The sequence below is a fragment of the Epinephelus moara genome, chromosome 12 (assembly GCF_006386435.1).
Source record: "Epinephelus moara isolate mb chromosome 12, YSFRI_EMoa_1.0, whole genome shotgun sequence".
Classification (NCBI taxonomy): domain Eukaryota; kingdom Metazoa; phylum Chordata; class Actinopteri; order Perciformes; family Serranidae; genus Epinephelus; species Epinephelus moara.
Genome location: NC_065517.1, coordinates 26,338,453 through 26,407,709, shown reverse-complemented (window position 1 = coordinate 26,407,709; position 69,257 = coordinate 26,338,453). Strand labels below are relative to the sequence as shown.

General features: G+C 40.2%; 8 protein-coding genes across 14 annotated transcripts in view; 4 read left to right on the top strand and 4 right to left on the bottom strand.

Moving 5' to 3' along the window:
* sesn1 (sestrin 1) overlaps window positions 1-8,414 on the bottom strand; it is a 73,142-nt gene extending 64,728 nt beyond the window's left edge. Inside the window, exons 1-2 of the mRNA XM_050057860.1 lie at window positions 8,276-8,414; window positions 5,590-5,909 (exon numbers count right to left, since the gene is read on the bottom strand). Coding sequence (XP_049913817.1) covers window positions 5,590-5,868 — 279 coding nt within the window. The 5' untranslated portion in view covers window positions 5,869-5,909; window positions 8,276-8,414. The remainder of the gene's footprint in view (window positions 1-5,589; window positions 5,910-8,275) is intronic.
* Window positions 8,415-9,948: 1,534 nt separating this feature from the next.
* Window positions 9,949-15,520, top strand: cep57l1 (centrosomal protein 57, like 1). Of its 3 annotated transcripts, none has more exons than XM_050058133.1 (11): window positions 9,949-10,139; window positions 10,501-10,672; window positions 10,781-10,969; window positions 11,067-11,188; window positions 11,386-11,490; window positions 11,575-11,652; window positions 11,948-12,037; window positions 12,751-12,825; window positions 12,924-13,186; window positions 13,272-13,416; window positions 14,930-15,519. In XM_050058133.1, the coding sequence occupies exons 1-11, from the start codon at window positions 10,119-10,121 to the stop codon at window positions 15,134-15,136; spliced, it is 1,467 nt and encodes a 488-aa protein (XP_049914090.1). In that variant the 5' UTR covers window positions 9,949-10,118; the 3' UTR covers window positions 15,137-15,519. The 3 variants fall into 3 exon arrangements, with proteins under 3 accessions (XP_049914090.1, XP_049914089.1, XP_049914091.1); XM_050058132.1 differs by having other exon boundaries at window positions 11,064-11,188; window positions 14,930-15,518; XM_050058134.1 differs by lacking the exon at window positions 12,751-12,825 and having other exon boundaries at window positions 11,064-11,188; window positions 14,930-15,520.
* A 5,539-nt stretch (window positions 15,521-21,059) lies between these two features.
* cd164 (CD164 molecule, sialomucin) lies at window positions 21,060-38,526 on the bottom strand. 3 transcript variants are annotated; one of them, XM_050057846.1, is made up of 6 exons: window positions 37,044-38,526; window positions 36,297-36,368; window positions 27,600-27,668; window positions 27,087-27,149; window positions 25,068-25,145; window positions 21,060-24,942 (listed from the first exon to the last, which is right to left on the bottom strand). In XM_050057846.1, the coding sequence occupies exons 1-6, from the start codon at window positions 37,111-37,113 to the stop codon at window positions 24,770-24,772; spliced, it is 525 nt and encodes a 174-aa protein (XP_049913803.1). In that variant the 5' UTR covers window positions 37,114-38,526; the 3' UTR covers window positions 21,060-24,769. The 3 variants fall into 3 exon arrangements, with proteins under 3 accessions (XP_049913803.1, XP_049913802.1, XP_049913804.1); XM_050057845.1 differs by having other exon boundaries at window positions 27,087-27,212; window positions 37,044-37,630; XM_050057847.1 differs by lacking the exon at window positions 27,087-27,149 and having other exon boundaries at window positions 37,044-37,868.
* Window positions 38,527-39,405: 879 nt separating this feature from the next.
* ppil6 (peptidylprolyl isomerase (cyclophilin)-like 6) lies at window positions 39,406-42,829 on the bottom strand. 2 transcript variants are annotated; one of them, XM_050058815.1, is made up of 8 exons: window positions 42,673-42,829; window positions 42,477-42,572; window positions 41,568-41,756; window positions 41,274-41,336; window positions 40,933-41,080; window positions 40,065-40,124; window positions 39,819-39,954; window positions 39,406-39,718 (listed from the first exon to the last, which is right to left on the bottom strand). In XM_050058815.1, the coding sequence occupies exons 1-8, from the start codon at window positions 42,748-42,750 to the stop codon at window positions 39,607-39,609; spliced, it is 882 nt and encodes a 293-aa protein (XP_049914772.1). In that variant the 5' UTR covers window positions 42,751-42,829; the 3' UTR covers window positions 39,406-39,606. The 2 variants fall into 2 exon arrangements, with proteins under 2 accessions (XP_049914772.1, XP_049914773.1); XM_050058816.1 differs by lacking the exon at window positions 40,065-40,124.
* A 41-nt stretch (window positions 42,830-42,870) lies between these two features.
* LOC126399063 (flap endonuclease GEN homolog 1) lies at window positions 42,871-53,155 on the top strand. 2 transcript variants are annotated; one of them, XM_050058814.1, is made up of 14 exons: window positions 42,871-42,888; window positions 43,179-43,367; window positions 43,454-43,652; window positions 43,741-43,917; window positions 44,892-45,002; window positions 45,090-45,163; window positions 45,256-45,383; window positions 45,638-45,788; window positions 47,031-47,067; window positions 47,569-47,649; window positions 47,731-47,861; window positions 47,977-48,038; window positions 49,404-49,553; window positions 51,488-53,155. In XM_050058814.1, exons 2-14 carry the CDS (start codon window positions 43,207-43,209, stop codon window positions 52,843-52,845), a joined length of 2,820 nt encoding a protein of 939 aa, XP_049914771.1. In that variant the 5' UTR covers window positions 42,871-42,888; window positions 43,179-43,206; the 3' UTR covers window positions 52,846-53,155. The 2 variants fall into 2 exon arrangements, with proteins under 2 accessions (XP_049914771.1, XP_049914770.1); XM_050058813.1 differs by lacking the exon at window positions 42,871-42,888 and adding an exon at window positions 43,000-43,049 and having other exon boundaries at window positions 45,298-45,383.
* Window positions 53,156-55,235: 2,080 nt separating this feature from the next.
* msgn1 (mesogenin 1) lies at window positions 55,236-56,303 on the top strand. Its single transcript, XM_050058316.1, has one exon. It carries the CDS (start codon window positions 55,336-55,338, stop codon window positions 55,771-55,773), a length of 438 nt encoding a protein of 145 aa, XP_049914273.1. The 5' UTR covers window positions 55,236-55,335; the 3' UTR covers window positions 55,774-56,303.
* A 215-nt stretch (window positions 56,304-56,518) lies between these two features.
* Window positions 56,519-64,271, top strand: si:ch211-51e12.7 (uncharacterized protein LOC336335 homolog). Its single transcript, XM_050058749.1, has 6 exons — window positions 56,519-56,696; window positions 60,109-60,197; window positions 60,414-60,563; window positions 60,738-60,884; window positions 61,152-61,277; window positions 62,246-64,271. The coding sequence occupies exons 2-6, from the start codon at window positions 60,109-60,111 to the stop codon at window positions 62,334-62,336; spliced, it is 603 nt and encodes a 200-aa protein (XP_049914706.1). The 5' UTR covers window positions 56,519-56,696; the 3' UTR covers window positions 62,337-64,271.
* A 3,990-nt stretch (window positions 64,272-68,261) lies between these two features.
* mrps10 (mitochondrial ribosomal protein S10) overlaps window positions 68,262-69,257 on the bottom strand; it is a 2,181-nt gene continuing 1,185 nt past the window's right edge. Inside the window, exons 4-7 of the mRNA XM_050058232.1 lie at window positions 69,220-69,257; window positions 69,002-69,110; window positions 68,784-68,873; window positions 68,262-68,676 (exon numbers count right to left, since the gene is read on the bottom strand). The exon at window positions 69,220-69,257 is cut by the window's right edge and continues 102 nt beyond it. Coding sequence (XP_049914189.1) covers window positions 68,584-68,676; window positions 68,784-68,873; window positions 69,002-69,110; window positions 69,220-69,257 — 330 coding nt within the window. The 3' untranslated portion in view covers window positions 68,262-68,583. The remainder of the gene's footprint in view (window positions 68,677-68,783; window positions 68,874-69,001; window positions 69,111-69,219) is intronic.

The window sequence follows — 69,257 nt, the reverse complement described above, 5'->3', positions numbered from 1 at the left end:
TGAAACTATGAAATCATGGGAAATAAAATAAATGAGCATAACTACATCTGATAATTAAGATTTTTAACTTTGGTTCACACAGGGTATCTTCAGGTATCAGGCTCTTAAATTTAATGTTTTTTAGGACCTTGTCAAGATATTTTCTACCAACTTTAATAATGATTTTTGGATAGATCTTTTTTTTTTTTATTCAAGTATTACACGTAAAAATAAAGGACTTTCCCCAGGAGAACATGTTCAGAATCGTGTGAACTCTGAGTCATTTTATAGTACATTGTCTCCATAGCGGTGTCTCAATTCAGGGGCTGCAGCCTTCGAAGGACGCAGCCTACACGGTCGATGTCGGCCACTTTCTTTTAAGACCACATCAGCCAAACAAAACAGTCTCCGAAATGGGACGGTCTGGTCTGCAGAGGATTTCCTGGTTGCATCATCAGTTGGTCTGGCCCCTTACCCAGCGTTCCTGTTACCCTGCAACCAGCTGCACTTGACAAAAGAAGGAGTAAGCTAGTAAGTTAGTTAGCCCTGAGTCATGGACCCATAAATTGTTGTTATATATGTATATATTTCTAATTTAATACGTGAGGAGAGGTTTCACTGCCTCCTGCTTGATATATTTCAGGCTGATGGAGGACTGTTTTCAGGTAAACTTATTAAATTAAGATTGTTTAAGCTGTGGGCTTTTAGCTAATAGTAATGTTTACAACAGCTAACCATAGCTAGTTAACAACTGTTAGTTAGCTTAACTTAATATATAATCGTCTCTGGCATGCAATGCATCTTGAGATAGGCTGGGCCACGAGGGATTCGTCCGTTGCATTCTCCAAATTCTAGGAAAGAAGGCTGCATTACTCAGTCACATTTGAAGGAGCGACCGATTATGTCACCGATGTGACATAATCGGTCTTCAAATGCAGCCTTCGAAGGCTGCAGCCCCTGAATTGAGACACAGCTAATGTTTCTTTTCCTAAACCTAACCTTTGTCACTTTACATTAACTGTGTAACTTTATGTTACGTTCGCAGCATTGTATGAGATTACCTTGTACAAGCAAGCATTATATGTGGTCCCCTGCAGAGGTACAATTTATGTAGGAATGTGGTTATTAGAATGAGGTTAATCTCCATTTTGCCAAAAGGTAAGTGCAAGCATAAAGTAAAAAGACTGTATTAGGTTCAGTGGTAGGTTTAAAGATCTGTAACATCCAAAATGTGGACTCATTTTGAAAAAAAAAAGAAAGAAAGAAAAAAATAGATGAATGAAAGTAGATAAAAATGTTTGTGGCAATTAGGACCTGACTATTTTAAAATCTTGACTTTTTATTGAGTTTTAAGGCCTAATATTTATAAAAAAAATAAGATGTTTTAAGGACCAGCAAATGGCCTGTCAAATCATACACATTAAACAAATCAGTTACCATGTTTGTTTGCATTAGGAAACATTAGAGACAACTTAAAGTCAAAGCTTGGGAAAAGGAGTAAAAATCGTCTTTACTGCACAGTGAACAGATTTTCTTTTATCCTCATGGACAAAGGAGTCTTTGAGGATTCTGGAAATACTTTCAAAAATGCAGTTAATGTTGGTAAACAATCCGCTGGATTATTGAAAGATTGCCAGGGATTTATCTTTCAGAAAAACAAACGCTTAGCTCTGTGAATGTTATGATAATATATGAGAGGCACAAACTGGGGGTATGCACCACTGTACGATACTTACCGGTGACTGTGCATTAGGATATTAGAATAAAAAAGGCTTGGGTGTAGAACAAGCTGCAATACCAACAAAATAAGATGCTCATTTTATTCTTAACTTTCTTCTTAAGTAATTTTATCTGTCTGAGAAATGGTGAAAGCTTCCGTCTAGGCTCTGTGACATTTTCACAAGAAATTACTCTTGCTGTCTGTTTGCAAAGTGTCTGTAACTGTTACATGTTGTTTGTCTGCAACTATGTTTAATGTGCTGCTGATTTTTAATCTCAAAGGGGCTTTTCCTGGTTAGAAAATGAATAAAAAAATCTGCAGTCTTGTGATGAAACTGAGATTAAGTAGTGAAAAAAAGACGTAAAATGGACTGGACAGCCTGTTCACCATATGTATTCAGAGGTGGACTGAATCAAATTTAAAGAGACACTAAGTCCATTTGGTATTTACCATACATTCTTAGTATATAATTTCATCTCTGTCGGCTGTAGATGTGGACAAAGTCTCTGGAATCTGCCCGCATCACAAGAACAGGTTGATCTTTTGAGAGTGGCTCTTAATTCAAGTTAGGGAAGAGGGCTAACACAATGGAGTAATTACATAACACAAAGAAAACCCTCTCTGTCTCTGTCCAGCCGCCCAAGACTGGGCGCCTTTCATCCAGCGAGGGAACACGGTGACCGGAGAGAGAGAGGGACGATGGACTCTGCCCACCCCTTTCATAGACTCAGAACAAACACTTACTATTGTCTCTCTTGGCATGTGTGTGCATTTGTCTTCACCCATCGTTATCCTGTGCTCCTATATGCATTAGATCAATAAAGCTCAGCGAGGTCAACCACCTTGACGAGATCCGCGATGACCCTCTGACTGTGTCCGTGCACGTTGACCACATGCAGAATTGCCCAGGTAAGTGATTTTGACCCTCTTGCATTCACTCCAGCAGATCCTCACAGAAGGACAGCTTATGGGAACCCGACCCCTCCCTGGCAAGCGCACACAGAGCCCTATTTTGAGCTGTGACCCCGTAACCCTTACCACAGAAATATTGGGGCAACATTACACAGCAAACACTGAGGCCCATTCCTTTAACTGTGAACACAGTTTGAACTGCATATTCACAGGGTGCCTGAAAAAAAAAAGCGCAATGACTCAGATAGCAAGAAAGGCAAGTGAGGTAACTGCTGGGACCAGAGAGGGAGAGACGTTTCTGAATCTCTATCATATCATAATATATATAGGAGTCCTCAACTATAACTGGTTCTAGAACAAGAATGATATGCCCTTGCTCCTGTGTACAGCGAAGGATAAAATATCCAAGTCCATGCGCACGTGTTAGAACACTTGTTTTAATAGTTCGTCACAACTGTTTGACATGTTGGGAAATACACTTATTTGCTGTCTTGCCAAGAGTTAGATGAGAAGATCAAATCCACTCATATAACTGTCCACTGATATAAGGCTAAAGCCAGCTGCCTGTTAGCTTAGCTTAGCACAAAGGCTTAAAAAGAAAGAAACAGCTAGCCTTGCTCTATCCAAACAAAACTAAAACATTTTTTTAAAAAGTAAGGTGTAAGGTGAAGTCCTGATACCTTGCTCTCACCACAAGATTTCATGGCAACCAGTAGACACTTTAGGAAGTTACTGCATCAGGCCAGGAAATAGTCTAGTACACAAAACACCCATAAAACCACTCTTGTTTTTTAAACTTTGTTTATGGATTAAACAAACTAATTTTCTTGACGGATTTCTTTATATATTGTCATCTGCTCCAGGTATACTTCTGCAAGTGTTAATATTAGGTAGCCTCCACTGCTAGATGTAGCTACATGCTAACGTCAAGGAAACGGGAAAGCTAATCTTTGTTGCTGAGGCTGTTATTTTCTCCCCAATTTTGAAACTTAAGTCCGGAGGAAAATGTCCAGTTTTTAAAATTTTGGTTTAAAAGCTTTTAATTGGGATTTATTTTAGGGTAAAAAGAGAACAATTCTCTGTAACAGTCATTCTCTAGCTGCTCACCAGCTCTAGCTCTAGCTTGATCAGCTATCAGTCTGTCTGTGAGCAGCAGATTCATCTCACTCACTACGGTGGGCAACGGTGACAGAGAGAGAGCAGATGAGACACACCTGTAAACGCTGACCAATCAGAGCAGACTGGGCATTTTCAAGGAGGGGGGGCTTAAAGAGACAGGTGCTAAAACAGAGCATTTCAGAAAGACGGTAAATACAGGTGTTCCAGCACAGACAGTATGAGAAAAATTAAGTGTTTTTTTGATCATTAAATCATGTAAACATGTTCCAGTAGAAACCCGAGATACAAGTAAAACCCTGAAAATTAGCATAATAGGTCCCCTTTAATGTACTAGCCCATATTATTAAAGGCTTTTTTATAATTAACCGCCTATGAGTGTCTGGACTTTGGTGTTTTCATGCCACAACATACCCATGGATGAGGGCACTCCTCCTTTATAAAAAAATATATATATATATTGGATTTGCTTTCACAGATGACAAAATAAACTGTGGGGATGCACACTGGAGCAATGAACTTGCAGAAATTTGTTCCAGGCTAAATTTTTGCAAGCCATGGGGGTATTAAGAGACATTATTCTCACCAAGCAGGAGGCCTTCCTCTTCTGAAGGAGGGGGGTTGCCATGAGGAAAGGACTGTCTGTGCTTTCAAAGATTTTGTCTTTAATCAGCGGATCTGCTGGAATTAGAGGTCTGTCTGAGTCCGAGACCCCCCTTCCTTACCCCCTTCCATTCCTGACAATGTGAGAAAGGTGTGTGTGTGTGTTGTTCAGTGGGGGGAGGTCTTCCATCGTGGGACCAGAGCGATATGAGCTGCCACATTGGGCTCATAAATGCACCCTTTGGCGAGCCCAAAGCAAATGCAGCTTAGCATAATTCAAAAATACCAGACGGTGTGTGTACTGTGGTGCACTGCTAAACCCGCAAAGCAGCTTTCTCCCTCTCTCATCTCTCTCTGCCCCTCTCCTCCATCTTCCAAAAAACACTTCCACACAAACAGGAATTAATGCCACTGCCAAACAGTCTATTTCCTCGGAATAACAACATGTCAGGCCATCAAAAGTTGCTGGGCTTAGTCTTGTTTGTCATTAGAGGACTCATTAAGTGGAACAGGCCGCAGCTAACACCACACTAAAGCCGGGATAAATCTAATATTCTGTTTTCTGCAACTAAATAAGGACAATTTTTGGTGGAAAAATATAATAAATCCAAAAGGCTTTAGTGCCAACATTAAGTGAGTGTTAGTCGTGATCAGACAATCAGGTTGGTTCAGAAAGATTCGACAACAACATGAATACAGAATCAGCAACATGCTGTGACCTGAATCCAAATTACACCTCACCACATCTGCAAATAACACCCAAAACTGCATGGCATACTGATAGTGCTGACATTGTGATTTTAGCTGATAGAAGGATATGACGTTTATGACAGCAGTTGGTTGAGACAGACCACTGGTCGGTGTGATGTCTTCCCTTCAGCCAGCAGCACCATTCCTTGTAATATTACACCCATACGAGTTCAATTATTTGTACAAATTCTTGCTCTTCTGTGAGGATGTGGTTGAAGGGCTGGATTTGATAAATCCTTTGCTCTTGTAGTGTTCAAGTGTTAATGAGTTCATGGTGTCTCATCGTGTCAATGAATGTAATCCACTTGACTAAACATGCACTGGGCCTCGACGACATTCTGACTCAACTACAATGTTTGCAATGCTTATGAAGAGGTGAAGAGAGGAGCAGATGGCAGCAGAACAATAAGCACCAGTATGGGAGGACATATGACAGCCTGCTGCAGCTTAATACAAACTACAACAAGGAGCTCACCAGGCTCCCATTATAAGCTGTATGAATCTCCTACCTGGACGCCCTGCAGGAGTCGAACACACCGCTCCCTGACGTCGTCAAAGGGACACCGTTTGGACAGCATGAGGAGGTGAGCCAGGGTGTTATTCAGGTCACTGTTAGGAGGGCTACCCGAGGCCGGGGGTGACGGGGCCAGCGATGGTATGGGCCTGATGACTTCCACCTTCCTCATGACGTTCTGGCAGATGTTGTCCATGGCTTCAGTTCTGGAGATGGCATCCCGGCTGCCCAGCCCGTCCCATCTTCCCAGAGTCTCCTGGTCCTGCACGTCCATCTTTTGATGTAGGACTAACGTTTGTGCTGTCTTACAACAGGCTATAACACATGAAACAGTGTATTTTTACATCACAGCATAAAAAGCAATATTTAATAGTGTTTTCAATAATAATCCCAAGAAAAATCTTGGGTGGGCACGCACCTATAATATCATTCAGTGTCAAACAGCACTGCAACTGACAAATTGGTCAGCCAGTACTATTGCCTGACATTAGCTCATCACAAATATACTGGTATGTACTATATCTATCCTTCATACATACACGGATGTGAATTCAATCTGTCTAATTCAGTCTGTCTACTTATTATATTTGGCTTTTTTACTTTTATATGCTTTGTATTTTTTACTGATGCTCCTCGTTTTGCACCATCCCCTTTGATGCTGTAACAGTGCACATTTCCCTGCTCTGGGACCAATAAAGGATTATCTTATCTTATCTCTTGTCTTATGAGCATTATCAGCTGATAAGTAACAAGAAATTGCTGTGCAAAAATGCCAAAGGTATGAAGGCAATTTCAACTACAATCTTTGTCCACTGGAGAGCAGGTTTATTTTTCAACTGTATAAAATGTTTGATCAGTAAGAGAGATGAGCAATATAGATAAATCCTCTGTCTATTGTGTATTTTTAAATAGCAATATACAATGTGATGAAGGCCATCTTCTTGAAAACACATGATAAACAGTTTACAGATAAAATAACCAGACAGGAATGTCAGTTTTTAAATAATCCAGCAAGTTAAATACCTGACTAATAAAGGTGTTTCATCACAATGATGCAAAAATCATATAAAAATTCAATATTGCTTCAGAGACTTAATGATGCGTGACACTGATCACACTGAACACCAATATCACATTCATAACGGGCTGGATGATATGGAGAAAGTCAAATATCACAACATTTTTTAACAAATATTTTGATATCAATATTGCAGCGGTACTATGGGGCTGACAACTGCTTTCACAAAATATTAAGACAATGAGATTTTTGATAAATAACAATCATTAAAGGCAAAGTTAAAAAAAAATAATTATTTTACTATAACGCAGCTTTTAAAACCAGGAAAAGACAAAACACTTACAATTAGGGCTGGGCAATATAAAGATATTTTATCGTTATCAAGATATGAGACTATATATCAGCTTAGATTTTGGATATCGTATCGTGATAAGGTATAAATGGTGTTTTCCATCATTTTAAAGGCTGAATTACAGTAAAACTATATAAATGCATCAATTTACCAGACTTTTCTGTTTGTTTAAATGCTTGCCTTAACCCACTTAGTCGTTATATATCCACATTATTGATGATTATTGATAAAAAAAAATCTCACTGTATTAATATTTTCTGGGGGGAAAAAACAATAGTCAGACTCATCCCTACAACTAAGTCGCATCAGAGAGGGTATTTGATCAAAAATATTGTTATGTTCATTTTGGTTTCCCTGTCCTAGCATTGATGAAGAGCTTTTGAGGAGATTTAAAATATTGAGATATACATTGGGTATTGAGATATCAGGACATATCACCCAGCCCTATACTTACCAACATCTAAGAGGATATTTAGTCTTACATCACAATATCCAAGGGCATAAGTTTTGTTTCAATATTGCAGGGACACACATGACATTGAGGGTACTCTGGCTTTATGTTTGTCAAAATAAAAGTCCTCTGCTACTTCATGATTTTATAGGAGGGTGGGGGACAAATGCACGTGCTAAACATTGAAGGGGACTGTCCCCTGCGCCCCACCTGAAATCTACACCCTTGACAATATCATGTGTTGCCCAGCCCTACACTGATAGGGCAGATACAACAGTATAAGTGGCATAACAAACTCCATATATACATGGTATATACATGGTGTCTTGCATCACATAGCCCGACCCAAATATCAGACTTTACATCTATCAGTTATCTGATCTCTTAAAATATTGATATCAAAGCCTGTATCTGTCAGCCCGTGGCAGGAGTGCAGAGATTTAAACCCACATCATGCTGAAAACTGTAATACTAATATTTGGTCTGTTACCAACTTCCAAGAAAAGAGCCTTGTTAAAGTACAGAGTATTTACTGATGTTACAAGCCCCCATAGTCTGGCAGTTTAAGTGTCACTGCCACATAGCGTTTCCAAACGACAATAAACCCACGCTGGTTGATGGTTAATGACTTTTAATCTACATTTTAGTCACGTCATGACTGAAAATGAACAAATACGCAACTTGTCAGTTAGTGGGTCCATTCAATCTCTCCCTTGCTTCCTTTCGTGTCAAGGCTTTTCAAGCTGCCCGTTAACAAAGACACCAGTAAAGTCTGACACAGCCGCGGCAAAAACAACATTCCCACACGCGAACCTGTCACTGTAGACCAAAAACAACGAGTGTCATTCTCAAATACTCACTTTATCCACATTCTTTGGTGCAGGTCTTCTGCTACGGGACGTCTTGCCACAGCAGTGACCAATAACGTTAGTCCCTGGGTAGAAACGAGAGGAGGCAACAACTTCAGGGTAAACATTTGATTGGCAGCGCGGGCTGGCCAATGAGAGGGGTTCGTGGGCATTCTAGGGCGGTGGCGTGTGGATTCTGGCAGATGATTAGTTGGAGAGGAGCTGCCGAGCACGCGGGGGAAGGCTTTATGGGAGTTGCATTCCCCTCGTTCGCTCTTTGTTTTGAAGGGTAGCACTACAGACCTACATCTCCCATCATACATTTCGCGAGAAGCAGCCCCCCCCTTTCTTGTTTATCAGAAATAACAGAGAGCTCTAGGAAGAGTAGGAAAAGGGGGGATACTGTACATTTCCATTTAATTCTTGTTGTATTTAACCTAATTTATATTTAATTAAACTGCCACACTACACACTGAAACGGCCAATGCCTGAATGTGAGCACACAACTATCAATACCAATATGTCAAATTGTCTCAAACAAGTTAACATTGGATTCTTGTATGCCATGTAATGCATGTCTGTGTTAGGGACATCAACGATTTTTGTGAAATGAGAAAACACTAAGCCCCAAACTACATAAAAAAGCACAAATCTGCAGGCAAAGCAAATGCCATCTTAAATTCTGCAGTAAATATGTGCTTTCTCTTAATGCAGCACACCTGCCACACGGCAGACACATCGCCTTCAGCTGCAGCAGGCTATTTGCATACTGCTGTGCAAATGTTTACTGGGTGATGATTGATTTATTTGGTTACAGACACTTTACTAACCAAAAATAACTCATCGGTGATCAGAAAAAATGGCTCAAACAATATATTTTTTAGTAGAAATTGGTCATGTCTCCACATAATATGACATATTCCAACTTCCTATTTCACAAACCCAGAGGGGTTCTATTTAAATCACATATGTTAATCAAAACCATAGCTACCACTGCAGATGCTGAGGTCACATCCTGTGTGTTTTGGGGGAAGTGTGTGTGGTTAATGGAAAATGGTCACATTTTCCATGTTAGTGATGAAACAAGATCTATCTATCTATCTATCTAACATTTACATTCTAAAAATAAGACCTTTAGTTACTTTTACAGCAAATTGTGTGGAAATCAAATAGGCCTAATATTAATGTTGACTAGTTAGTCATTATTCAAACCAAACCAGACAAAAATACTTCTAATCCATAAAAGCTGATTTTGGATTGGTTTTAGTATTTCTTGAAGGGTAAGTGTATCCAGAACACAGTGAACATTCACAGCACTTAATTGACAACAAACGCTTTTGTGAGCATCCTTTAAGGGAAGTATCCAACTTTTCAGCATGTAAATTTGTGTCAAATTCTTTTGAACATGTAATCTGAATTAATTTTGTAGGCTATATTTCAGCATTTTAATTTTATCTTTCTAAAATGTGTCCCTCAGTGGTGTGTGTAGGTCCAAATTGTTTTTAGGTGAGCTCATTTTATGATCAATTTAATTTTTTTCTTTCATTCAAATTATATCAAAGTGTCAGGTGCTGCCTCTGACAAATCCTACATCAGATATAAGTATTTGTGGTAAAGTCTGGAATCTGGACACTGTGATTGGGGATGTGGAGGAGTAAACAGTGCGCAGGCGGAACCACTGTGATGACAGCGGCAAAGAGGAGGGAAATTTAAAAAGTCCGGACTTCCTGGTGGCGACAGATCAACTGAGTCGCACAAGAAGTCAGTTAGCTACATAAAAACATAAACAGTCTGAAAACATTACATATTAACATATGCTTGGTTTCGAAACGAGTATTTACCTCACCGACACAAGATGGAGGCTTATCACGATCAGGTAACGTTCGCAAATCAGCCGTTAGCTTTGAATGTGGCTAACACGTTAGCATTAGCATTGTTTACTGTTAGCTGCTAGGTTATCTGACCGAGCTTTTCTGTAGGTTTTCGTACGTTGTTTTATCTTAACTTACGAGAGAACGGCTGCAAATGTTGTTACCGCTTTATACTAATATGACTAGGTATCTTAACGTTATTTGTGAACAAAACGGTTCGTTTTCACTGGTGTAACTCTTAAAGTTGGTCGGAGCATAAAGGTATAACTTTTGGGCATAACTTTTTAATGGGCTTTTTATTATACTGTCTTTAATTTTATAGACTGAACAATTAATCAACTAGTTTCAACCTCCTTTTGTCTTTAGACTTTAGACTCACCCTCCAAAAACAGTTACATTGGGAGTTATTACCAGCCTCCAGACAGGATACTACCAGTAGCAAGACAGCTGGAGTTCCCTGCCCAGTCATCCGTCAGCGTGGACCCACAGATGACCAGCCCTCGGGTGTCTCAAACCAAACCTAATATTGACAGCATAGGTATTGCACATCCATTATGTCAAGCTTCTTGTCTCAGTTAGTGTGGTTATGGCTACCTTCTGCTGCAGTTACCAGGTATGTCTTTCTGTTCTTTTAACTCCTCTTCAGCTGTTGTTGATGCACTGAAGACCCTCCAGGAGAAAATCAGGCGGTTAGAGCTGGAAAGGAAGCAAGCCGAGAAGAGTTACAGTCAGTACTCTCACGATGCCCAGAGGCATCAGCAGGTCACAGCATCTTACACGGTGCCCAGTCAACCAGCAGCCAGCCTGCCTGAGACAGATAACTCTGGCAAGAAAGGTAAGTGATGTGGGTTGCAAAGGCAGAAGCCATTGCAAATGTGAGGTCTTTCCTGTAGGTGTTTTTTTGATAGTTGTCGCTGTGTTTACAACAGCAGAGCTGGACTCGAAGCTGCAGTCTGCAGAGGCTCGTTGTAAGGTTCTGGAGAAGCAGCTGGACTACATGAGGAAGATGGTTGAAAACGCTAAAAAGGAGAGGAATGCCCTCATGGAGAATCAGGTACTCCAAAAGGCTGCAAACTGAAAGAAACACAAATCATTAACAAAACTTTATGTAAAAGTAGATCCTATAACACTATAAAGAGAAATTATAGTCTGAAATCATTCAGTTACTTTCTAGCATGTCTGAATGTACTTTAAGTGTCATAAATGCATGTTTCTTAACTGCCATATAACCTCTGTTTACCTCCTCACCAGGCTTCACTACAGCCAAGTAGCTCAAACACCCAGTCTCAGCGGGAGAAGCTGGAGAAACTTGAATCAGAGTGTCTCAAATTGAGTAGGACCCAAAGTCTAGCAGAGGTAAGTCACAGTTTTATTGGTCTGAACACTAATCATCACAAGCTTAATGGTAAGATTATTATTTCAATGCAATTTTGCTTCCAGGCAAAGCTCGCCATTCTGGAGCAAAAACTACTGAAAGAAGAGCATGAACGTAAACTTGTGCAGGAGAAAGCCAACAAGGTCAGTCCACATGCACTGCACTTTTTGGATAAGCTCAACAATGACACAAGAACCCACAATTTCACTTTGTTATTTAATGTCCTTACCCCAACACGCCAATATTTTGCAATAAATGCGGAAAAAATAAGCAGTATTTTTTAAATGACAAAATTCCATAACTTTTACTTTCTATTAAATGATCTCTAGAGGGTTTACATGAGACTAACTTTCTAATGATAGCATAATGGCAACAAAGAATATTGAAAAGGAAAAAAGACTGACTTTAATCTTGTTGTTGTTGTTGCCATGTCCACAGCTGCAAAAGGAGTTGGACATCAACCTTCTATTGTCTGTGCCAACTACTGAAGAAATAAAGCCAAAGAAGAAAACAAAAAAGACCACCAAGGTATTTTTCTGAGACCCTGTGTTCACCAAAGGGTGTTTTTTACCAGCTCAAAACACCAGATGCCCCTCAGAAAATGCCCAGCTGGGAGCACTTGAGAGTGCTTTGGAGGCACAGCATTTTTTAAGCAGAGATACTTTGGTTGCTGCTATGATATGGAATAATTATGGAAGTAAATACGTAGGCACAAGGTGGAGAACTTGCTCTGGATGACAGGAACACTAAAGCATGTAGGGAGAGAGGCCAGATCCGCCAGTCTGTGTGGGTTCATGAGTGGGAACATATATTACTATGTATACAGTGTATTAACATATTTCTCCTCCAGTGTTTTTGTTCAGCACTTGAACATGTCAGCTGTTGGTCTTTGTGGTATTTGTCCCTCCTCCACTGTGACTGATCAGCCGGGTAAAAAATGACAGTGATTAGCGCAGAGTTTAGCCAAAGTTAAACTCAACTCAGCAGAAAAGAAGCACCCAACGGGCTGCGCAAAGCACACAACAGATACTCAGCTCCTCGTCACGCTTCTGGAGTTAATAGTGTAGCGTAAATACACTGTGCTGCCATTGCAAAAATTTAAAAAAACGCACTGGCCTCAGGAAAAAACTCATTGGTGGGCAGGATGTCTTATTGATTAAGTAAAATGACTGCCTGTATTGAGTTGACGAGAAAAATATTTGTTCACACATAGCAGTGATAAAAGCTTTCTTCTACCTTAGAAAACCTCCACACAGAATGAGCTGGCATCACCAAGCGGCCTAAGACACAAAAAATTCCCCTTTGTTGCAGGAACAGTAAGTCAGCACTAACTCCAGAAACCGTGTACTATCATTAACTCTTTCCCTTGTTTTGATTCCTTTTGATTTACTTTGTTTTTCCCTACCTATCACAGTCGACAAGCCCAAGCCATTCAGTCCACGCCAACGTACAAAGTATACTCCACATGATGAAGCACCATCAGCCCCAGCTGTGTGAAAGAGTGAGTGCGCTGCACAAGCCTGGTTGTGCAGCCAAGAAAAGCCTCCAAAAGTGCTTGGCTCCATCTTCCACCACTTGTCACAAGCCTGACAAGGAGCCCGAAGGAGCAGATCAGTCACTGGGCTCGCTGTCCGACCTGCTCTTGGCTCTGCAGGACGAGCTAGGGCAAATGAGCTTGTGAGTGAGATTGTTTTATTAATTGTTTTGTTTTACTTTTTCTGTTACACATTTAGTAATCTGTGTCTGTGTTTATTTTCCACAGTGAGCATCAGGAGTTGGTGCACCAGATAGATGCAACCCAAGATCGCGAGCAGAAGCAGGACCTGCAGAGTGAACTGGGGAGGTTGGTTGCCAGGATGGAGGAGAAGGGAGCTCAGATCACTAAGCTCCGCAAACACCAGCAGAGGGTATGTGAACCATGAGTCAGTACAATCCAGAGATATGTTTGAAAAGATGGTCACAATTTCTTGCCTCATTTACAGGCAGTAATTTAAATGGTAACTTGAGTATTTTTCATCCTGGACCCTTTGTTTCCATGTTTTTGTGTCTGACAGATGGAAACATCTTTTTTTTTTTTTTAATATCTCCAGTATTGAGCGAGAGCGCTCCAGCTGGCAGCGGCCAAACAGGCTGCAGTGTAACCACTTAAAACATTTATGCACCATCAATTTCCGTCCACTACAAGTGCTTGTTTTGGCCACTGACAGGCTCAGATTATTATTCTAAGTGTCTGAAAACATTACAGAAAGGATCCTTACAGAGACAGGCCTTTTTGTTAAGTAAAAGCTTTTTTGTTCAACCAGAAACAGCCCCAAACCGCCATCGGCAAACACACCAGACTCTTTTTAAATAAACAGTCATTTTAGTGTATATAGAGCCAGCATATCTTCAGATTTAACTGGATGAAAATTTGGGGTTTATATCAACCAAACCAGAGTTGTTGATTGTTGGAACAGTAGAAAGATAAGCAAAATGATTTTTGTGTTTTATTTTGTTTCTGTCAACTTTGAACAAAGTGTGTTTTACGATGATAAAATTAATGTTTATGTGAATGAAGTCTGGTGGGTTTGGTGATAGCGATTTCAGGGCTGTTTCTGGTTAAACAAAAACGATCTTACACCAGGTTCACACTGAATGGGAAAGCACTTCAGAGCACGGCAGGCTTCCATGGAGTGCTGCCCGCTAGCTTTTGGTGCCCATGTTAAGCAAATCGGGCAAGAATGCACACTGAAAATGTTTTGTAAATGATATCAAGTGTATATTAAATATGTTATAAATTATCTAACTATGATAAATGATAAACCATGTGTCCCATGCTTCCACATATTTGTAAGTTGTGTCTAAACAGAGAGTGAGAGAGACGTGCAGAGCCACATCCACACTCACATCCACACTCACACACACACTCACACACACACTCACACACACACAAGCAGATGGAGACAGAACTCTACATGTGATTTAAACAGAGCAGAGAGCATAAGGAGACCAGCGCAGAGAAATGCGCTTCTGGTGTGAACAGCCAGGCAACTGCTGTGCAACAAATCATTTTGCATTTTTGCATCCAGTGTGAACCCTGCATTTGCTTTAGCAGAAAGTTCTGTCTCTCTGGGGTTCCTCTTCATTTTAGACACTTAGAATGACTATCTGAGCCTGTCAGTAGCAACAAAAATCACTTTAAGTGGATGTAAATTGACAGCACACAATTGTGCGTTAACCTGACATTGCAGCCTGTTTTGCTGCCTCAATAGTGGACCAGTTTGAAAAACTGTTGTCTCCATTAGTCACCTACACACAAAAATATGGGAGAATAGGGCCCAGGTTGAAAAAATACCAAAGCTACCCTTTAACTGTGTTGAGTACCTGTTTGTAGCATTAGCTGATCTCTGTCCTTAATGTCTGTCTTTGGCTCCTGCACAGGTCCATAAATTGACCCAGAGCCAACCATGTGACAAGGAACACACAGCCAAGAAGTTGTGTGGGATCAAGCCACCTGTTCCCTCTCCTGTTAAGGCCAAGAAGACACGTAAAAAAAGTGGGACCACTCACAACAACTTGCAGCTTCTCAGAGAGACCCAGAAGTTCAGGAACAGTCTAAATCAAGATGACCTTTCCTGGGAAGCATGAGGTTCTCTGAAAGACCTTTCTGTGTACGGGCTTTGATGCTACAGCTGGCCTAACCACAAGACTCCCCTTGGTTCCTGGCAGCCTGTTTTTCTCTTTTCAGATGGCCTCTTGGACATTTTAGATAACAAATGAAAAGAGGGAATAAAGTGTTTTTGTGTTTTTACACAGGAAAATTGTTAATATTCATAAAACTTATTAAGCTATGGGAGATTGAGTTAAATGAAATCTTGCACATACAGGGTCCTTCACAGGTAGATGGTGTTTAGTTTATTAATCATGACCTTCACCTGTCTAATATCAAATGAAGCTGAGGAAATCTTTCTTCTATTTTTTTTAAATTTTAATAAAATGTATTCTCTCTACATATTGTCACCACATTTTTGTTTATGTTTTACTTGCTAGCACCAATGTTTTTTTCTACACTGCAGTTTGTACTACACACAGAGAACCACTAGGTGGCAGCGCTAAGCTTATGTCTGTTTACAAATGTGATGGCTTACCTCACAGACCACATGTATAATAATAAGATAACTTTATAATGATGCATGGAGCATGAAGCTCCTACTGTTTTGCACAGTCTGTAGAAGAGATGGACCAAATGCTTTGTGAAAACTGTTGAAGCAGCTGGCCGGACAGCTGAGTAAATGCAGCCCTGACCACAGGACAAACGGATGTGGCTTTTATCACTGTACACTGGTGGGAGGAACTGCTTTTCGCCACAGGATTTTGCTATTTCACACTGCCAAAACAGCTCAATTCTCTTAAATTCACCCTGATAGCTATTACTCTCTTTAATTGTAGACTGGTCAGATGACAGGACACATTTCTGGCATGGCTGGGGCTTTTATGTTTGCTCTGTTTACTTGAGTCACTCACCTTTTATGGTTCGAATAACGACATGTGAAGCTGCCTCATAACATTCCTGCACTATCTCCTCATTATCAGGCCTCGGTCAGCATTTTTATTGTCTCATCAGGTCACATTTTTGATGCACAAGAACCATTTTTGACCTTGGAGTTAATCTCAGCCACTCCCTGTACCAGCAGCTCTGTTGTGGTTGTTAAGTCACAAATTGTTGCAATAAAAACTAAAATCAAAACATCCCAAACTGCCCTGTCCAAGGCTCTGGGTCACAGGAGAAGAAAACAGCTGGTTGTTATTGTTACTCTCTGCATTCAGCCTTTTCAGTTCATTATCTAGCCAACATTGCTTCGTCCTGGTATTCTTGGCATGACTCGGGAGTTCACGGCATGGTTAAATGGACTGGGCTGGCCAATGCATTGTTTCTCTGTGCTCCCATATTAGATTACAGAGCATGACTGGACACAGCAATCAGGTTAGCTGTGGCAAGTCAAGACCCCTCCATGCCCACATACAACATCTTGCCTGACCATGCAGCTGTGAGACCTTGTGACTGCACACCCCTCTGTTTGCCTGGTGTTGAATAGCAGTGGTGTGTTCGGAGAAACGTGTGTAGGAGGGCTGGGCAGATGTGAGATAAAGATATGTACAGTGTAAAAGAAAATCAAATGAGCAAGGAGCACATTTGCCTGCAGTCTATTTCTTTAAGAGCTCAGTGTCTAAGATTTAGGGAGATACTGACATCTAACGGTGAGGATTGCAGATTGCAATCAGCTGAAACTTCTCATGGTTAGAATTCCTTCAGTGTTCATTGTCCAGGGTTTTTTAATGGGAGCCACATTGTCCACAGAGGTCTCTTCTTCTCCAAAACAAATGGGCCAGGGCATTTAACCCAGTAAAAACACAGAATAAAGCAGTTTGACATTACAGATCAGTGTTTTTCCTACATGGTTTGGCTTGTCAGAAATGGGTTGCCCACCCAGCACCTGCTACTCTGTTCCTTTTTGTTTTTTAACTTAACCTCTGATAACTTAAGATCCAGACATTTAGGAGGTTGTTACCAGGAGACAAATAATCCACAGAGGTCTCTGCTTCTCAAAAAAAAGGACCCAGTGATTTAAACCGGTAAAAGCACTGAAAAATGTAGTTTAACATTAAGAAATCAGTGTTTTTCTTACAATGCTCGTTGCAGAGGGGCTGCTAAAATACAAAAATATGAATGGCCCTATATAGATGTTGGTTTGTACAGTCTGGGCTACTGTAGCGACATTGCGGTGCAACATGGCGGACTCTGTGGATGAGGACCCGCTCCCATATTAACAGCTCATTCTAAGGTAACAAAAACACAACAATTCTTATTTTCAGGTGATTATACCCTAAAGAAAACATACTTATCACATTATATACCATCTCTGCCAATATACCCCCCTAAATCCTACACACTGGACCTTTAAGTGTTACAAGGTGACATGGAGAAAAATTAAAAGTAGTGTCCCTAGTTTGTGAATACAAAGTTATTTGTTATTAAAAAGTTGGCCGACCAAAGGATTTTCCACTTCTTAGTGAAGGGCCCCATAAGAGATGTTCTGATAGAGCAGCACAAGCTTTTCTACCTCCATTAACAGCAGATACTAAGTGCAGGGTTGCAGATTGTTTCTTTAATGGATACACAAGAGAGGAATTATGGCGTGCTTGTCCGAAAAAACATTCTCCCCTGAAACTCTCTCTGGTTCTAGGAAACAGTGCCAGCTGAGGACTCCGGGCCACTGAAAGAACAACAGTCCACTCAGCACAAACATATTGTACACACACACAAACACACATTATTCAAGAATGTACGGACAGTGATTCTTGAGTGTGCTCACTAACACTTTCTTCAGTTTTTGCTACATAAGCAGAACCTTGCTGTGACCTTGGAAACTGACCATGTGTCCTGTCAGGAGAGCAAAAACTCTGTGTGAAAAACAAACAGGTTGTTTTGAACAACGGTGTGGTGTCTTTGGTTTTGGCTTTCATTGACCTGTTTGGCCATTAATGGTACATGACAACAAATAATGTCACATGGCTGCAATAAACTTTGTACCTGTTTCACTTTCAAAAACATGTTGCTATCATAGAGAGAAAGTAGTAAACATCTAGATAATACTACATATGATGTGTACAGTAATTATCACCACAGAAGTAGGCTATCACTTCAAGTGTTACTGCACTCATTAAACTAGACTTCAGGAAAGGCTGTGGACAAACTGTGGATGATTGTAGGGCTATTAGTTTGTGTATGGCCAAAGGGGGGCACTAGTGTCACCAAAACCCCTTTACATTAATTAACAGGTACAGCAGTTATTCACAACCTTGTTGGGCTGATGTCTCCTTGTCACCTCCTCATCAGAGGTTATGGCCTTGTGGGCATGACATTTGAGGGATTTTTAGATGACCAAAGATGTGACAATATGAAGTACTTTTCTAGAACAATCTTAAAAATATATACATAATCATATCTAACAGTTTCCCATTAGTTATCAGTGAGCCCTCTGATTTATCTTTGTGGCCCACTGAGGGTCCCAAACCCATGAATGCGAACCACTACATTAGATTATCAGGTAGATAATGAAGATGGGAGGTGACTGACGAGGTAAGGGTGAGTCCAGCATGTACAATGTCAGTAACGTATGTCAATAAGAATCTGATTACGCCTCCAAATCATGTTGGTGTTTTTTCCAATAGACTCCAAATATATTGACCAACACATGCAGACAGAGGAGCAGGTGAAGCAGACAGTGGGGTGAAACAAAGTCCCTCAGCCAGTTACAGGTATTAAAATCAGAGGGGCACTTGGAGAGCACAGACCTCTGCCAAAGCCCAGTGTCCTATCTCACAGTATTAACGAAAATGAAGACCAATATCTAATTTGTGTATCCGCCCCGTGGTTCCTATCTAGTCCAAAATTTAATGCGTTCTTCCTTGGCCCATGTTACATCCTTCCACGAAGTTTCATGAAAATAGTGTCAGTAGTTTTTCTGTAATCTTGCTGACAAACAGACAAACCAAACTGAAAACATACCCTCCTTGGTGGCAGTGGTATCCCTAGAAATTTTTATAGGGGTGGATCGGTGCATCGACTAATACCAGTACAGTAAACATTTTGAGTTCCACAACAATCTTGTTTTAATGTGGTACATGTTAAGCCAGGAACTGGCAACCTTTACCATCAAAAGAGCCATTTTTAAACAAAAATAAAATTAAACAAATGGTGGAGTGGAGCTGCTTTGAGCCTCATAATGAAGGTAACGTAGCCTATTAAGTTTAAATTAACCTATAATAGTAGTCTAAATGAGCATTTATTAATATGTTTTATCACAAGGTGGCTACTGTGCAGGGCACTATTTATGATTATTTAGTACTTTAACTTTGCAGAGCTGGCAGTCAAAGCAAACAAATCTGTCCACTCACAACTAAATTCTCTTTTATTCCAAGACTTTTTTTGGATTTGTCATCAATACCTAACCAGCTAGAGAGACTCAAGACTAGCCACTGCTATCGAGGCTTTTTAAATTTGGTATAAACGCGTCCCTTTTTTTTTTTTTTAAAGATTTTTTTTGGGGGGCATTTTTAGCCTTTATTTGATGGGACAGACAAGCGTGAGGGGGGGAGAGAGAGGGGGAGTGGCATGCAGCAGGGGGCCACAGGCTGGGGTTGAACCCGGGCCGCTACGGCAACGGCCTTGTACATGGGGCGCCTGCTCTATCACTAAGGCACCGACGCCCCAAGGTGTCCCTTTTTTATAAAAGGAGAATGTAAGAATTTCTTTAGGCCTACAACATTGATAAATTAAAATTAAAATGTTAAAAACATAACCCTTAGTCACTTCCCTATAAGTTTTTGTCAAAGTCACACAGAGCCACTAGAGAGGGGCTAAAGAGCCACAGGATGCCTACCCCTGTGTTAAGTGATTCATCGTTGTTCAAAAGGGCTGGTTGTCTTTTCCCCTAAAAAGACAAATAAACAGCTTTAATTTAAAGGAGTACATTGATTATAAGGAACAAAACATTTACTGGGAACAAGCCTTCTCAAGTTTAGGGAAAACTCAAAGCCATTTTCATTCTGATATTTTGAGGTGAGAGTTCAAGTGACCCCTTTGAAAATGGCCGTGTATGCCAGTTGTTCCTTGCCAAACTTTAGCCTAACTTTGGAGCGTTATTTAGCCCTGTTCTGGAGAAGCTATGCCAACATGGTTGGTAGCAATGGATACCTTAGGTTGTCTAGTTTCCCATGATACCACTACCTTCATGCTAGCTCTACAGCCTCTTAAAGACAATAATGTGAGCTGCCAATTATTTTCGCCAGGGGCAGCCTTAGCAGGGGTAAAATAGTTATTTTATAAATAGTTTGGAATATTGGTGAACAGGCTTCTTTGCTTTCTTGCCCAGAGTTACATTAGATACCATTCAAACACCTTTTACGTACCGGCAACTGACAGTTAGCTTAGCATAAAGTCTGGAAACACCTAGCTAACACAGTTAGCCTGATTCTGTCCAAAGGCAACAAAATAGCCAAAACATATATTTATTGCTTTATCCAATTTAATTAGTGCGGAATTTAGGGATACCTCAATGTCTAGATTCTAGCTAACACCTAGCTAACATTAGCAGTCAGCTAGGTTCTATCTAAAGGTAACAACATAGCCTAAAAATATTCATTGCCATATCCAGTTTAATGGGTAAACAATGCTGACTTTGGGGATACCTACTGTCTAGATACTGAAAATGATTTAATTTTAATTATTTTTTATTTATTTTTGCTCAGCACTGGTTTGCTATTTTCTTCTGTAACAAGAGAACTTGTTGACCTAGCATTAGCCGCACACACCAGGCAAGACAAAGCAACGCCTGAACTCGATACCTTTGGTTGTCTGGGCAACTAGTTGTTCAATTGTAACCATGGCGATGGAGCCAAAGACCTGAGACTGGGCTGTGTATCATCGTCCCACTTGTGATTTGTCATGTAAATGACTGGCTCCAAGAAACTTGACACTGCTGCCAAAGGAAGAAGGTAAACACTGTGATTTGTTTAACAATATTCAAACTTTATTGGCTTTACATCGTGAAACTAAAAGGCAACACTAGAAAACAAGGCACAAAATAAAAGGTTTGAGAGAAGAAGAAAAAAAACAAGAGCACAAAACATTTCAGGAGGCATTGTGGCACCTGCAAGTGTCTACATATGGCTGTGTGTCAAAGTGGGGTGGGAGCAAAGCCAAAAAAACAAAACAAATCGTACCTACAAGACAGATGGCCTCTTAACACAAAGGGTAAAAGATATAGCACTACAGAGTGTGCAGGCAGAAATAAAGCCACGAGGAGGGAATCAAAAAGCTTTTTACTCGTTGCTTTTGTAATTGAACACTGCAAGGCTGAAAACTGATAGGAGAGCCCTCCATGACCAAGCAAATCAGGATTTTGAATTGAAAATCCCACCAGACAGAAAATGCACCAATTGAAAATTACAAGCAAAGTGGACTTTAAGTCATCATGTGACTGATTTTATGAAGAACACTAAAGTTCTGTGGCTGTGGTTACAACTGTAAGTTACAATGTGCTGGTGACAAGTTGTCCAGGCTTCAACCAGGTTTCATCTAGTAGTAAACGATGCCATTCATTAGCTGGTTATAGCCATTTCAGCAGCATTTAAACACCTGTAATTCTGCTGTATGTTTGGTCAAAATATAGGCACTTAAATGCTAATGAAATGTCAGCCATTCAGTACGAAATACATCTAACAAACAAACTTTTCAACAAAAGCATCCTGGTAATCGCCTGGACAGCTTGTCACTAACAAATGCTGTGTGGGTTTGATCGAGAAGTTAAGGCTGAGCATGACAAAACAGACATTAAAGCAGAATACGACACAGAAAACCACTTCACAGGGGTCTGAAAGTGCTGAGTCTCATTGATATTTAATAGGTGTGGCATATCATTTTTACAAACTACAACTACATGTGGATATTAACTGAATAAGGCACTTTTCCTTAAAAGGTGCACGGACTGAGTTAGTAACTTGTAGGAGAAGCTGCGGAGAGGCAACACAATGGACATCTATTGGTATCCACGGATACCAGAGGTGTTTTGACACACCACGATGCCAACACGTGATGCTGTGTTCTACAGGAATGCAGCTACCATGTCTAAAGCAAAGACTGGATTCAGTGGTTTACACAGCATGCAACTAAACAGCTGTGAATAAAATGTTTCTCTAAATTTGGGCGAAGGCTCTCCGCATGCAGAGAATGACCAAATGGTTGCAGCTAAGGCAAAACTCTGGAGCCTTCTCGCCGTAGTTGGGTCTTTGGGCTGTAGCCTAATGCCACCAGGTGACTAGGTTAAAAGGCGTGTTAATGGTGAGCAGCAGGAGACATGTAATCTTAAATTATGAAAGCCAAAAGAAAAACATCTGCACTGTTCATGGTCATAGAAAACAAGGTGATTATTCATCCATTATCTAGTAAATATTCAAGACTGAGTATTTATACAAGCATTTGATTTTTTTTTTTTTTTTTTTTTTGGCTGAACCATGAAAACATTTACAAAGACAAAGTTACAAAACAAAGCTTGTCAGTGCAATGCTCAATTTCCATGCCAAAACTGAGGACTTTGGCTCAATGCACACTGTTTCAAGGCATTCTTTCAACTAGCATATGGGCTAATTACAAATAATCAAGTGGTTTTTAAGAGTGTCTAAATCCTTAAGAGATATGCAATGGGAGGAAAAATCACAACTCCAAGCATCCAGCATGCAATAATGAAAAAAAAGGGCATTAAACCAAACATTCTTGACACCAACAAGCCGCTACAAGCAAAATGTACTCCTTCATTTAGCCTTTCCTCAAGTTGAAACCTAGAAGATGAACAAAAACAGGACACGGCTATGTACAGGAGGGACAAAATGGAGAGAAAAAAAAATCACACAGTTAGCAGCAAGCTAATTAGAGAACTTGACATGAGCTCTAGCACGGCTGCTTAGTTGTTGCACTTCATTCACAATCCTCTCATTTACACCGCAAAGTCAGAAATCAGAGGTGCACTGCTCATATGACCAAACTAGCACTCAAACAGTCCATCATTTTAACCTCAATGCACTCTCTCCAATACTCAAGTTTTTAAATTAAGCCCAATATTTTTGCCTTTTCTTTAAAGTTGCGTTCCCTGATTTACAGCACCTATCGACCCCGAAATTTCCTTCCAGCTCATTGTTCATGCTTTAAAATTTAATACAATTTACAACTGAGTTCTGAAACATAAATAGTGACGTGGGAGGAAATTTGGGAGACGTACTGGGCGCTACAAAACAGGAGAGCACCCTCAAACGATTCATTTATACAAAGTCACCAGAGAGAAGACCATCAATGATGAATATAGTCCTCTACTTACAGGGAAAAAACTTCAATCATGACTGATCAAGGCCCTCGAGTGTCTGTATTCTTCACAATAAAAGGCTCTTCAGTCCAGCTGGGATACTACGGTTCTCACCAATATCAGCACAGCGATACCGTTTCTTCCTCACAAACAAACTAATGATAACACTTGGGCCTCAACCAGGGAGAAAAGACTCTTCCGTTTCTCTCTTTAAGTCATACTGGACATTAAAGGCACTTCACTGCTATCACTGTCCACATCAAGAAGGTGCATGCTGTTCTCTTTATCTCCCCATTCTCCATATTATACATTATTAAAACAAATTAATTATTAATATCTCTGAAATATTCTACAATCTCTCAATATGACCCACAGGCCCTTTTTGACCACCCAACAGAAACGGGGGCAAAGGGCCAGCTCAACGTTAGCAGAGTGGGTCTGTTTTAATGTTGGCAATGATCAGATATGACAGTTGGGGGATTGAAATAAGGGGAATTAACTTTATAGGGGATTTATTGCATTGAGCTGCTCTACTGGCAGTTTTGACATTTTTTCCAACTAGTATTGGGTGAAAGATTTTCCCAGGGAAGTCAACAGCAGAAGACACACAGCACTCCTAAATGCCAAGGGAGACACCCAAAATAAGACCAGCGGGATGGCTTTTTAGTTTTACTTTGACATCAGATGATTGGGTGTTGCTTTTATTCCCTCCTAAGTAACCCCACCGCTTTTACGTCATCCATGAGCACGTATACATGTTACAGCTGCATGGAAGAAGAGGGAGCCGGCCCACGATTCAACAGGCTAAAAGCAACACTGAATCATCGCAGTCGTCACGTTCAAGAATAGCTGTGAACTCAAACAGTGTTTCCAAATCAAAATGCTGCCAGCTTGCCGCTGTACTACTCCCAAAGCATCAACAGGAAAGATACTTTGTGTATGTGACTAATTCTGTAACTCTCATGTGGTGTGTTTAACTGAGGAAGCCACAAGAGGAGGGGCTGTAAATAACACGAACCCCCTCAGTTCGCTGTAAAATGGTTTTTCGCAGAATGACTAACGGCATAATGGAGGTGGGAGTATCTACCAGGTGATGTAATCCATATGCTCAAGGCTTAAGATGCCATATCACTGGAAATCTGTTTAGTTGAATTATCATATACAGGCCTGAGTGTGTGCATTAATACAGGCTAATGCAGGCCTAAACCACACAAGGAACAAACACTGAAGATCTACAAAAACCTGCTTGAAAACACTGTTTGAGTCCATCGCAATGAGTGCGTGCCGAGTTGGGAGTCTTCTCTGGAAGGTTCTAGTTGGCAGGGATAAGTCAAGCGATGTGGATCTATAAAGTGCAGCTGCTTCAAAGGGTGTGGTAGTTGCGATCCTTGGACTTGCAGAATTTGTAGAGGAAGAAGATGACGGCCTGCAGACCCAGGACCAGCACTATTCCACCGATGAAGCTTGCAGCGTCGAAAGTGTTCTTGTGAGGGGCGGGAGAGGGGGCAACTGGTGTGGTAGTTGTGCTGGTTCCATCTGTGATATGAGACAGAGGAAAGGAAAATGGAGATTAGATATTGTTGTTGATTGTTGTGTATGTACGTTACAGGGCAGATGTGAAATATTCTTGCACCATCACAATGTCAGACTCTGCAACTTACTTGCAGAAGGGGATGGAGACGTAGGGCTGGAGCTGTTACCAGCGTGAGTAGGGGCAATGGTGGTATGGTTTGCACTGTCTGTAGCAGGGTCACAGCAAAAACACATCCATTAGCTTTTCCACCGTTTGACTTTTAAAGATGTTTGAAGTTGTAATCCTTAAGATTGCAGTCCTGGTTGATTTGCAGACACCTGTGGTTACTTGTGACATCAGTAAGAACACTTTAATACCAAAGCAAACACTCATTGAGCAGCTGCTTTGATGCTTTGGCGTATCTGCAGCTAAAGAAACACGTTGTCTAAATAAATCTGTCAATATAATTTTAACCGCAACCTGATTTTATGCTGTACACAGGCAAGTAGTATTTCCAGGCAGATTTAAGTTTACTGCCCTGCTGAATAGTTAGAGGTGTGCATTGTTGTCCCTTCATCAACAGCCCACTGCTCCTTCCTAGTCCCTCGTTAAAAGTAAAATTGATACACTGATGAAAAAGTCTTGTTTCGTAGATGCATTTTTGATGAACACTCGCAATTAAACAAAAACATTAATGGTGGATTACATGCAGCATTGTTTCCTGTGAATCCCTCGTGCATGTGATGGCATTTGGAGTCATCATTAATACACTGAATAGCTACTGCTAAAAAAAATAGAGGCCATAAACAGTGTAAAAAACCTGTGTTTGATCGCATAAAATTCTTAAGGATTACAACTTTAAAGGGACAGTTCACCCAAAAATCAAAAACACATATCTGTAGAGCTATTTATCAGTCATTGTTTTGGTGTCAGTTGATGAGTGTTAGAGATATCGGCCATAGAGATGTCTGCCTTCTCTCAAATATCATGGAACGAAATGGGACTCGGCTTGCTCGTTCAAGTGCAGGATGTAAATATACAAGTTCCCATGAAATGAAAAATAAATGTTCCCAGTTTAAATTCTGTGTCCCCATGTTAATTGATCATTTATCTCTTTTTTTTAATGCCAGATGTATGTCAAATCATCAGTATGGGTATTTTTACAAAAAAAATCCCTGTATTTCCTCTTTCTGTGAAACCAGGTACAATGGTTTCAAATGTCTGATGATTCATTGTGCACTCAGGGGCGATCACAAAATCCAGTCAAGTGAGACTTTGGGTGACTATCTTGCCATACCAGTCATATAAAACTGCACTCACTGTTTGTGCGTTGTAGTAGCTACTAGAAGAGATGTGTGTTTGGATACCAGTGGGCAAAACCTTTTTTGTCATTTTCAAAACAATGTGGTGGAGGTTCAATTCATTCATCTCTGCCTTGTCCTCCTCCTGATCCAATGGTTGGGGAGGTGTGATTGGAGCTAACAGTGCACTCAGCAGCGGACTCAACTTTAGCTTATTGTGCTAAACTCTAAGCCTGCCCACTTTTTAGCGGATTTGGACTTGGATTTGATTTAAATTTTGCTTGGGATATGTCATAGTACAGAAGCTAAAGATGTTCAAATTTAGGTTTCACATGGACTTTAATGGCGTCCTCCTCAGCTGAGCTGTGACATTAGCTAGCTCAGTGGTGCTAGGTGAGCTAGCAGTAGATGCACGCTTCCTTCTGCATGGTGATATGGTTGGCGGGTGTAGTTCTATAGAAAGAAAATAGTTCCTACAGGAAACTGCTTAAAGCAAGGTCTGTGGATTATCTCGAGTAAACAGGTCATGATTTCTGGGAAGAGACATTGCTGTTGAGTTTTTCCAAATGTTTTTTTTTTTTGTCGCTTTGAGCACCACAACTCGAGTGCCATCTAGTTCTATTACATTCCAGAGGAGGCCGACATCTCTACAGCCGATATCTCCAACACTCATCAACTTACACCAAACAGTCTAGATTGATAAACAGCACTACAGCTGAGAGATAAAATATGTATTTTTGCTTTTGGAGTGAACTGTCCCTTTAAAGAGATGTCGATAAAACTTTTAAAAAGACCATTTTAAACCTTATATGCTGGACAACACAGACTAAAGCAGGCAGTAGCGGAGGTTTTTTGGGACCGGTTACCTGTGGTGGGCAGAGGGCTGCTGCCGTTAGAGGAGGCGGTGGTGACAACAGGGGTAGGGGCAGCTGTAGTGGGATGGGGAGGAGTCACAGGGGCAGTTGAAATCACGATTGTTGAGCTTTCAACAGCTGGACAGGGAACCAACACCAAGACAGGGTGAAAGGGTGAAAGCAAGAGACACCAAGCAAACAACGATGGTCAGAGACTACACAAGGCTCATTTCTTTAGGGAAGGTGAAATTAATGTTTTACACATAGCCAACTGTTTTGGGACACACACGAAGACAACAGAGACGGAGCCAAAGTGCTGAGACTGACCATTAACTGACACCTTTGTTAGAGCTTTGCTACACCGAAACAGAATCTGCAGATTATCAATACCCCTAACTTGGAAAAATGAGTGTCTTTGATTACAAATATGGAATCTGCTGATTCTTGTAGGGCCTATAGGAACATGTTAATATAAAGTGTTAATTTCCACTCTGATATTTAGGACTGCTACGCTGTTAGACTTACCTGAGCAGCTGGCAGGGGTGCAGGTATCGTTATCTGCCACATAAGTCGTGTTGTGACAGCTAGGAGTTGCTGAAAGAGACAAAGGTATCGTGATTTAAATGTGCGGTTCATGCCTTATATGAATTCTACAAAGTCATCAAAGTAGATTTCAGCATCTTGTGTTTGCAGGATTAAAAGCACTTCAATCCTGAACCTGTTATTGTGAGCTGATGACTGAGCAACAATTAGTCATCTCACTGAAGTCTCATTATAAAGCTCATAAAGAAGAGGAACCACCAGCATCACTGCGTGTGTTCAAGACATAAAGGCCAACAGTCTCCATCTCAAGGTTTTTTTTCTTTTCGTAGAGCACACAGTCAGCTGTATCTGATGATCTGTCTCACACTTGTTCCGATTATACAAATATTAAGCAACATGAGATGCGGTGGGGCAAATCTCTTATCTTATCTCCTACACAGGAAGGTCAGAGCAGTTGCTCACACAGGCCCACATCCTGCAGTTGGGAGGATGGCATCCTGCTGCCCCCATCATAACACTCGATGATATGAAGGTGGGCATGAAACCTGTTCTGTATGCATGTATTGGTCTACATTGAAAATGTTACTTACGTAAATTAGTATCACCAAAAAATTCCCCTTTTCCACCTTTATCATCATAATTTTTTGCCTTCATTCACAGATGACAGTAGATTGGGACAAGGGGAGAGAGACAGAGGGGTATGAAATGTAATAAAGGTGTCAAGGCTGGTAAAAATATTTGTTTTGCAACAGTATAGCTCCTGTCAGAGTCAAAATTCTACAGGATTATCTAAGATGGAAGGAGTCTCTCTCTGTCTGTATATGTCCTTCAGTTTTCTCGACAGCGGTTCATCAGATCAATTTCCCACTCGGTGGGTGTATTGCTGAGGACCAAAGGTAGTACAGTGTGGAGTGCAAGCTTTTGAGACTATGGGACATATTTATCAGTAGGGTGTTATGTACATACTGTGTAGTGTATTGAGAGCTAGATGTATTATAGTAGCTGGATGCAAAACCCAAAGATGGCACCAATTCAGTTCAATGGAATAGCTCGCCTGGCACATATGTCAAAAAAAGTTCCTAGCTTCCGGGTTCAATTCTGCGGTATGCAGTATGCAGTATGTGCAATAGTGTTTCTGCCACTGGCCTCGCCCGCGATTTCCTGCACAGCCCACAGACTTTTCACTGTGATGACATTACAGGTTTTTAAATTGTTTTTCTCAGCTTGTTGAAAGTTTAACAGATACAAAACCTGCATGGATCAAAAGTTCATAAAAGAAAGAGTCATAATTGACCTTGTCTGCAGTTCAAGGTGTCCTGTTAACAATTTTACAGACCTCTCTTTCACAGTGGTGGTCTACAGGAAAAATGCTTTTTAGGCCGTGGGGGATTTTTATTTATTTTTGCTGCAATTCTGCGAGTGGCCACTGGGAAACAGTGGAACCATGGCTGACAGGTGTTCCTGGGACCTGACTAAGTAGGGACCCATTAATGAGACATGTACAGCTGCAGGCACATTATGTTTGTAGTGTACACGACACGCCAATACAAACAAGACAAACCCACCAACGTGACGGCTATCTGAACCTTGCTACAACGCTAGGCTGTGGTGAATAAATGGGACCAAATGTAGCAATCCACTTTAGAAGTCATAATATATGAAAACATGATTACCTTTATAAGTAACAAGATATAACCCTTTACATTACTCTAATCCTTACCTTAACCACCTCTCTTTTAACGTGATACTCCATAGCTAGCTAATCACTAACTCAGCATTAGCATGAGTAACGAGATGTAGCCTTCTCATTACCCTTACCCTAACCTTTTCATTTAATTCTTCATAGCTAGCCAATTGCTAACTCAGCATTAGCACGAGTAAGGAGATGTAGTCTTTCCATTACCCTTACCCTAAACTTTTAACGTAATACTTAAAAGCTAGCTAACTGCTAACTCAGCAATAGCATAAGTAACAAGACGTAGCCTTCCCATTACCCTTACCATAACCTTTCAATGTAATACTTTATAGCTAGCTAATCGCTAATTTAGCAATTGTGACAGGACTTCCACTCTCAGGCCAAGGAGCAAAGGGGGGGTGATTGAGGTGTGACGTATAGGTATGGGGACAGGTCACATAACTGCCCCAGCTGCAGTTATACCTACTCGCTTTTAACTCTTACACCGCTAAATTGCATGCTGGGTACAGCTCGATCTTCAACTCTCACTACAGTACAGATGAAGAAAGAGACTGGAGGGGTTACATTGTAGTTAACTCAAACATTTCAAGCATCAGCAATCTAACTTTCAAAATGAATGCTTGTGTTCCAATAAATAGCCTGGCCCCAAAAAGCTTGCTGTACGCAAAAGACATGTATACTCGAGCACTGCTAGGGGATGTGACTATGTCATGGCAGGCGTATTGCTTAGGACCCAAGGGAGCACAGTGTTGAGTGTAAAGTTGTACAGATGAGCACCACTCTGGAGAAAGCTGCATGCCAAGCCATCTACCCGTTTTTTTGCACTACACTAGTATCATTAATGTTTAAACATATAAGATGCATTTAAATGTTGTAGATAGTCGAGGTTGAGCTCATTTCAACAACTTCATACACTGTCAGGTAGTGTATAACAGTCACAATGCATTATATTTTACAAACTAATCAAATGTTTTGTAAATAAAATGTTGATCTGCAAAATAAATGTCAAATAAATGTAAAAGTATAAAGTGCCACAAATCAGTTTGTTACATTTATTTAGTTACATGTCACAATTGTCTAAGACTGAAGATACTTTAATTTGATTTTTCTGTTGTGTTTGCTGAGTCATAGTTTGATCATCTACAGTAGGTGTTTTCTCTTTCATTGGAAATTTGGATTACTAATTAACCATGACAGAGAGGGACTTTGCCCCTCCGTGAAGTCTTGCCTGTCCCAATTTCTTACAAAACATCAGGATACAGACTAAATATTGATTCAGTTATGTATTTATTCACCTACCTAAGACATAATATTTTATTAATTTACAGACATGAGTAACTAAAGCAAGATGTAATTCCATAAATCAAACAACCGAACACAGAAATGTCTATCTTCAACTCGGCCTGTGTCACAGTGAGGAAACCATGAGTCACGTCAGACAGCACCTTGTGACTATAGATTCTTTCCACACCCAGTTATATGGTGTTTACTTTACTGCTGTTGTTCGGGCTAAACTGTCAGCAGATTTTAAAGCTTTGGCACACATATCCACACGTCAGAAACGATATTTCCTGGATATGTACAGGAAGTTATTTGATAAACAGGGTACAACTGTGTCAAACTTCCTTCATGCAAAAAAGCAAATGTTGGAATTCTGAAGGTGTGTGATGTTTTGATAATCAATATAAATATATCATGTATTAGAGTTACTAATACTATTACTGATCGACAGAAGATGAATTGGGGATTATTTTGATAACTGGTTAATCTTTTTTCAAGCAAAAATGCCCAAAAATGCTGATTCATGCTTCTCAAATGTCAGTTGATGCTTTTCTTTATATACATGATAGTAAATTGAATATCTTCAAATAACTAAATCTGTTCTGTATTTAACTATCATGTAAAACCCTTACTTATTTACTGACAAACTATAACACTAAATACTGTGACTGGTCAGGATCAGACTTACTGGACATGGATACAGTAATGAGAAAACATCAACAGTACACAAACACCCAGCACGGCCACCCCTTGCCCTCACTTGTTGTTGTTTTTTTCTTACAGGTTCCCAAACTAAACGTCTCATGTAACGGGAAGAGGAAGACATATTTCCCATAAAGCTTTACAGTTAATTGTGGTGACGGGAGGGGCCGTTGACCTCGTCTTTGTGTTGGATTTGTTTATATGAGCACACGGGGGCATTATCATGACAGAATACAGGAACATCATAAAGGGAACTGTGTCGACTCAATGTGGAGCACCTGCTGCTGTAAAACGCCTTCCAGCACCTTCCCTGCTTCTAATACTACAATCCACAGCAACCAAAACTTAACGACTCCCACCAGATGGCTGCCCATAAATTACAGATTCACCAACTTTAACAGGGAGGCTGCAGCCATTGTTGAAAGCATCTTTAGGCTTACTCCAAATAGGGCCAAAAATATGCTGCATTCTCCACTGCTAAAAGGGCTGTATTACGTATCAAATATGAAAATATCATGTTCAATTATCCTGGCCAAAATAACTGCAATTGACAATATTATCCCATTAATAATAGAAATATGCTCTTAAAATGGCACTAAAACATACAGAAATCTTTTTACCTTACATTTTGTAAAGAAACAAATATTTTTGTTGTATCACAGATATGCTTTTTGACTATGTGAAATGGTATCAGATCTTTTGATACGAAATATGCCACTGCTTGACTAAGATTTTTGTTTGTTTTTTTAAGTTGTATGTATGCAGCCTGTTTTTTTTTTGTTTTGTTTTTTTTAAATTGTAGAATTCAGGCTTGAGCAGTATTGTTTATCTTTCCAATCTATTTTTTCTACCTTTCTGACGATATTACACCAAGGTATATGGTATATGATAGTATTTGTGGGAAAACAAACAAGCAAACAAAGCAGAAACTGAGCTGTTGGTGACAGAGGTCACTGGTAGCATGTAGGACATCGTCTGGCCTGCAGTAATTTGTGTCTCATATGCAATTAGCCTACTTTGACAAGTCTTGCAGGGTTTAAATACTTATGGCCAATAGAATAATGAATAGATGGAAAATAAGCGCCCTTCTTTCGCAAACTCTTGCTGGAGGAGTTGATGACACTTGCTGCTGCGGCGTGTATTGAGGTGTGAAAGGAAGTTTAACGAGTTAACACTCTTTAGCCACAATATTCTTGAGGCAAACAGTACACACAACTTCGATCATGTTGGCTGGCCCACCTTGATTATCAAGACTAAAGTGCTCCTAAACAGGGGCAGAGGCAGGGCCCTGTTCAAGCCAAAAAGCTAAATTTCCGTGGTCTAAAATTACCCAGATCGTCTGCACTGTGGGGCCCATAGAGCAAATGCTCTATGGGCATTTAACTAACTAACACGGCCAAATGGCTAACTTCTGGTTTAATGCTCTGCTAACTTGATGGAGATAAAATGATTTGATGAATGAAATGATAAATTGTGTGGCTCTACTAGACTTTCAAAATATTATGGACCAAATGGATCAAATCCCGAAAAATCTATCCACTGATTAACAATGTAAGCTCATGGGAGAAGTCTTTTGGAGCCCCATAGCATCGTGTGACGGACCCGAACAATCGCAATCTTTCTCAGTTCATCTGCCTGTTCCACTAGTAGAGACTGACCTCTGTTGGCATGCGCTATGCCCCACAATACATCGACTACAGCATCTCCGTACATGGTATACTGAATACCTTGATACCACCCAAGCCTAGCAGAGTCTGTTATTGTTGGCTGCCCAGCAGTGTCTTTCATTGATACTGGACGCAATATTTACAATTATCCCAATAATGGAAATTTGCCACAATCAACTTATTGTGAGTGTTTATAGCAAGTCTGCAATAAAAACCGTACATCATCCCATCCCTTATATCAGGTTATGCATCTCTGTGCACTGTCCTTGGAGACATGCAACTACCAAATGACCATCCTGTCACAATTGCTAGTTTGTGGAGCATGAAGTAAAGTTTCTGTTTTACTGTGTCGTTTGGCTGTTGGTTTCATTATATGGTTATCACTGAGCCTTGTGGTTTTCACTAGTTATTCTCTCAGGTGTCTACTGTCTATATGCATTTTCACCATTTTCCAGACTGTTAATCCTGCTACATTACAGGATCTAGCAGTTTTGTTACAACTGATCAAGGAGGAAAATTAGCACAAAACCTAATCAGCCTCATATATCTTAAAACTCAAAGAGTGAAACTGTTTAAAGCTGATAACTTAATGACTCACTGCCTTTCAAACTGTGATTTAGTTTCATCAAAGATCAAGTAAAGTGTTGGCTGCATTATTCTTCCCACTCTCTGTGTGATCTGATCCTGCCATCTATGTATGTCGAAGCTTGTGGGAGGAGGGTTTCTTTCACCCTCCAGTAGGTCAGAGGGCTGTTATCTCGCAGGCAGCTGTGAAAGGTAGGACTGACTCTCACCCTTTTCCAAGAAGGTGACATCATCATCACCACGAGTCACATCCACAGCTTGCTGGAGCTGGAGCTGTGAGTGAAAGCCTCGGCTCAACCACAGAAAACAGCCTGTTGGTTAAGAGCACCCGACCAGCTTTGTCACAGACTACGGGCTGTACTTAGAGGCAGTGCAGAGCTTGCGTGTACACGTGTAAAGTTTTTTAAGCGTTTAAACACTGGGCTGCAGGGAAATGTGCCTCTGACGCCAGAGCCTTGTGTACACAAATTCCCTAAACCGAAGATAAATCTGGTAATGACAATGTGGTAGGCGTTGCAGCAGTGTGGTTATGCTGTGCTTCAGCCAGAGCTGACCTTTCCGGTTTTTGCTGAGTTCATATGAAATAGGTGATCCATTCTCGGGTTTGTGAAAGGCTTTAGCTCTAGGCTTTCTTGGTGTGTGTGTGTGTGTGTGTGTGTGTGTGTGTGTGTGTATGTGTGTGTGTTTGTGCCGTAAGCAGTCAGTGTTGTTCAGCACTGTTAAACCTGCTTGTATCCTGTGTAGCAGGCTGGTCAGAGTTGTTTGCTTGAGTGTGTAACAACAGCGAGGAGAGTCTTTGGGTAGAAGAGGCACATTTTCCAACACAAACACAGATGAATCTCCCAAATACTTTTAACAATGTGTCCTTGTGTACATTAACATTGAAGGATCAAGGGAAAAATAACTGCTAAGCAAATCTTGTGTACAATATAAACTCACACTATGAACTAAAACATTTGTGAACAGACTACAAACTTATAACTAGCACAGATCTCGATACATTTGTTTTTGATTTTGTTTTTTTTCTCTCAGAGAGTTTGTTATTTCCTGTAATTGTAAACCTGTACAGGTTCCTCCCTTGGACCCTTGGGAAATACAACAAGCTAAACTATCCTGTCCCACTTGTCTCTGAGAAGAGGTATTTAATCGTCATGTTACCTGTCCTGTTCAACTGCCTAATGATTCCTTATGTAATGTATCAATAGAAGTATATTCAACAGTCAGAAACAAAGCAAAAGGAGGGCGTGGGATCATCAAATCAGTAAACACCCTCTCCTGGAGAGAATCAAAGCTTCTCATTGGGAAAGCTGTCAAACAGGTTGACTCCCATGAGATGTAAAATACCTGCGCTGCTTATCCTACTTCTGTTAGCTGTTGTCGGAGCAAAGCTTAATGGGTTTGTATATGCTAGATCGACAGGTCATACAGTTGAGATTACACAAGTTATCTTTCATTCTCTGAGCCTAATGAAAACTGGAATGTACGAGATCACAGTACACTCCGAACTGCACACGAGACATAAATTATGAGAACAAGGCACATGAAACTAATCTTGTATCCTATCTGCACACTCTTTCCTCTAACTCGTGCCGTTATCCTCTCCTTCCTTCTGTTCCCCAGCGTGAGGATATTGCAGGCTTCCTGCCACACATCCCCTGCGCTTCCTCTCTTGTTCATTTTATTCACAATCACCAGAGACCTGTGTATATCTGACACACACACTGAACTCAGGCCAACACTGGAGTACAGCCCTCCGGGGCAATATGGTCAATAAACACAATGCTTAAGAGGATTTTTTTTTCACGTACAAGGTTCAGGTTTGGGCCAGAGGTCTATTGTGGCATTTGGCTCCAAAACAGATAGCCAGAAGTTTGATTTAAAGCCCATAATCACAAGAGTTTATCACACAATCTTTTTCATATTTGCAAAAGGAATCTGTGAGTCAAAGCTATGATTTTAAGATAAAAGATTATGACACCTGATTTCCTCTTTACTCATAAAACGTGCAACTTCATCTCTTGACACTGATAACAACGTGAACACTACCAGCTCCTCTCCTCTCCTGCTGAAAACCACAAACCGTAAGAGGAGCACGCAGCCAATGGAAAGCCATTGGTCGACTCAGGAAACAATCTATCATACACTTTTGTTATGGCAACTTCTTTTTACTGAATGATGCATATTTCTAAATCACAACCAGCGAGACTTCCAAATTAGGGTTGAAAAATACCACTGCAGCATATTTCTCCACATCTTACGTGCTATGGTGCAGAAGTCAGACAGATTTCTCAAACTCATGTTTAGACAGACATTCCCATTAGCATAATGAAATTACGGGACGGCGATAGGGAGATGTAAGCAAAGGGCAGCAACACCACGACCAGAATAAAAGTGAGACTTAAATGTCCAAAAGAATTCAGGCTTTGCCTCCCTTGCCTTGCCAGTACTATACGATAAATCTGTTATGATAAGGAATAGTGAGTCTATGCAATAAGTTGCTGAATTTAGCCCCAACCTAGACATCCATAGTGTTTGGCTGGTGTTGCCAGACAATTACGATACAGCTCAGGCTTTAGGGATATTGAGATGACATCATCTAAAAGTCAGCATCCACTCTGCTATACATTCTCCCCATACCCAGGAATCATGTGTCCAATCAGCTCAGCTGTCTGGACAATTTAGGACACACAAAGACCAACCTGTGCAACCTGCCACACACACACACACACACACAGGACAGATACTCACATGATGTGCAGTTAGCCCACTGGCAGTCATGAACGGTTTCACATAAAGCACAGGACAGAGAGGTGCATCCATCTGCAAAGAAATCATGAATCAAATTTGGCTGTGGTAGTTTTTTCAATATCGTTAACTTCCCACATGTGGTGGAAAATGAAACTGTGGCTCTCCAGAGGTTGCCATACAATGTGGAGGGGGTGACTTATAATAACAGTGTCAAACATTTTAGTGGGAACAAAAACAGCAAGGCATTACGTTGTTATGAATCTTAAAATGTGACACAACTGAGAGAAAACATGTAGGCTGTTACATAACAAGCTAATCTGGTTCTTGATCAACTGGATCTGGCAATTAGGGTTACACCAGAGTCAATAACTCAGCCCCGTGGCCTCTTATCATTCGAATTATGGGAGAGATATTGTGGTTACACAGGTTAAATCTAATTTCAGGTCCCACAGCTTGCTAGCAGGCTAAAGCGTTAGCTGGACCTGACAACTTGAGCGTGCAGATAAAACCGACAAGTTGCCAAAAGGATATTTTTCTAACATGTATTTGTTGTAAGCTTTAAAAAGGATGAGTGACAAGTGTCAACTGTCAAAGCGAGGCGACTAACGGCCACTGTAATGACCAAAAATGGAGGCACACAGTCACAGATTAAAATCAGTTCACTGGTGGATGTCTTCACCGAGCTAAGGAGGGACACGGCTGTGTGTAGCTAGCCGCTAGCTCAGCACTGAGAGGTCGCAAACTTACCTGAGTCTGTCGCGGCTGCTGCGCCGATCAGAGCCACAGCTACGGTGAAAAGCAGCACCTTCAGGTACATGACTGCGGCCGACTTATTGCTCCTTCTGATCCAACAGGGAAAACGTATCTGCCGAGAAACGTCGAGAAAGAGACTTCGGAGATTTCACAGCTTCCTCCCCGTCTTACGTTTACTGGTCGCTGCTGCTGTTGCTGCTCGCTGGCTCGCTACTTCCTACTTGACAGGTCATGTGGCACTTTTTACTGGGAGGAGTGAGAAAGAACGAGGGTAAGTGAAGTGACACCACGTCACAGGCAAGAGGGAGAGAAGCTCCTTATTATCATTAACCAAACTGCTAGGCGTCACTTCTGTTGGCCTCAGGGAGACGTTTCTTGAAACAAATAGCTGACAGAAAGTACAGCTGTGACGCAAAACACGTAATATTAATGTACTAAAAATAACCTCTCACAACCACGGCCTGATTGGCTCGCTACAGGGCCCTGGGCACAAATGCACCGTGGCCCCCAACCCCATCACTGCTGGCCTATAAGCAGCAGTGTTGGGCATGTTACGCTCAAAATCTAATTTAGTGGTTACTTCCATTTGAAAGGAATGTTACTTTACAACAGTACTGTCTGTAATGTGTGTCTTATTACACTACTTTTTCATTACTTCCATCAAAATGACCTCAGAAGAATGACCATGTCAAGGAATGACTTATTGTTATTTTAGCCCATGACTCTCAAGAGTTTAAGTGGTTATGAAAATGGATGGATGGACATAAGTAGGGGAGTATACTGTAGCGCGTTTCATTACAATTAGCAAATTAGCATTGTCACTTCACAATAAGAGGGTTCCTGGTTCAAATCCAGGGTGGGGGAGCCCTTCTGTCAGAGTTTGCATGTTCTCCCTGTGTCAGTGTGGGCTTTCTCTGGGTACTGTTGGGAATAGAATGATTTTATGTGTTTTACTATAAGTTGTGTTTCACGATATAAGTTTTAGATGTGTGAACAATGAGAATACTGAGATGATTTCAGCTGATCTGAATGTGTTTGCTTTGCAGAAGTGGAGAAGTACAGGAGAGGAAGAGACATGAAGTCTGAGGAGCACATACCGCAATGCTTAGATAATTAGTTTCATATATGGTAAAAAGAATAGAAAGTGATGTACAGATAGTAAGGTACAGCACGTGTAGGGAGTTGTGTTGTTCTCTTGTCTTTCAAAACAGGAACCACGCCCCCACCGCCAGCGGGAAGGAGTCAGATTAACACGAGGCAGGGGCGTGGTGTGGTGAAGGAGGAAGTGGAACTGCCAATGAGAAGAGGACAACGCCTTGCGTGCACAATGACACTCTGTTACGCTCAAATATACTGGGTCAGGGAAAGGACAGGAGGTCAGACTTCGTGAACTGACACACCTTTGTTGTTCGTCAGGGACGTGAAGTTGAGACCCAGAGCTCTGTAATTTTATTCCTTTACTGTTTAATAAACTACATTAACTGAGACCGAATATCTTCTCCTATTGCTTCATTAAAGAACACGCAGGACTGAGCTCACACATAGCACATTGGAGAGTAGGATGAGCCCCTAGTCCAACAGTACCCTGGCTTCCTCCCACAGTCCGAAGACATGCAGGTTAATTGGTGACTCTAAATTGCCCGTAGGTGTGAATGTGAGTGTGAATGGTTGTCTGTCTCTATGTGTCAGCCCTGTGATAGTCTGGTGACCTGTCCAGGGTGTACCCTGCCTCTCGCCCAATGTCAGCTGGGACAGGGTCCATGTAGACATTCCAGCCTCCATAAACTTTAGCACCAATGCCTCCTAATGCGTCTTGCGTTGACACATTTGACCAAATTGGTAAAGACTAACACTAGAGACATTTCCTGTGTATTTTACGTAATTTTCATCAGTTTTGTGAGTACACAATATTATTTCGGTTAGTTTTCGTTATTTTCTGATGACTATAGTTTTTATTTTTATTTCAGTGAACTATTATTTTGAAACCTACTTTTAGTTTTTGGTTTAATTTAGTTTTAGTTAACTACCCATGCTCTACAGCTCTCTTATTAACTCATATTAAAATGTACTTATTGGCAGAGATAGAGAAGAAGTCTGAGTTACCAATCAGTATGTTAAAGTTCACCTTATTTTCAGCTTTGGTTTTGCATTTCAGTACCTGCACAGGTTTACTCTGGGCTGCTGTATACTACATACAAAATAACATTACTGAATGTCATATATATCATTTGTTCTACCTCTTTGTATTTTGTGGAAAAACATACTACATGTAACTCTCAAAACACCAAGACACTGTTATAAAAGTATAGTAATATCACACGTATACAGATTAACAAAATCCTAGTTGACAGGGACACAAAGACACAAACCTTATTTTATCTGAGACATGCACATATAAAATATCAAATTAAAAGTACATACAACAGTTTTGTAGAAATCAAAATACTTTTTTGCATGTGTGTATTTAAATATAAGTCGTATATTACATGTGCATTATTTTTATTTTACTACATGAATGACAATTATTTAAAACAACATCAAAATGAATGTGTCGGTGCTAAAACTGAAACATTCCACAATCTGTAACTTTACAGTCATATTTGGGTCTTTCATTACAGGTCGGAGTTTCTTCTAATCTCCTGAGGACATCGACACCCTCAACCACTTGCCTAGAATGAAAAATAAAAACAAAACTGTATAGGAGACCTGAGATTATGCAGAATTGGGAAATTAATCAAACATCTCTCAAGTCAAATTAGTGACACAAACCCAAAGGCAACGTAGGTCCTGTCCATCCAGGGTGTCGGCTGCAGAGTGATGTAGAACTGGGATCCATTGCTGTGTGGACCCTTACTGGCCAGTCCTAGAATGCCCCGTTTAGTGTGGGACACGGCAAAGCTCTCATCTAAAAGGAGAAAGGACAATTTACAGACAGTACATATAAATCCACTATGATACATGCATTAACAGTGGGTTCTCATGTAGATGTTTTTGACTGTTTTTATTTTTTTTAACCTTCAAAAGTCGGTCCGTAGATTGATTCCCCTCCATCACCTTTTCTCTCTGGTGATATATCTGCAAAATTGAAATGTAAAGCTACTGTCTGCGTACGTACCACAATGACACCGTTAAAACACACTTCCTTAATCCCACGATATTTTGCTGACAACGTTAGGTGCTGTCGTAATCTAAACAACGGTTGGGCTTAGATGAGTAATGTGGACAGGATGTTAGTTCACTGCTTATTTCATTTGGGGCGGCAGTAGCTCAGTCCATAGGGACTTGGGTTGGGAACCGGAGGGTCGCCTGTTCAAGTCCCCGTCCAGACCAAAATATGGAGCGTGGACTGGTAGCTGGAGAGGTGCCAGTTCACCTCCTGGGCACTGCTGAGGTGCCCCTGAGCAAGGCACCGAACCCCCCAACCGCTCGGAGCGCCTGTCATGGGCAGCCCACTCTGACATCTCTCCACTTAGTGCATGTATAGGTCCAGTTTGTGCATGTGTGTATTCGGACCTGTGTGTAATTGACAAACAGAGTGAAAAATTGAATTTCCCCTCGGGGATTAATAAAGTATATAAAATTAAATTAAAAATTTTTTTTTTTACTGGAAACAGAAGAGTCAGTTGAGTTAAAAAATTATGAGACTTAGATATAATGCAGCCTTTACGAGCAAAAATAAATAGCATTTAAATCCATTATAGCCATGACCACAATCCCAGTTTATCAATGTATTTTACATCTCTATAAGTGGCATATATGTAACCCATGTATATCAAATTAACTGCACTGATGCTAACATTGAATGGGAAATTATGTATTTAATTCCTATGTGAAAACCAACTACATGTCATTCACATTGTTTCAGGACTAGTGTGGACCATACCTCCTCCCTGAACCCAGCCGTTGGGCAACACACGATGAAACACCGAGCCCTTGTAGCAGAGTGGGAGGCCACTCTGGGACAGACCTCGCTCTCCTGTGCACAGAGCCTCGAAGTTCTTTGATGTCTTTGGACAAACATCTGAGAACAGCTGAGGAGCGGGAGGACAACGTGTCTTATTAACATCCTGCTATTCTGTAATGGTCATTTTGTTCTGTATATCAGCAATTTCTACAATATCTCCGTCAAATTCAATAACACAGAATGCCTGAAAACGTCAGAGGTTTGAGATAACCTCGGTGGTTTGTGCAAGCAATGCGAAATTATGTGAATTTGTGCCTCACCTCAAACAGTAACCTCCCTGCTGGCTCTCCTGCTATCTCAATATCCATGAAGACAAACGGATGCTGTAATGAAAGGACAAAGAATTGTATTTTTGTTTGATTCTTTTCAAGGTCTTACAAATTTAATAGAAAACTGAGTAATATTCATCTAGAGGAGTCTCTTATGACTGAAGCTAGCTTCCTATCATGGTGTACAGGTGTCAATGACCTGCTTTCTGATTCCCATGACAAACAGCAAAGAACTTTCAATCCATATTTTTTAACTTAGATTTCTTTATTTTTTTTTTAACTTGCCCCAGTGTTCTGGAGGTGTTTGGTGTAGCAGTCCTCAGTGAGAGCCATGTAGAAAGCCTGTGGCCGAGTGAATGTGAAACTCCACTGATTCTTGGCCCAGCTGGCGAGATCCTTCTCATTACCGAGAAGAAGGCCGTTTAGAAAGCACATCAGGCTGCTGGAGTACTGCCATGCTTCACCACGCAGCTCCTTGAATCACAAGTGTTGAACAACAGATGTGTTGTGATTCAGGATTACAGAATAGGCTGACCATAACAGAAAACTACAGCAGTATTGTATGGTGTTGTGTAAGCGTGTGTAGCTGCATAGTAGAGTACAACCCTCAGTAAGATGCTGCAGCTCGTACAACCAAGGGCAATAAAGGAAAAAAAAAAGGAAAAAGTATAAGTATATTTACTCAAGTACTGTATAATTTTGATGTACTTGTCTTTCCTCGTGTATTTACATTTCATTTTACTTTACACTTCTACAATAAGCTACTGTATTTCAGAGGCAAATATTGTACTATTTACCACACTGTGTTAATCTGAGGTCTTTAATTAGAAGTTTTTTTGCAGATTAAGATTATGCATATCATCAAAACCTGCTTTTATTGTTATTCTGATTATTCTAAAATAGTCTACAATGCCCAGCAATTTAAAAGTTAATTAAAATGAGCTCCACTTCGACCAGTTGGAACATTTAAATGTTGTTTACACAGTAATGCATCATTAATAACAACAATTTAATAATAATTTAGTAATATAAAACTGATGTGACTGCTTCATGAGTACTTGTATTTGATACTTTATGTCTTATATACTGCTAATACTTCTCTACTTTTACTTTAAACACTCCTCACAACTCTATTTGAATAGTCTCCTGGACGAGCTGGATTTTAAACACACATAGGCTTATCAGAAAACTTACCCTTTTCTTGTTGCACAGATATGAGTGCCAGTCAAATTCGAGTAATGGTCTAATTTTTGGTTCCAGAAATGCATCGGGAAACTTCTGTTTTAGTCCCTGTGGCGAATACACAAAAAGATCAAGTATTGTTAACGGTGAAAACAGGTGAAAACAAATCAATAATGCGATATAAAACTCTAGGGAAATGGCGGTTTACTTCGGCAATACTTCGGGCAACATGGAAATTACGGTCTTTAACTAAGCCGATAATTTCTAGGCGTATTTTTGAGTCCATGGCTGAAAAATAAAAACACTTAAAAGGTGTAAAAAATATCCTCAGTCTGTGAACTGGAGCCTCGTCTCCATAGCAACACGCTTTTGAAGGCGCTTTAATATGACGTTGCTGTTAAACTGTCCGGCGTCGACCCACTTTGTGAGACTGTCCCCTTACTTTCAACCTTGTTATTTAAAAACATGCTAAAAGAGACTGCAGGTGCTATATTCAGTAGATAGGAAGCCTAGAGGTGACTTATATACAATTTAAATGTTGTACTTTGCTCATTTTAACGACGTAACAATCGATACATCAACAAGGTAGCGTAGTACAAAGACGTTGAAAGAATTGGGACGCGGCCCAACGGCGCCACTGTTTGAAAACTACGGGTCGTTGTTCCGTTTTGTGTTGTTAAGCATTACTGTTTTCTACGCATTCCCATCTATTAGATACGTGAAAATCCGTTTGGGGGAAGTTATGGGTGTTCACGAGCTGTGGTCCATCGTCGAGCCGGTTCGTGAGTCGGTGCCGCTGTACAGTTTGAGCGGAAAGACACTGGCAGTTGATCTGAGTCTGTGGGTGTGCGAGGCCCAGCATGTCCAGGCTATGATGGGGAGAGTTACCAAGCCCCACCTGAGGTAAGTGTCACATATTGCTCTATAGTTAATTCCGTAAGATGTTAGCTTCAATTTCAATATTGAAAGCCTTGTCCTTTTGTGTTCAGGAATTTATTTTTCAGGGTGTCATCCCTCACGCTTATGGGGGTGAAGCTTGTCTTTGTGATGGAGGGAGAGGCCCCTAAACTTAAAGCAGAAACCATGAGCAGGAGGGCAGAAACGAGATATGGAGGATTCAAAAAGGCCTCTGCCCCTAAAGCTGCTACAAAGACCAGCAGAGGGCGCTTCAATGCTGTACTCAGAGAGGTTGGTTGTTCCCCCACTCACCTGCATCTCTTATTATAGTCACTTCATAATGGATTGAGGCACTGTTGTCCTTCTCTTACCTCTGTAGTGTGCAGAGATGTTGGACTATCTGGGTGTGCCATGGGTGACAGCTGCTGGGGAGGCCGAGGCCATGTGTGCCTACCTGGACTCTCAAGGCCTGGTGGACGGCTGCATCACTAATGATGGAGACGCCTTCCTATATGGAGCCCGGACTGTCTACAGGAACTTCAATATGAACAGTAAAGTATGTTTGTCAAAGTTCATCTCAATGATTCACAGTGTGCAGGGGGCGGCAGTAACTCCGTCCATAGAGACTTGGGTTGGGACCCAGAGGGTCACCGGCTTAAGTCATGCGGCCAAAACAAATGCAGAGTGTGAACTGGTGGCTGGAGAGTTGCCAGCCTGCCTCCTCTGCGCTGCAGAGAGGCCCTTGAGCAAGGCACCAAACCCCCAACTGCTTAGGGCACCTGTCCAAGGCAACCCCCCCCCCCCCCCCCCAACATCTCTCCATTCCTTTTAATGCATGTATAAGTCCTGTTTGTGCATGGGCGTATTTCAGGCCTGTGTGTGTGTGTGTGTGTGTGTGACAAGTGAGTGAAAAAATTGTATTTCCCCTCGGGAGTTAATGAAGTATATCTTCTTCTTCAACATCTGGAGAGAGGTGAACCCAAATCACTGGACTGGAATCGGATTGAATGTGCTTCACTGCTCATTCAAAAGGCTTCTTCACTTTAGATTGTTCTGGGGACTAGTACTGAATTTAAAGCCATGTGAATCTTTACATAGAGACTTGCATTACATACGTACATCTGCCAAAGCAAATAAAATACAAGCTCTAACATTCATCTGGTTCCCAGACAACTGAATTTATGCCTATGAATCGAAACTCAGTCCAGTGATTTAGTGTTTTCCCAGACTGCTAAAGTAACACTTGGGTGTTACTTTACAAGCTGTGCTTTTTCAGTATTGTGTTCAGTATTCTATCTATTGAGTCTCATATCATGATATTTATAAAATGTTAATATATTGCTCAGCCCTAAGTCAATTACACGATCAAAAATCATACATTATTCAGTAATTAAAAATATTGTTAGCCCTACGCATTTAATTTTAACTACGTCCCTATCTGTATGTTTGATTCTTTCTATTATTCTGCTAATGTCTTAAATGTTAAAACCATCAAATCTTCACAGTCTTGTTTCTCACCTCTCCCTCCAGGACCCTCAGGTGGACTGCTACAAGACCTCAAGGGTACAAACAGAGTTACATCTCACCAGAGAGAATCTAGTTGGTCTTGCCATCTTTCTTGGCTGTGATTATATTCCTAAGGTAAGGAGGACATCTCAATCTGAAATCTGTATCTTCAAAATCACTGTTATGATGAATGACTTATGTTAATTGTCATTCTTTTATAAGGGCATACCAGGTGTTGGTAAAGAGCAAGCTCTGAGGCTTATTCAGATGCTGAAAGGACAAACACTCCTGCAGAGGTAAGAGACACACTCACTGTAGATTATTTTCTTGCACATAAGCATGATTTTCCTTTCTGTATAACTTTTCCTCACATAAAGAGTGTGTGTAGTGTCGTGTTTGTGCTCTTGTCACCTTTCCCTAATCACCTCAGGTTCATCCAGTGGAAGGAGGAGAACGTGGGGGTGTCTGAGGGAGTTGTGAAGAAGGTTCCTCACTGCAACTTGTGTCGACATCCTGGTGAGTGCTTTGAACTGTGTGACCCCTGTTTTTGATTTTGATAAGAGGTGGAAAGCAAAAGGGGGGTTGTCCCCATGAGGACATGCTTCACACATGGCTGTTTTGGAGCCATTAACATGTCAAAACATACACGTATGTGAGAGATGGGTCAGACCCCAGTTGTATTAGTGTGTTAGATTTTAAAGTTGTTTGTCTTCTCCTACTATTCCTGTTTTATCACATATTAATACTGATTCATCCTCACCCTTTTTAAGGGTCAGCAAAGGCACATGAACGTGGCGGCTGTGTGCTTTGTGACAGTAAACGTTTCTGTCAACCTCAGGACTTTGACTACCAGTGTCCCTGTGACTGGCATCACTATGAACAGACTCGGCAGGCTGTGTCCTTCGAGGCAAATGTCAGAAGGTGTGTGACTTTCTGTAAATGAACAGTAGTTGCATTTTGTCACAAAAATAATAAATATAAATGCAGAAAATGAAAAAGTGGAATAAGATGAGAAAGAAAGAACATAAGCAACATGTTAACTAGGGATTTTTGCCAATATGCTGATATTTTCCAAGTCATTTTGGCTGATTGCTGATACCAATAAATGTTATTTGAGTTTGGGTTGAACCGCTAGTGGAAAATATTAGAGCCCATTCATGTTATGTCTGTTAATGAAAAACAACACAGGATCTCATTTCTCAATGTATTTACTTTTTATTAGGTTTTACACAAGTGTCAACTAGACACAAAAACATACTTAAAGTGAGCTAAAACAAAACAAAAAGTAGGAGTGGATTCCTTCTTTAATAAAAAACAAAAACTGTATATATGCATATGCATACACACACGTGTATGCATACACACATACATACACATGCTAAGCGATACACATACACATACTAGTCAACCTGTATTGATTCTGCACTAAGAGGAAAAGGAAAATATTTTAGGTTGAGAATCATGCCCATAACATAGTACTACTCTACAAAATCAGGCCTTTTAGTTGACACATAAGTAGCCATTTTGACCAATTTTCATCAAAAATATCAATTTGGGTTTTCTGATCAAGATGATTATTTTGCCCAGGCAACTTTACCAGTGCCAAATGATTACAGTCCTGTTAGATAATAATACTATCAAGACAGTAAACAGTTGGTTAAGGACATTTATTTGGAACCTTGAGTGACTGTGACTTAAATTTGCTAAGTTGCAATTATGTTTAGATCAAGGAGGAACGGTGGTCCCCACTATTCAACTAAACCAGCTAGCTTCTCATTTGAGGTATCTGGTAGAATGGGTATGAAACGATCCAGATTCTGTCTGTTTGAAGCATTCAGTCTGGGTAAGCCTGTAACACTAGCTAGTCTCCCATTTATCTAGAATCAGAAAGAATTAGAGATTGCAGATGGTAATTTAATTGTTAATTCATTAGGGCATTTTAAGTGGCAAAATAATTAATTGGCTTCAGCTACTCAAATGTGAAAATCTTCTGGGTTTCTTCCTCAACAGTAAACTTGGTGTCTTTGGGTTTTGGACTATTGATCGGACAAAATATGACTTGAAGATGTCAGTAGAGGCTTTGCAAACTTGTGATGATTTAAAGGATGGTTTGCTCTCATGATATGTGTAATCTGTTCTTTTTGTGTTTCATTTCTTTTTTAGGAAAACACTGGCGAGTCAACAGTTCCCTTTTACAGAGGTACAGCTGTTTCATCTACTATGGTTTATGTGTTCTTGTTATAATTAAGGTTGTCAAAAGCATCCATACTTCGATACTTTGTCAATACCATATGTTTAAAACTATACAGTCTCCTTTAATTATACATTCGATAGTGTCAAAAGTACCAAAGCTATATATTTATAAAAAAAATGATTGGGATTCAGAGTTTAAACTCAAGGCTGCAAAGATTAAACAAAAGGGGAAGAAAATTAACTGGTCCTCAACCTGTAGCTGTCAGGGCTTTCTCTGCAGTGGCAAACCCACAATGTGACTGGAGGCAGATCATAAGTAAAATTAAAAAATATATATATTATTTTGTGTGCCCAGGACTTCCTTTTTGCCGTGGAATTGAAAGCGGTATCAAGTATCATTTCTTTATACAGTACGGAAGTTTAAAATTTTGGTATCATGACCACATTTGTTACGTAAAATAATCTTCAGAATAACTTTGGTTTTTAATACTTAAATGGTATTTTGCAGATCATTAACGAGTTCCTGATTTCCAAGGATAAACCTGTGTCACATTTCAAGAGGAGACAGCCAAATATGCTGATGATGCAGGTAATGTGTTTATTTAGATTACTTGTTCAGTCCGTTATGTCTTTGTCAAGTGAGTTGCTTGTTGAGATGTTTGTTTTCCAGAAATTTGCCCATGACAAGATGGAGTGGCCGAAGCACTACACCAGTGAAAAGGTTTTAGTCCTGATGACTTACGCAGAACTGATGAACAGAAAATATGGAAGAGAAATGTCCTCCCAAGTCAAACCCCTCAGGTAGTCCTGTTTTAAACTTTAACAACAACAAAAAGGTCTCCTCAGTGACTTTGTTGTAATAAAAGGTTATTTCAGCACATGTGTAATAAACAACACCTTTATTTTCCTTCACAAGAATATTGAAACCGAGGGTGAGGAATGCTGTCGCCTGCTTCGAAGTCATCTGGAGCGTACCAGGTCAGTTTAAATCTCATCAACACTTCTTGCAGTCTTCATTTTTTCTTATTAGCAGATCAGAGGGAAAAAGCAATGTTTAAGAAAACATCCCCTGGGTTGAGTGACGTGACTGCTGCATTAGGTGGAGTTGGGGTGCGGGGTGCTCGTCACCGGGTTGTCTGTTAGTGACTTGCTGTGAGGTGGGGTTCAGAGGTGACAGATCAGTCACAACAGCCACTAGGTGCTAAACTGGCTTCCTCCCTAGGCTGGGAAATCTGTCATATCAAAGTCTACTTCACTAACAAGCGCGCTTGATACAACCAGCCTGAGAAAGTCTCAATCTCAATCAACAATCATTTGAAAAAAGTATTTTAATACAACTAAATTATTACATAATGGATTTAAATGTATAACTGCTATAAATTAAGGCCTAAAGTATATGCATTTTGTATAAAGATGTGCTGTATTTGTATGTTCTGTTGATAAAGTCTTGTCTGCTTGTGTTCAAAACACTGCATATTTTTCCGGCAGAAATGCCAACTATTTGATGGTTTCCAGTGTCTGCAGGTCCTTAACAAGTCTTAAAATGTCTTAAATTCAATTTCTTAAATATTATATTAGACCTTAAAAGTCATTAAATTGTCTGAAATTGGAATTTGTGAGATCTTAATTACCACAAACATTTTATTTAATTTCATTTATTCAACTTTTAATTTATTTTTGTCAGACTCAGTCAAGCCCTTCTGCATCAAAGTACACATTTCTGGTGTTTTAAATCTTTAAAACTACCACTGAAACTAATAGTCTTTTTACGGTACTTTATATTTGCACTTACCTGTCTGCAAAATGTAGATTAATTTAGCTCACACTGATAAGAACCATTCTCCTATGCATAACCTACCTCTGCATGGGACCACATATACATATATGTTACGGCTCTTTATACCTACCTGCACTGCTTGAATGAGAAAAGATGACTTGTCCAAAAAGGCATTGAGTTTAAGTGTACCTGAATGCACCCCTCAGATGTGAGAGCTTTTTGATTTACCTTTTCTAACATAATTAATCAAATATTATTGAGTTTTTGTTCTGCTGGTTTAAGAAAACAAGACATTTGAACACATAATTTCGGCAGCTAGAATATTGTGTTAGAATTTTTCAAGTTTTCTGATTACAGACCAAACAGTTAATCAGAACTATAATATGAAGAATAATCTATAATAAGTTGCAACCCTTATGAAAAGTGAAAAGTGGTGCACAACAATTAGTAATTCTTGTCTCTGGCCTTTTTTGTCATTTCATAAGGAACCATTTTTTCCCTATATAACATAAATGACAGGCTTATTGGGAGCAATTTGGACCTGACCTTGATGTGTTTTTCTGCAGATCATTATGCGTTTCCTGAGGATCGGCCTGCAGACGATCAACATGAGGTGAGGACGGTGGAAGAAGAGTCTCTCTTCCGTGTGGCCTTTCCAGAAGTGGTGGAGAACTACCTTAGAGACAAAGCTCTGGCCGAAGAGAACAAGACCAAGAGTAAGACAATACTTTATAATATTTTGTAAGAATTTTACAGTTTATTTAAAATAAACCAGTAAAGTTAGACATGTTTTTCACAACAAAACTGAAAGCCCCCCCACAGACTTGACAAGCTCCAAGACTTCCCACACTGCACTGACAAGGGTGTCCTGATCAAAGGCACCTGGCGCTTTGACTTGTTTTTCGAGGCTGTCTATTGCAGCAGCTCTGACACCTGAAAATGTTGAGTTTGGCAGCTCGACTAGTTCACACCAAAGGCTTTGATGCAGCTGAGAGGTGTCTGTCTCACAGGCCTCGCTGTCACTTTATGCAGGTTGTACTCTGCTCCCCCCTCCGTCATAACTGCTGTAAAGCTTCACTTCCTAATGTGTAGGAAAACTAGCCACTGGGACTGAAAGAGCTTACAGTCAAGAGATAACACAGTGATTGTTTTGTTAGTATTTTTCCACATGGAACTTATTTTTTAGTTTTTGTGTCTAAGTAACTAATGGGTACAGTAATGTTTGAAATTGGTCCAGTATTGAGAGACTGCTGCAGTCGGCAGCGGCAAAACAGGCTGCAAAGTAACCACTCAGCGCATGTTCGCACTGTGATTTTACATCCACTAACAGTACATACAGAGATGGACCTTTTTTGTTAAAGAGTAAGATCCTTTTTATTTAACCAGAAACAGCCCTGAAATCGCCATCGCCAAACCCACCAGACTCCATTTAAACACGCAGTAATTTTATCATTGTAAAACTCGCTAAAAAAGAATTGAAACTCACAAAAGCATCGTTTCTACTCTTCCAACAATCACCAACTCTGGTTTGGTTGAAATAAACTCTTAATCCACCCAGTCAGATGTTAAAATATGCTGCTCTAGCTACATGCTAAAAGGAGTTTGTGGGTTTGGCAGTGGCAATTTCAAGGCTGTTTTTGGTTAAACAAAAAGGATCTTTCTCTTCAACAAAAAGGTCTCTGTCTGTAAGAACAGTTTCCATAATGTTGTCAGACACTAATAACCATCTGAACCGGTCAGTGGCAAAAACAAACACTTTAAGTGGACATAAATGACATTGCTAACATGCCTCAAATGGTTACATTGCAGGCTGTTTCGCCACTGCTGGCTGAAGCAGGCTTGTTCAATACTGGGCCAGCTTCAAAAAAATGTTGTTCCCATTAGTTATTTAAGCAACAAAATATGAGGAAATAGCATCCAGGTGAGAAAACACTGAATTTACTCTTTAACTCTTTCAAAATACGTTTGAAATCCTGAAAGAAACAGTTGGTAATTTCAGTGAAAATAACTTTGTGTCACATTATGCTAATACTCTCACTATATTCTGAAAGAAGTACATGATACAGATAGTCTGTTGGGGAAAAAATCATGTCCCTCCTCCTCTTCCTTCTGCCTCAAATTGCATTTGCTATTTCTTCACTCAAATATTTTCAGAAACATATTTTAGTGTACTGTTTAGCTGTAAAATGAGAAGTTGGTCCAGCTGGTGGACGGAGCTTGGTTCTCCTGTTAAACTGTATCCAACATGGCAGCTGGTTCACAAACCTTTTAATTTTAGAGCTAAACAGTTCATTAAAATGTGTTTCTGTAAACATGTGAGGTGAGGAATAGGCAATGCATTAACATAATCTTGATTTAAATTTGATCAGCGCTGCCTAGTTTGATAGTTTGACCGCAGTTTTCGAGCAGTGATTGACAGCTGCGTTAGAGACTCCACGGCTCTGATTGGTTGTATTTGTGCACATGCAGTAAGGCCATTAGAAATGCTACAAGGCAACTGTGTAGGCAGAGAAGTGTGATTTCTTTTGCACAGATTACAGCTATGCAAGTATAGAGACAGTTTCAGCAAATATGAAAAAAGGTTATTTTTAATACCAACTACAGCTTGAAGTTGTTTAACACTGACTTGTGGTTTCAATCTTCTTTGCAGAGAGAAAACCAAAGAGTAAAAAGGAGAAGCCATCTGATGTCTCTGATGGTATTTCTGACCTCTTGGCACAGATGACCCTTCAGAGTTCCTCTAAAACTCAACCACATGCGCTGCTCCCTACTGCTTCAACCACAGATAAACCAGAAGTGGTGGTTGTGGACACTCCAGTGAACTATAAACAGCATCGGAAGTCAAAAGAAGACCACAGCAGTCTGGGTGATTGCCCCAGCACTCCTCTGTCTCATGGAGAATCAGAGGCTGCTGCTGCATCACCCTCTGTCTCTGCTGTTATCGACGCTCTCCACCTGAGTGATATTGACTGGGAGGCTTTGTCCTTCACATCCTCTCCAACCCCACAATCAGCTAATAACCACACCGCTGAGCCCAAGCTGAGCAAAACCACAGACAGTGGTGTCAGAGAAACAGAGGGCAAAAACACCAAGCAGAAAACCTTAAGTGACGTCAGAGAAGCAGACTCCAGATCTGCTCTAGAGGTGTGCTACACAGAGTGTCCTCTACGGGACAGGCTGCTCATGAGGAACACAGCCAAAGCTATACACCAGAAGGAGATACACACTGACGTGGTCTCGAAACAACTACACCATGAGTCATCCTCTCTCAAACACATTTCTCCTCATAACTCAAGTGGCCAGATCTCCAGTAAAGGTACGGGTGACAGTAAATTGTCAGGAGAGAAATCTGCTGTGTACAGAAAAGAGCCGTTGACTGACAAAACACAGTGTACATCAAACAAGGAAGAAACTCACAGTTCAAAACAGCAGTTGAGGCCTGCAGTTCAAAGTAAGACAAAGGACAAATGTAACGTCTCCCAAAAGCCCCCTCACAAATACAAATTTGTCAGAAAAGCCATTTCATCATCGCTTGTCCCACGGCAGAGGTGCCACACTGACCCAAGTCAAACTGACATAGACAGGAACACGTCGCAGAGCACCAAGAAGAGTGTGTGTATGAGCCTGTGTTCATCCAGCGAGGAAAGTGATGCAGAGAACCGGCAGTCTGGACCTCAGAGAAAAGCTAAAATCAAGCCCACAAACAAGATCATTATCTCAGATTTCCCCCTGAAACCTAAATCAACCAAACCAGCTGCAAAAACAGCTCCTACCACTCAGTTATTACCAGAAAAATCTCAGAGCTTAATTGCAGACAGCGAGATTAACATCCTACCTGTAGCAACTAAAAGCAAATGCCAGGATGTCTCACCAGCTCATGTGGATGTAGATGTGTTCCCTCAGACTCCTGCATCACCTGTCATTGTGTTAGATAGCGATGACTCAGTTATTTGTAGTGAGAGTCCACTGCCACTGGCAGAGAGACTGAGACTGAAGTTCCAGAAGTGAGCAGCACGATAACAGGATGATGGACAACAGCATGAAAGCTATTTTATGTCAAATCATGTGAAGTGTTGACGTGGAGTTTAACAAATAACTTTTATCTCAAGGTTGGCTTCCCAGCTTTTAAAAGAAGAGCTGCAGCAATTAGTGGATGAAGAAACTGGGGCCTGATACGAAGGTAGTGACCAGGTGCCAACCATAAGCAGCAGGCATCCAAGAAACAGCACTGAAAAAATACCTAAATTTAGCGAGTAGAAATGTCAAACAAGTGTGAATCCGGGGTTTGATTTTTACTTCCACTTTCGCTGGTGAGTGTGTTCAGAAACAGAAACCGACATTCCTACATAGTATACCTTTTGAGTAATTTTTCAAGCACATAAGTCAAACTTTTGATGATTCTAGCCTCTCAAATATGAGAATTTGATGTTTTTCCTTGTCTTAACTTTAATAAAAATTTGAATGCATTTGAGGTTTGGACTGTAGATCAGACAAAACAAGACATTCGATGACATCAGCTTGGGATTTGGAAACTGATCAGTGTTTTTCTTAGTTTCATGTACCAAACAATTAACCAATTAAGTAAAAGTTAGTCTAAGCTTTGCTGCCACCTGTTACTGTAATCCGAAATGGAACTGTTTCTGTAAAACAGTGGGAAAAGTTGTGTATAAACACAGTTTCAAAGGTCCAGTGTGTAACATATAGGGGGATGTAGTGGCATCCAGCAGTGAGGATTGCAGATTGTAACCAGCTGAAACCTAACCTAACCTAACCCTAACCCTAACCCTGGTTAGAATTTCTTCAGTGTCCATTGTTCAGGAGGTTATTTATGGGAGCTGAATTATCCACAACGGTCTCTTCTTCTCCAAAACAAACGAACCAGGTAATTTAAACTGGTAAAAACACTGAATAAAGCTGTTTCATGTTAAAAGAAATCAGTGTTTTTCGGACAGTGAGACACAGAGACATGGCGGTGCGAGGACCTGCTCCCTATGTAGATATAAACCGCTCATTTTAGGGTAATGAAAATGCAAAGATTCTTATTTTTCTGTAATTATACACTAAAGAAAAAAGTACATTATCCTCCATTTCTGCCAATATATCCCCCTAAATCCTACACACTGAATCTTTGAATAGTAAGTGTGGACTATGAGTGACATGTGGTTTGACAGCTCCAGAAAAAGCTACTAATTGGACCTTGAGTCAAACATTTTTATCCGGCAATTTTACTCTTAATTTGTGTGTGTTTGTTGCTGTATATGTTGTGAGATTTAAATAATTAAATAAGTTCTTCATAAATGTTTTGCTCCACCAATGTTTGCCTAACCTGTTATTCTGATCCTGAAAGGAGTTGTTGATGTAAATCAGGGTGTAGAGGATGCGGATTCGCACATTTTTTAGCATGTAATGCTATTTAACAGCACCACATGTGCTTATTTTCTCCCACTGCTGTTTGACAAGCTACATGTCACTTCACACAGCCGGTGAGAGAAGGCACTGCAGCTGAGGGACACAGAGGACGCTGAGGTTTTACAACCTGCCAGTGTTGGCCCCCTTGATCACGAGTGAGGCCTTACACACCTTTTTCAGACATGAAAGGTCTGGCAGGAGCTTGGTGACAGCTGCATCCTCTGCCCAAATAACAACTTCATCCTAGTGCTGGGTCTTAAACCTTAGTTTTCCTGAAGGATGTGCTGAAAATCCAACTGGTTGTCAGGATGATTCAGCTTGTTTTCCAGTGCAAATTAAGTTATCTTCTAAAGTAGCCTGAGTCCTGTGTAATTTTCTTGTCAATTGTTAAGGATATTTACACTTGATGGAAACTGGAAAAACTACATTGGAAACAAGTAGCATCACTCCAGGTGGCAAGTAGCAAAATGTGTGCATATAAAGGTGAAACTTGATTTTAGTACAAAGAACCTTTCATTGTTTAATAGGGGCATTTCCAGACAGCACAATGATTGTTGCTCATTCTGAACCTTTAGTTGCTGTCATAGATTTTTAATCACTTTCTGCCTGTGAGACTATACTCTTAATAAGTTAAAAATAGTATTGTTTTTTTAACCATATAAAGTCCAGACTGAAGACACACGTAGGCCTGATTTACCAGAGAGGTGTGAAGCTCTCAGGTGACACAGCATCCTCCCATTCCTTCATTAGACAGATCACATCAAACTGATAATTGTCGTCGTGCAGACTTTAAAGAGTAATTTCCCACAAAAGGAATCTAATTATTTTTCTTTCTATCACATTATCCGTCTATTTAGCCTTATTCTCACCCCAGTGATAACGAACGACGTCCTTCGGGAAGGTCGCATTTTGGCACTTGAGGATTTCTTTGAACTTTTTTTCGCCTTAGCTGTGAACCCATAAACCTCCGGAGATCTGCTTCTGTATAAAAACGCTTTGGCAAAATCGCCTCCACAGAAAAGCCAGTCATCCACCCCTGATGTCATCCCTCGCTGCGTGACCGTCTGGAAGTGTCGGGATATTTCCAACATGGACATGCAGGTTGTCACGGCTAAAATACTGTCTGAGTGGAAGAGCCATGAGAGCAGTTTTGGAGAAGACCTGGACTCGCTTCAGTCCACCTCACCGGAGTCCTCCTCCATTGACTCCATGTGCTCCTCGCCGGAGATGTGCTACTCTAGCGGGTATCATGAGATGAAGGACTTGTCTTTCGGCTTCACAGGACGCAGGGAGACTCCAACATCAGCGCAGAGGCTGAGCAAGCCCAAGATGTCCACGAAAAGACGCATGAAGGCCAGCGAGAGGGAGAAGATGCGGATGAGGAGCCTTGCAGAGGCTCTGCACCAGCTCCGTGACTACCTGCCGCCGGACTACAGCAAGAGGAGCCAGCCCCTGACCAAGATACAAACCCTCAAATACACTATTGAATACATCAACAAACTTTCAGACATCCTGAACCGTGCGTAACGGACACCGATGGACCTTTTACGCATCAGGGTTCCTCACATCTGGACATTCAGTGGAGCTGGTTCTAAATATTTGATGTGGAACATCTTTTAACATAACTTAATCATCTCATTTAATATTTCTCCTGTTTGCCCTACTCTTGGTGTATATATTGATTAGCGGGCACTTGGCAATTACTTTGTATATGAGGCTGCCTTTGATGGAGTTATGAATTTAATGTTTGCTGTTGATATTTGTTATCTCGATACAGCTTTACTGACGAAAAAATCTCTCATATATTCCTGTTTGTGTTAATAGAGAAATTAGAGAAACTTCATGTTGGTTGCATTGTGTTTCTGGTGTATTTTAGAGTTTAAATAGCTGCATGCAATTGTAAAGTTTGGTTGTGTGTGAAAGCCATTAAATAATTTGTTCTGTTGTTTTTTAAGTGGCCTAATTCTTCGTCTGATTTATCCCAAATGTACAGTATATCAGGCTTGTTTACATGTTTACACAGTAAACAAACGGGTTATATACACAAACACACTAAAACATCTACAATAAATTGATGTGTATTGAACTTGTGGCCCAGTTAATCACCGTCTTCAGGATGAGCAGGACAATTAGAACGCGCGTCAGCCCACTCCTCCAATCAGAATGCAGAACTATATAAGGGTAAACTGAATGACAGCAACAAGTAGCCAATCAGATACCAGCATTCCTCCCGGTGGGCGTTACTCATTATAATGTGTTCCTCACAAAGAAATCCAAACCTGGATGTAGTCTAGTCTGACGAAGCCGCCATTTCAAAACGCAAAGGAGCGACAGAGGCTGTAGGAGATTTTGTATATTTTTTATTTTTCTAATATATTTTTATTTTTACTAGCACGTAGGAAAATTGCATTACTTTTTTTGAATCTACCTCGCCTGCATCACCAGCTGAAGTAAGTGGCTTCTCTCTTTCGGCAAAGCGTTTGAAAACCACAGGAACGCCCCTTTTATATATGACTAGTTAACATTTAAATACACTTATGTTAGGCTTGTTTATTTATTTATTTTTTTAGTTAGGAAAATGGCTGTCCAAACGTTAAATTCCTACCCGAAGACTATTTTTAAAAAGCAACTGTTTTTGGTTCAATGTGCTGTTTGTCAGGTCGGCTCTGCGATGTTTATTCCAGGAATTAGACGAGGCCTTCCCAGCCCTTTGAATTACAATTTAGCCGGCTGTGCCCCACATTAGCTGCTGTGTGCTAAACAGAGTTAAGAGGTGTTATTAGAGGCTTTATGTGTATTTGTTGCATAGGGCCTCTTTGATGGTCCTAGCTTAATATTTAACAGCTCACACAGCTCCAACCGCCTCTGTGGATCAGGATAGAAATGTTTCCATGACGCTCGACGTGCCTGTGGCTCTGCAGGCTTATTTACTTTAAAATAACACTACGATAATGTGTGTTTGTGACAGATCTCCTTTTTCTTTGAAGTTTCATTGTTATAGGCATTAGAGATAGTGCATCCCAAGCAATAAAACTGTCCCACAAGTATTTATCTGTCTGTCTAGATATCTGTGTAAAAGATATATACATATAATTAAGGATGAATATGAAGGGAGAGTCTACTCTCATTCATCTAAATGTCATGCACAAAATATCTGAAACACCACCTCCGAAGTGACCATCAGAAAAACTGATCAGTTTAACCTCATTGCAGGATTAATTAAAGAGCTCCTGATTTAGACGGCATTACTTACAGCTAGGTCTTATCTTTCTAAAGTGTCTATATATATATATATATATACATATACATGGATAACAAATGATAAAAAATCCTCAGTGTTTTTTAGACTTTTTGCCGAAAAGACCACGATGAAGGACAATTGTTCCTGCAGGGGGAGTATGAAATAGTACTCTCATGGTGACCTCATCATACCTGAAACCATCTGCAATATTGTTTATAAAAATATTATTCCTACTATGACTAAACAGTTGTGCTAATGGTTACTGCATCTTTAGATGGCTTATCTTACAATGTGGTTCTGTTAAAAACTGTATTTGGCTAATGTGTTGACCTCTTAAAGGGATAGGATTTAGTGGCATCTAGCAGATTGCAGCCAGGTGAAACGTCTCCCATGTGCCAAATGTGAACTCATGGTTAGGATTCCTTCAGTGTTCCTTGTTCAGGAGATTTTTACTGGGAGCTTAAATATATGCAGAGGTCTCTTCCTTAAAAACAAATGGACTAGGTGAATAAAACCAGTACAAACACTGAATAAAACTGTTTAACATTGAAAAGGCAGAGTTTTTCCAATGTGCTTGTGGCAGAGACCTACTGTAGAAAACATGCAACATGGCGATCTCTGTGGACGAGGACCTGCTCCCCATGTAGATATAAAAGGGCCAATTTTAAGATAATCAAAATAACCCCCACCACATTTCTTATATTCAGGTGATAATACAGTAAAGAAACATGCATTATATTCCATTGGCTGGGTCCTCAACCAAAGTGTCAGACACATACAAAGAAAAACAAGTTACAGGTGCCTTTTTCAGGTTTTAGTCTTCTGGGGCAGTTGATCCTTCAGGGCAGATTTTGAAAGTCACTCCACAAATGCAAATTCCTCAAGTATGTCAAGTGGTAGTTTCATGCTTAACACCCACGCCCCCCCCCCCCCCCCCCCCCCCCCCGNGCCCCCCCCCCCCCCCTTCCCTTACCTTTCCCCTGTATCACAAAAGTCTACTCTCCACAGTCCCCTCGTCTGGCAGTGTCACAGATGTTTCATTTTACAGTAGTGATCCAGGCTTTGGGACTATTAATAATTTTCCCGCTATCAGCTTTGACTTCAGTTGTCCCTGCCTAACATTCAAACTTGTCACCTGCTTTAGTGTGAGGCATGCACAGTCTGTCACACCCAGTGATGGAGCTATGCAATGAATGCATCACTGAGGTTTCATGTTTCCGAGATCTGCTGAGTGACATTTTAACAGCCTTGTGTCACATTGTGGAAGCACATACCTATATGTCAGTATTATTATCAATTATGCCATAATTAATCATTTACTATAATTGTCTCATAAAACCTTAAACATGAATAAATAAGAGATATACCTTTTAAATGGGAACAATGCTCCCATTTCTTTACATCATGTTTGATTACCTCATAGCTGCAGGGAACTTACAAATTATTTCTGCTTCAATTTATTTTTAAAATAGTAAAATGCCCTGTTTTTCCTTTCTGCAGGGACTGAATAATTTATTTTGCATGTGAAAGCAAAATGCATTTTTCCATATGGAAAACTTTTTTCCCCCTGCAATATTTTTATCAAATTTTTAAACACCTTCTCAAAACACAGAAGCAACTGTGTTTTCATCCAGAAGAATTTCAGTAGCACAGAGATTATTGTCCAACAACAAAACGATGTCTTCCCTTACATGTTAGACATGTTACAGATAACAAAATGCAAACAACTGCAGAGGACCACTACATTCATGTCTCGCCCGCCACATTCATGACCTTACTTACATCAATATTCTCCTTGTATTGTAGAAAAGGACCCCCAATAATGTCAAAGAACGATTATTTCCCTAGGTAGAGTTACAATTAACTTTTTAATCCAATTAATGAACTTTGAGAGAGTGAGATGACTGTTTTTGCGAGCAGCAGACAGAGAATTAAAGCAGCAGCATCTTTCTTGGACGTAAGATATTTGTCAGGATGTAAACCTAGAACGAAAAACTTTGGGTCAAGCGTTAATTGTATGCCCAATGTATTCTCCAGAGCTTGTTTAATCTCCCGCCAGAACTCTTCTGCTTTGTCGCATTTGCAAACACAGTGAAAATAGGTCCCTTTCTCCTGTCCGCACTGAACACACAGGTCTGGGATAGGGTTATTATACTTGTGTCACACAATCCTCATCAGCCAGTTATGTTGCAGCAATCTGAGTATTAACAGTTTGTGTTTGTGCTTCAGCACATGCTTCTTCCCAGTCCTCTGAGTGGAGATCTCCAGGCATTCAATTTTAATATAGAGGACTTAGAGGATCCTTCAAATAAAAGCTTATATAATCTGGAGATAAAATCCTTTCCAAATCAATCATTTTGCATTTCTGTTTCCAAAATAAACAGTGGGGGAACAGACAAACACTGATTTTGAGATAATCTAATAATCTATTTAAAGAAATGTTCATGTGGGATATCATACTTGGCAACTGACTCTTCAAATGACATTTAAGTATACAGAAGTCCTTTTCATGTCAAGGCAGGTGTTGTATATGTTTTGTATGCGTTGTTTTTATTTATTAAATGCTAATGTTAGACAAGTGACAGTGTACTGCATATTAATATTGACCTGCATCATTTCAGATGGATGCAGACACAGAAGAAAAGGTGACAGAAACTTCAAAAATTTCCAAGGATGAATCTCAGAAACCCTTAACGGACAACAAATTTAGGTCAGTTTTACAGCCTGATAATGTATGTATGGATATATAATGATTTTAAACCACATGCAAAAGAAAGGCAAGGGCTACTTATCCCTTGAGTGACTTCTAAACAGGTGGTGCCAGTGTTGGGTGTTTTTCCTGTTTCATCCTTATGTCATTTTTTTTATATGAAGCTTGGACTCGTTGCTTGGTGGCAGTTTCCTCATATTTTTGTTCTCTCCTCAGGGGTCGTGGATTTAAAAGCCGTGGTCGAGGGGGTCGGATGAGTCGAGGCAGCATGCGTGGTGGGCGGGGCATGATAAAAGGGTTTGGTCCACCTGGATATGGGAGGGGTCGAGGGAAAGATGGAGCCATTAATGGATTTGCACCCATGAGGTACGGATATTTAAATACAAATGAAAAAATGTAAAAAGTTTTGCTTTTATTAATTGGGTAGTATGCAAACAAGTCGTGTTTTTAAAAAGTGTAGTAGTATAGTGTGTTTTTTTTGTGCTGTATTTAATATTAATTTTGGGGGGTTAAATTTCACTTATTGCGCTTCCCTTGCAGAGGAATGAGGAGGATGCGACCTTACCCAGACCTACGAGGTCATCGAGGTAGAGGTGGACCAATGGGCATGGGCATGGGCCCTCCTCCTCCCCCTCCTCCCCCACCACCTCCCATGCACCTCAGAGGCCCCTACCCACCCATGCCAAGGTAACGATCTCACACACAATCATATGCACAGACAACCATGGCAGCCTGGATACAGTTTGTCTGAGATGTAAGAATGATCCTTCCTGAGTTTAAAGCTTTCGTTTGTCCCAAAAAGACGTCACTAGCTTCCAGTTGGTAGATGTGTGTTGTCATTCAACTGCTTTGCATCAACACTGGCTCCTGTGTTTCACTGCGAAAGGTTTCCTCTCCTGAAAGTGCACGTAGAAGTGTGTGTTGTATCGTTGTTATGCTTGTCTCTTTGTGCAGGCATGGACCCCCGCCACCCCCTCCTCCAGGTCATCCTGGTTTCAGAGGGCGTCCACCACACCCTCGAGGCCGTGGCATGTTGCCCCCTGGACCTCCACGCCACTTCCACCCCCGCGGCCCAAGAGGGTAAGAGCTGTTTGAATACTAATATCACGCCTGAGCTTTGCAAGTCACAATTCTCAGCACTTTCCTTGCACGCTTTTAAGATTTCTAAATAGATTTAAAGGTCCAGTGTGTAGGATTTAGGGGCATCTATTGGCAGAAATTGAATATGATATTCATAAATATGTTTTCTTTAGTGTGTAATCACCTGAAAATTAGAACCGTTGGGTTTTTGTTACCTTAAAGTGAGCTGTGTGCATCTTATGAGGCGACTCCTCTTCCAAGGAGTCCACCATGTTGTTTCTACAGTAGCCCAAAACGAACAAACCCAACACTGGCACTAGAAAGGGCCATTTGTGTTTTCACGTTGGTTACCATGGCCTCCTACTCACTTGGCACAAGGTAGAAGTTTCAGTTGGTTGCAGTCTGTAGCTTCACTGCTCGATGCCACCAAATCCTACACACCCGACTTTTGAAATACATCTAATGAGTATTTGAGATGTGCTTACACCAGCTATGTTCCTTAAATTCTGATGCAAACATGCAGTAAACTGAGAGTTGTGACACAATGCACAGTCCTTTCTGTCCCTTTGCTCTTAAGCCTCACTGTAGCTTAATTTCTTTTACTTTTAACTTGTCCTCGAATTACCACATTTCTTTCTTAGTTTGTTTATCAAATATAATAAATAGTATAACTTTTTGCCACAATTATTAGTCTTATTACAACAAATGCTGAGCCAAAGAATGTTAACTTAGCTTGTGCATAAAAAGTATTCTTACTGCTCAATGACTTGAAGCCAGACTCTTAAATAGTGCATGGAATAATACAACTGAATAAGACATTACAATGTATTGTGCCTTTCAAAGTTAGACAGTAACTGAGAGGGGATGACATCCCTGACTGGGTTAGTTCAGATGGCTGCTCTTATCAGAGTGCGCCCCCTATTGGCCAAAGCCAAGAATCCAATGTGTGATTTTATCCTTTTACACAGCTACCACAATGGACCGGTCTCTCCTCCGCCTCACCCCCCACCTGGCAGAGGCCAGAGGTGGCCAGGGCCCCCTGGTGGCCGACGCTTTTAACACAGCCTGCCCTAAAACCAATAACCAAACACTTTGTTAATGTAGAAGGGGCCTAAAGTGGTGCAGTAAATGAAACGTCCCTCAAATATGTGTTACACAAAGTCTCTGAGTATCTTTATGACATACTCTGTGGCCAAATGTGTGGTTATTGATATTGTCTACTGGCAAAGAGATAATGTGAAAATGACTAATGAGAACATAAGATGCCTGGCAACTTTAACAATGTAAAGGCATTCTGTTATCTATGTTACAGAAATACTGTTGGTACTGTAGGAACTATTTGACATTGTTGAGAAAAAGATGTTTAAAAACAAGTTTGAAAGCGCTGTTTTCAAATGGAGGAAAATTCTTGTCAAAGTTTATTAAATGTTCTGTGGTTCTTGTTACAGTCACCCTGTGAGCCTTAAGAGTCTTTTCCTGATCCGTAATAAAAAAAAAATAAAAAATGGGTGACAGTGTATATTTGAAGGTGGGGAAACATGGGTGACAAATTAATGAAAGAGTGCACAGCAGCCCTCGAGCACCACTGTTAACTAGCTTAGTACACCTTGGACCTCTCTAACCTTTCCTTTTGTTACATGGAAATAGTTATGTATTATAACTTCACCACGCAGTGCAGTAAATATTGTTTAACACACATTTTTTCAAGTGAAAAGACAATGCTCTAATTGTCAAGTATTCATGAGTATTTAATTTTATATTTTATATCGTTAATGTGCAGCTATTGCTGTTTGGAACATTCATGTTTGTCTTCAGCAATCTATTGTAATGGAAAAGGCATTATAAATGATAGTATATGGAAATATATATCTAGTAGATTTTATAAATGAAAGCAAATTTCAGTAGTATTTGCTTCAGTTAAGGATAAGAAGTTCTTTACTGTGTTTAGTTTTCTGAAGTGTTATAAAACTCTATTCACTGTAATTAACATAACTTTTGTGAACTTGTGATGTGTTTGATGAAAACAGTCAAGACTTATGACATAGCCGTGGAGAAAAAAAAATAAAACTAAAAATAAACTCAACTTCTCTTTTTTTGTTTATTCACAAACAAGTCTGAGAGTTGTCATTATAATTTACATCATATCTGTAATATATGGAAAAATGGATTGTAATGTCAGTTTAATATTGTTCACAGTGGCACAGTAACAGTGTTATATATTTGTAAGTGAATATTTGATACATGTAAAGACCACTGTACTAATGCACATCTTTATACATATATATTTTTTTGGAGGACCAAGAGCCCTTAATGAATGTAATATTCAGCGTGCTGAGGGCTGAAACTTTCTACAGATAAGAAAATGCTTGGAAAGTAATCATGAATTGCACTTTTTGTAACTTGAAAGATGAACTTCACTCACTCAAGTGCATTTTATGTTACCATGTAAATTTGACTGGAGGATTCAGAACCGCTCCACTTGAAAAGCGTTGAAACTAAACATCAAGCCACAATTCAAATTCAGTGGTAGCATGTCTAAAAGGAGGACATCATCTGCAAAGGATACACACTCTGATATGACCAAGGACTTTCATATTTTCATGCTGCTCAGTAATTTCAATTTGACATCAAAGGCGACAAAGGGATTTGGAGAATCTACAATTATGTTTATGTATGTGTTTTTCTGTGTTTATAGTTCTTATAATTTAATATTCTTATATAATTTCTCCTATACTCCTGTAAATTTTTAAGCGATATAAAAATAAAAGTTGCCATGCATGTATGTATGTGCATATGAAATTGCTGTACCCTTTACAGAAACGAATAGTAAGATTATTTAATGAATGATTTATTCCAGAATCAGTGGTACACAGACACCATCTCATGGAACATTCAATAAAGTTGACACCAATTTTAGAAGCAAGCATTTTAGCACCTCAGGTTTGGCAAGCTCTGTGTATGCATGTAGTTTATGGAATCAAATAATTGACATAAATATTTAGCATTGAAATATTTTACCTTAAAAACCATGTTTCTGAATTTATTTGTTCTGAATTCACCTCTTTGAAATTAAAATGTCTTTGTTTGCATTATCAGAAGCTGAATTGGATGGGGGTTTTTTTAGTGTTCACAAATTAAGAGCCAAACATATTAGTTTCAGTATTTAAAATTTCAACTGGTCAAATTCAGATCTAAAAATTCAGGTTGAAGAAATGCAAATAAAACAACATTAAAATTTGACTGGTCAAAACATTCAGGCTCGATTACCTGTCCTATCCTAAGTAGCCAGGATGTTAGTATGTGCATTTTTTTTTTTTTTTTTTTTTTCAACTTGCATTTTTAGATCTCAATTTGTGAATGTTGAAAAAAAGTTCAAATTCAAGTTTTGAGATGGAAAATCACAAAAGAGGAGAATTCAGAACAAATATGTTTAGACACATGGTTTTCACGGTAAAATATTTCAAGAAAAATCCTAAACTTTTGTTTGGTATAGTTTTTTAATTTCTCCTAGCCAATTGGGATCAGTAGGACCTGAAAAGTATAAAAAAATGAACATTTTAAAGTTAACATTTTAAAGTCCCAATGTCCTCAAATATGACAATAATAAAGCCCCAATGTCCTCAAATGAGTACTTCCTAATTATCAGCAGTGTCTTCGCTTGTTACTGTTTCTAAAATTGGTCAAATTTGTTGCAATATCAAACTACAAACATTATTAATCATAAGTAAATAAGTTTCAACCATAAGATGTGATCTTGTCCTCTTTTGTGTCAGGATCAGCTGCAGACTGACTTGGCAGAGATAGCTGCCATCTTGTTTTTACATGGATTAGTGTATTGTGGTCTTACTAACACTAGATGGCACAAACAAGTGTCCACGAATGAGGACAGCAGGTCTAAGTCAAGTAGAATGAAGTATAAGGTCATGATAAATTAAATTGATAAATTAAACTCAAAATGTGATGTCCTCATGTGAGGACACAGGGTCTCAGGAGGATATGATATCAGTGGTGTTAAAAATTCTCAATTAAGTATTCAGTGGAAGCTGAAATTCAAATACTTGAGTTTCTTATTTTCTTCCTATAGAAGCCCTTTTTCCATAATGTGGTGCTAATTTAGGTACTGACGTCATAAAGATGTAACAAAGCCCTGCTGTAATGCCAGAGCACCTTCATATGAAGAGGCATTTATCATTAATACTGTATGTTGTATTTACTGCTGGCACAAACGAGGATTTCTGCATTATTTCTGGATGAAAGAGCATTTTATTGTCTGAGCCACTCAGGCACTGCAGAGTACCTCAAGAGGTATTCATCACAGCTAGCCTGTTTCATAAATTAGCCCCGACAGGTGTTGCACTCTCCTCCTCCTCCTCCTCCTCCTCCTCTGTCTGCCCTTTCCCCATCTCTTCAGCACTTTCAGTACATTTTGCTGCCTCTTCAGTCTCTGCAGTCCCTTCTTGTTTCTCCCTTTGGTTTGAGTATAACAGCCTGACTGTTGTTGTCTCCTGAAGGGGGGCACACAGTACAGTTAACCTCCCGGGCCCCAGGAACCCAGGCCCTCCCTCACATCTCTCCCCTCCTTCACCAGCGGCGTGAAACCTGAGGTCCGGCACTTCACTTGAAAAGGTGAGCCTCCTCTTGTGTCTTAACACCTAAACCCCTCCTTCTCTGATGCCTGGAGATTCTCTCTTTCAGGATGGAAGCTGAAACTACGACGGGGTCGTACCAAACTCGGTGAGACACAGAGGAATATTAATAGTGGTAGTAATATAGAAGTGGGGCTGCACAGTATTAGGAAACTCAAACAGAATTTATTTTGCTTGATTTACGTGGAACTAAGTCTACACTGTGAAGTCTTGACAAGAACAGACAGTAAGTACACCTTGTCGTACAATGATCCTGCAGGAATACATAGGAAAAGACTGATCTGTAAATCAGTTGTACGACTGGCGTGAACCAGTTTTGACATGTCTAGGCAGGGAAAGCACAGGTGTAATTAATAGAATTAGCTGCATATGTGTCAGAGTCCTGGTATGGACCTTTTTCACAGCAGACATTTTGACTTGTCATAGTAGGAAAAGCACAGGTAAAACTCATTAATGATGGCTCAGTTCCATTAGGTGTCCCAATGAGCTGTTCCAGTGAGCCGGGGCCTCCCCTTAGCAGAACCCAGCTATCATTAATGTTATTGAATACACCTGTGCTTTCCTTGCTATGACATGTCAGAATGTCTGCCGTGACAAAGGTCTGTTGTGCACGCTGGCACACTGTTATGCTCATGGCTTACTTAGACGGTCTCCCTTAAGTAGAACGGAGCCAGGAGGAAACTCCACCTCTCCTAAAGTCCCTCCCAGCTGATAAAATTCTAAAAGATATTAAACACCCCGGAGGCATCTTGTCCTGGCCTGGTAAGAACATCCTGATGACGTGAGCTCAACATTCTGTTTTGCTCTCTGTATCAGTCTGGACTTTCTGCTGCCCCAAACACTTTCACTCACCTTGACAGATAAACTCCTTAAGCCAATTAGCCTAACACAACACTGGAGAACATCTTCATCACCAAGAGAGTCAGCTGATAAATCAAGCTTTTGCCAAGTCTAGTCAGAAGAACGGCGAAAACATCTTTTCCTTCAAGAAACTCTGAGGGTGAATACTTTTGCTCTTGTATAATTGTTGTTATTGACTGTTTCTTCTTTACTGTCTGCAAGTTGTGGCCTGCATTTTACACCATCAACTACAATGCAATCTCTGATTGGCTGGTTGTCTACTCTATAAGATATCCAATTGCCCGCAGTTGGATTTGAATTTCTGGAAAGGGTTAAGGGCGACACCAAGTCCGGACTGATACAGAGGGTGAAACAGAATGTTGAGCTCATGTCACTAGGATGGTATTACCAGGCTAATTCTGTCCTTTATATATATATATATATCAGAATTTTGGCCTTTGCAGAGAGTAAACCCCTAAACACTAGGACCAGTGTGAGCAGGACCTAAAATGTACTTTTGAAGATAGTGAAGTCAATATTTAAGGAATCACTGTCATTCTCAAGTAACAGATGCCATAAACATTTCAGTTTAAAATTGTCCACAGAACCTATTTTACCCCAGAAAGCCTTGTAATAATTTTGTCAATTGGAAAAAAACATTTGGGGGGATTTATTTGCATAAAAGAGCACCACAAAGAAAAGATGAATTTCTGTGGTAAGGTTTTCAAACCTGCAGTATCCAAACAATCAGGAGGAAGTGTACTCATGTCAGATTTAGAATTTTGGTGAAGTAATTTCAGTCAAAGTAAGGTGGTATAAATATCTAATATGGACCCATCATAGCTGCATGGTCAATAGGTACAGATCATTACTGAAGAGACTATTTAATTGATGTGAGGCCAGGTATGACCCAACCATCTATAATTAGGGTCCCTGCAGCCATGACCTACGTCAGATCTATCCAAAAAATGGAAAAATGATTCTACTAATGACACAGCAGACATTTTGACTTGTCATAGTAGGAAAAGCACAGGTAAAACTCGTGATTTATGTTGTATAGCTGTAATTTCTCTGCTGCAAAAAAAATCAAAGCTTCTGACCAGTTTCTTTTACAGAGGTCACAGACTTTACTACGATGATAAATGCGAGGCCTTTTACCAGAAAACCTCCTTAAAAAGACAGGAAGTATTCACCTTCAACCACAGAATGAGTGCGCCATGGTGTTTTCACTGTTAAGCAGAGGATGAATGTTAAATTCAGTTTCTTCTTTTTCTATGTTTAGCCTTGGTTATGTTGGTTTACTAATAATAAAATAAATGCAAAAAAGAAAAGTCTTGTGTGCTGGTCTTGTGTCCTACAGAATTCATGTGCTCGTCATACAGAATAACAACCCAATCCAATATCACTGCAGAGCCTACAGTTAAACAAAACATGGTAATATTAATGTATGAAGTATTATTAGTCACAATTTAAATAAATGACTGCTCAAAAAGATGAGTTAAAGTCAATAAATGCATAATTTATTTATTGGAGAAAAAAAAATACAACTGATTTCACACAATTTTGCCACAGAAAAGACGATGAAACCACAACTTCCATTAAATGAAACTTTACATGTGGACGTAATGAATGCAAGTTGTGTAGGTGGTCCTCTTTCTGTGGTGTCCAAGTCTCTATAGACAATGTTGAAATCTATATGACGAGCAGTTCACCAGTGCATGACAATCACATGTTCATACTGCAGGTCTTCCACATCTTTACATTTACCCAACATATTCACTGAGGTCTGAGACAACACATCCAAAATCTGCATCTGATGCTCATGACTGACTCGACTCGCTGGGCTTGTCACCAGTTGGTTGGTCGTCCCACATGGGTTCACTGATGTGATCTGGAATCTTCTCCATGGAGGTCTGATAACATCAATAAAAGGATCCATTCATTCAGGCTGTTTTAGCGCACATTTAGATTGAGCAGGTGAGAGTGTTGCTGGTGCGTGACTGACTCTGCAGTAACTTACCTTTGCCACTTCCATGGCAATGCCTTCAGGGAGGTTCCTCTGGATGTATTCAAGGTACACCTGCGCTGTGGAGCCTGTTATATGAGACAGCTGCAGAAGAAGAGAAGACTCATGACCACATCATCAGAACCACTGTGAGGCTTAAAGGGAAACTTAGGTATTACATTATAGACTAATTGAATTAAGCAAACATAAAAAGCCATGTTCAGACACGTCACCTCAATGCAGCGGTAGTGTGTTCTCATCTCATACTGGACCCTGTGTTTTTTGAAGATATGGACTGACTTCAGGAGTGTAAACCTCTCCAGGTCCTTTGGAAGTTCAGAACTGTGACAGAGGAGGGAACGATCATCAAAATAATGTCAGTGAGAAGGATATACCGTAATATATGACTGATGTCTGTCTTGTGCGACAGCTTAACTCTGTTAGTACTCACACTTTGCTGATGGTGATTCCCAGCTCTTTAGCTGCCAT

Excerpts from the sequence above, each read along its gene's own strand:
- cep57l1 (XM_050058132.1), top strand. The coding sequence starts at position 10,119 with ATGGAGGCTTATCACGATCAG. Across the intron at positions 11,189-11,385 it reads ATGCCCTCATGGAGAATCAG|GCTTCACTACAGCCAAGTAG; the intron begins GTACTCCAAAAG and ends CCTCCTCACCAG. Across the intron at positions 13,187-13,271 it reads GAGCTAGGGCAAATGAGCTT|TGAGCATCAGGAGTTGGTGC; the intron begins GTGAGTGAGATT and ends TATTTTCCACAG.
- cd164 (XM_050057845.1), bottom strand. The coding sequence starts at position 37,113 with ATGTACCTGAAGGTGCTGCTTTTCACCGTAGCTGTGGCTCTGATCGGC. Across the intron at positions 36,369-37,043 it reads AGCAGCCGCGACAGACTCAG|ATGGATGCACCTCTCTGTCC; the intron begins GTAAGTTTGCGA and ends ATTTCTTTGCAG. Across the intron at positions 27,669-36,296 it reads GTGGGCTAACTGCACATCAT|CAACTCCTAGCTGTCACAAC; the intron begins GTGAGTATCTGT and ends TGTCTCTTTCAG.
- ppil6 (XM_050058815.1), bottom strand. The coding sequence starts at position 42,750 with ATGGACTCAAAAATACGCCTAGAAATTATCGGCTTAGTTAAAGACCGT. Across the intron at positions 41,081-41,273 it reads CAGGGAGGTTACTGTTTGAG|CTGTTCTCAGATGTTTGTCC; the intron begins GTGAGGCACAAA and ends CCCGCTCCTCAG. Across the intron at positions 40,125-40,932 it reads CGGCTGGGTTCAGGGAGGAG|ATATATCACCAGAGAGAAAA; the intron begins GTATGGTCCACA and ends TCAATTTTGCAG.
- LOC126399063 (XM_050058813.1), top strand. The coding sequence starts at position 43,000 with ATGTTGTACTTTGCTCATTTTAACGACGTAACAATCGATACATCAACA. Across the intron at positions 43,918-44,891 it reads ACTTCAATATGAACAGTAAA|GACCCTCAGGTGGACTGCTA; the intron begins GTATGTTTGTCA and ends CTCTCCCTCCAG. Across the intron at positions 49,554-51,487 it reads CGAAGAGAACAAGACCAAGA|AGAGAAAACCAAAGAGTAAA; the intron begins GTAAGACAATAC and ends TCTTCTTTGCAG.
- msgn1 (XM_050058316.1), top strand. The coding sequence starts at position 55,336 with ATGGACATGCAGGTTGTCACGGCTAAAATACTGTCTGAGTGGAAGAGC.
- si:ch211-51e12.7 (XM_050058749.1), top strand. The coding sequence starts at position 60,109 with ATGGATGCAGACACAGAAGAAAAGGTGACAGAAACTTCAAAAATTTCC. Across the intron at positions 60,564-60,737 it reads AATGGATTTGCACCCATGAG|AGGAATGAGGAGGATGCGAC; the intron begins GTACGGATATTT and ends CTTCCCTTGCAG. Across the intron at positions 61,278-62,245 it reads CACCCCCGCGGCCCAAGAGG|CTACCACAATGGACCGGTCT; the intron begins GTAAGAGCTGTT and ends CCTTTTACACAG.